This window comes from Dysidea avara, chromosome 14 (genome assembly GCF_963678975.1).
Source record: "Dysidea avara chromosome 14, odDysAvar1.4, whole genome shotgun sequence".
Taxonomy (NCBI): Eukaryota; Metazoa; Porifera; class Demospongiae; order Dictyoceratida; family Dysideidae; genus Dysidea; species Dysidea avara.
The window spans coordinates 385,083-455,603 of NC_089285.1; the positions used below are offsets into that span (position 1 = coordinate 385,083).

Below are 70,521 nucleotides of genomic sequence, written 5' to 3' on the forward strand. Positions count from 1 at the left end.
ATCAAATGCTGCAGCTGCCGCAATTCAACAGAGAGATTTACCCATGGATAGTCCAATATCCACTAGTTCAGATACTGGTAGTTTAGGCAGTACTAGAAGTCGTGCCAGACGTACAATGACTTCTGCATCTGAAGGTGATGTAGATACCAGAGCTACAGGAGGCAGAGGAATTGTTGGAACTGCTAGAAGTCTAGGTAGAGCAGCCATTGCAGGTGCTGAAGGTGCCGCTGGTAGTAGTGCAACTGTAGATACTAATCCTTTAACTCCATTGATTAATCAAGAGTTTGCAGGATTAAGGAGAGAAGCTGGTCTTAGGTTAGGAATGGATAGTCGTAATGTTGTTGCTTCTGTGTTAGCAGCATCTGCAGTTACACAACAATCTGCAAGTGATGTCAATAGAAATTTAGTTGGAGCTTTTCAATTGTCCCCACTACTGCAAGGATTCCAAGGACCACAAAATGTTTTCTTTGCACCTGGTGGAGGACCTCCTGGACCATTACAACGTTAAGTATAAATAGGAGTAACTATAGTTAGTTGTAAATGGCACTTGCTGCAATTGGAGCTGCATTAGCAAGTCCAGTTGGAAATTTTGTAACAAATCAATTATCTCAAATACTTCAACCACAAAATTTACAAAGACAGTCAGTGTTTAACGAGGGGTTATTACAACAGTTAAGTCCTCAACCAAGGGTTGCACAACAAAGGGTTTTTAATACCAACCCACAAGGACCACAAGGACAAGTTAATCCTTTTCAAAATCTAGCTCCTGCTCCTCCAAGAGGTCAGGAACTTGCTACAGGAAATTTAGTTGAGACTATCCTCAGTGGTTTGGTCAATCCAAGAGCTAATAATCAGCTCACTGGTTCTGAAATTAACGTCGGTAGACTTCCAGGACCACGTGGATGAGTGTATCAGTATTTCAAGATAGGGATAATAATAGAAGATTCAGGGACCCATTTGCTAGATTCGATAGGGGTAGTGCTATAGATGAATTACCTTTCTTTGCAACAGTTATTGGCAGTAGAAGAACAGGCAAGACTGCCTTTCTCACAGATATGCTGAGGGGCAAGATCCCACCCATGGCATTTGACTATGATAGATATATTTACTTTAGTGATTCACCTGTAGATGGTATACACACAACTCCATATAGAGATATGACCACACCTAGGGGTAGAGAAGGAACTCACAGTGTAATTGTATTTGATGATCCACCAATGGAGAACCCAGAGTTTAGATCAATGTTAAATGGGATTGCAAGAAATGGAAGACATGAAGGTATTTCTGCCATAGTAACCTTACATGCTGTACAGGATATGGGAAGCAGCAGAAACCCCTACCTAAACCAGAATACAGACATGGTGATTGTTCCTAGCAAATATGCATCCAAGCACATAAATAGTATAAAAAGGCATAGACTGTTTGGAGATTCATACAGAGAACTGAACCGCAATCCAAACGCTTTCAATTATAACATTGTAAACACAAGAGGTGATCTTAGTATTATTGAAAGAGGATCTCAAGGGGATGAGCGGTTCAGGACTAGAAGCTAGACTGCAACATTGTAATGCTTGTTTTAAAAAATTATTAATCATAAAGAATGTACTTAAATGGATAACCCTCGTATTGGATGGTATCAGCTTGACTCTGGGAGTCTCTGCTGGTACACTGAATGCTGCCCAGTCTATGGAAATGTCTACTGTGTGTCTGTGGGCAATGGTGTTCTTTTCTGCTGTTCACAAAGTTAGCTCTATGAGTTTGACATGGATGGAGAAGTTGTTACAGAGGAAGAAGACTCAGAGTATCTTGATTGGTGAGACACATGCCAAGTTGTTGAAGGTCATTTCGATTGAGCAAGACCAAAAGTACATAGACTGGGAAGAAGCCAAGTATACGGTTGAACTTGATAAACAAATATATGAATTATTTTTTAAACAGTGATACATCTTTCAAAAGTATTAGGTAACATGGTCCTTACTCTACCTATCTTACAGTCAAAACGTACTTTCTTGGGTGGATTCAAATTGAATTTCATTTGAGTTCCACTGGCCATATCCACATACATGGCAAATATATCTTCATATTCTTTGGCTGCATCTTCTATACTGAATTGGGGTACACCCTTCATCTTGTAATGCATGTCTGTCAATTGACACTGCTCACACATCAATTTGTCACAATAGACCTTGGGTGCCAGCATGATAAATTTCACTGATACAGGTTTGCCATGTCTGCATTTTAAGTCTGCAAAGTCACTGTGAAATTGTCCTAAATCATTACCAACTAAAACTTTGTGATAAGCTAAGCTAAATAATTGATTCAGTTTTGGTACATCTTTCCTAAACAAATGCAATGAGTCTGTGTCAGTATAGAGCATTGCAATGTTATTATCTTGAGCTAAATTTAAAACTCTGTTCATTACACGTTTGGACATTTCCAAAATTTGTACTCCAATATGATTCTTAACAAATGATATGTCATAAGTGGCAAATTCTATTACACTATGTTTATTGTTGCCAAAATGTAAAGCTCTCTTGAATAAGCCAAACTTTTTACATATTGTGCTCTTGACATTGTCACCAGACTCCACACATACCAGTTTATCAGTCCTGGTCTCACAGGTCTTTCCATAAATTGAATTTTGTAACAATTTGATACATATCTGAGTATTGTTATTTTCAGCTTTGTATTTCTTTCTCAATTCAAACAGTTCTCTGATAACTGTTGCACATTTGTTATTGCTTGGTGCATTGGTTTTCCAAGCTATACCATCTTTGATTTCATAGTCAATGTTGCAAAAGTTAATCCAGTCCTCAAGTCCAATTCTGCCAACCGTAAAGTATCCTTCTGGCTGATCTCCAGCATTGTACCAGCACATCTTGTCTTCTTCTCTTCTATTGATCATGGGTAGTTGTTGATACTTTCCAATAGAGTTAATCTTTATCCTCACAATAAACCATCTGTACTGCCATGGATCTTCATTTTCTTGTAATTCTGTTGCAATACCTTGAGGATATCCCATATTGTTTCCAATCTCTTCAATTGCATGTGGGTATAAGCTGGTAACATCGAAATCATCAATCAGGTCACTGTCAATTACTTTCTTCATGTATTTTTCATTTCCTACAACTCTGCCACCCTTGATGGCCTCCTGAATATAATTTCTCAATCCACCAGACACCTCGTATACTCCCTTGTAACATCCTCTCAAGCTGACATAATAGTTTGCAAAACTACTGATTGTGAGGAAATCATTAATGTTAAGTCTGACACCTGTTGTCTTCAAACAAAAGTCTCTCATCTGTCTTCCAAACTTTTCCATACCCTTTCTGAGTACTTCACAGTCATACATATTGTACCAGGCATAATAAGCAACATAATCAAAATCTTCACCATAAATAAATCTCTTCAATTCATCATCAGATTTGACATGATTGATAAATGCCTGTGCACCTTTGCCACCATTTTCCTCTTTGTCAAACTCTTTGGCAAATTCTTTTAAGTTGACCAATCTGGATCCGCAATGTGGAACATTGTCAATTGTATAATAGTTGTATGCAATCATTTCTTTCTTGCCAATGTCCAAGTCAAACATTTTCTCAAATTTCTTTAATGACTCAGATATGATTTTGAATGTATCAACCATGGTCATAGATACACCACAATGCAAAACACACACTTTGTATAGTTTTCCATCTTTGATGACAGCATTGTATACCTTCTCCAGATGTGCAGCTGCAGCACTGAAATCATAGAGTAAGTTATGGAATCCCATTACAACATCATAGTCCCTGGCAAATTTGCCAATTCTAGTCAATAGTTCCTTGACACAATTGATTCCATAATACTGAATGAACTGAGGTTCACCTTTGGGATCTCTGTATGAAGCAGCTGCAATTATTGGCTGATGGTATACGGCTGTTTGGGTGTCACATTCCAGATCACAATAAAACATCATCTTTGGTTTCTTGCTTGGCCTTCTTGCTCTGAATTCAAATTTAGATTGGTCTGCCTCACAATTCTTCAAACTACATATCAGATTTGTGCTTGGATGGTGGATGTTAGTATTGCACCTCTGAAAGTGTCCCTTATTGAATAGTCTACACATTAGTAGATAACTACTGATCTGTCTTGATGGCATAGGTTTGTGACTAATCCTATACATATTCTGTCCTTTCTTTTTTCCCTTTTTACCAATGGCATTCAGACTGCAGTATATCTTATCCCAATTTGGTAAGTCCTTTATTTCATCATAATGATCTACACCATATGCATAGTATTTGGTTTTCTCTCTGATGAATACATGGTTAAGTAGTGCAGCTAGTTTAACCTTGATGGGACCATTACCATATGTGTAATTCCAGGTCCTCTCTACTTTGGTAAGTTCCTTATTGAATGTACCTTGATGCAGATAGATGGTAGCACCCAGATATTTAGCAATATCATGTAAGTTGTGTTTGGCAACATTATAACCCTGGGGAAGTCTGGTAAGTAGACCCTCAATTTTGTCTTCTGAAAATAAACCTGTTTGTTTGAGTGAATGTATGAGACAGCTTTCATGATATTCTGGTCTATCATCCATGTGGTATACTTGGTATCTAGTTAGATCCAACTTTGTGTCATGACAGTATGGTAGGAATCCAATGATTGCATTCCTTGTTGCTGTACTGGTAATTTGCCATATAGTGACAGAGTCCACATTGACTGGAATAATGAATTCTGTTTCAGATACACAGAGGAATTCAATTGGTTGTAGACTTGTTGAATTCAATAGTAGTCTGATCAATTGTTCCAATTGGGATCTGGGTCCATTCAATGCTATAGTACATGATGTACCATCATTTCTGACAATATTTGCAGCCCAGTCTCCACCAAATCCAATCAGTTGTCTCAGCCAATTCATTTCTGCCTGTGTGTATATTAATTGTCCAAAAAATCTTCCAAAGTCAGCTGGGTTAGTGAATCCCAATGGAGTGACCCCTTGTTCTCTCAAAGCTTCATTTAGACTTTGTTGTTGATCAGTTGTATTTGGATTAGGTCTGCTTCTTAACCATCTTTGAAGTCTGATTATCAGATATTGGATTGCTCTGAGATTATTGAGTACTGCAAATTCATTATCCTCAGATAGAATTGCAATGAGACGTTGACCAGCTGCTTGTAATTCTTGTAGAAATTCTGATACTTCATCTGGTGACAAATTGTTTAGTCTTTCTAGCAGTGCAACATTTTGATTGGCACCAGAACCACCCAAAATCAAATCAGCCAGAGTTTCATCATCTGGACCAAATACCAAACCATCATGAAATGTTTGAATTGCATTGAGGAATCTATGTATCCACTCCCATATTGGATCACTGTCATTGTGATTAATATTTTGCAGCCACTGTAATCCAGCCCATGTGAAAAATCTAATTGCAGCTCTCCTTTGTGAAACATCATCAATGTCAAATACTTCAAGTGCAAATACTTCTGGATTGGCACCTGCTCTGAACCTTCTCATCAGAAGCTGGAGGTATGTTTGTATCAATTGATTTCTTTGTTGTTGTGAATTGGGAGCTAAAGGGGGTTGATTGGCAAATAGTGCTGCTGATAAGTTAGCTGGATCTGTGGGATCTGTAGCTGTAGGTACTGGAAATAGATTTTGAAGTAGATCAGCTACTTGATCATCAGTCACATCATCATTGTCATCACCGAGTATGTCCAGTACTCCCTGTAACCCTTGATTGATGTTGGGAACGGTTCCTGGTCTCAATGTATTGATTGCCTGCAATGCATTCCTAATATTTGCAATGAGGTTTTGATTACCTCCTGGGAATTGATTCTGTCCAGGACCTGATGGTTGAGGACCAAATATGTTTGCCATTGCTTGTGACATTGATATTGTAGGTACAGGTTGTGCTGGCACAGTTGGCTGAGATGGTCCAGCCAGATTAAATTGATTTGCTTGCCTGGGTGCAGCTGATGGTCTAGTAGGTTGAGTTATTCTACTAGGTCTCTGAGATGGACCTGGTTGTGTACCATCGTCATCCTCATCCTCATCCTCATCAAAGTCATCAGGTGTTGGAGGATCATCATCTGGAGGAGGTGAGTCTTCCTCTGTTGTGATTTCATCTAATGGACCCAGGTCAATGTCAGTATCAACAGTGTCTGTTGTTGTAGGTGATGTTGTAGGTGATTCATCAATTGCTAATGGATCAAGATCTGTTGGAAATGGATCAATCTCACTCTCATCAGAAGGGATAATATCATCCAAGTCCACAAAAGGTGGTAATTCTATTTGATTGGATTGTTGAAGTCTACTGATTGGTTGAGCTGCAGGAGTTGGTAATGGTGGTGGAGGTGGAGCAACTGGAATTGCAGGTAATGTAGGTAATGGATCTTCATCCTCATCAGGTGAAGTTGTTGGTGGTGACAATAATGGACCTGGTGGTAGAGTATCATCAGTGTCTGGTGTCACCACTTCTGGTGGAGTTGATGGTGGAGTTATAACTTCTGCTGGAGTTGGAGGTGTGGGTGGAGTTACTCTCCTTCTTGCAGGTCTAGCTGCTGGAGGTGGAGGTGGAGGTGGTGGAGGTGGTGGAGCAGGAGGTGGAGGAGGTCTTGGTCTGGGTGCAACTAATCTCCTGACTCTTCTCCTCACTATCCTGGCTTGTGGACCAGTACCTCTTGCTAAGTCAGGTCTTGGAATTGGTCTACCAACACCGACAAGGGGATTGAATGGTCCTTCTGGAGGTGACACATCATCTCTCCTTCCAGGTCTTGGAACTCTCCTGCTGGGTCCCAATCTTCTCCTCCTTGTTGATGGAGGTTGATCCTCATCAAGTGCTCTCCTAACTCCAGCAAATACAGGTGGAGGTGAATCAAGCCTCCTTCTTCTTTCTGCATCATCTGGACTTTCATCCCTTCTTCTCCTGCCCAATATTGTTGGACCAGGTGGACTGGGACGAGGTGATGGACCAGGACTTGGTGATGAATATCTTTCTTCAAATGTATCTGGTGATTCACTTGACAGGGGTGGAGTTGCTGGTAGTGGACTTATGAATGGTACATCAAATGGTGGTGATGGTGGAGGTGAAGTATCTGGACTGGTTGGTAATGGACTGGTGTCTGGACTAGTGACTGGACTAATATCTACTATACCAGTATCAAACTCTGAAAGATTAATTGGTCTGCCACCAATATTAACAACCCCTTGATCAAACTCATTCAGACTAACTCTTCTAGCAGTTGGTCTGGGAGCTGCTGGTGGCTGTACCCTAGCAGATGCTGGTTCAACAAAAATTGATATTGGCAGAATTATAATTGAATCTGGTCTGGGGTGATGGATTCTTCTCCATGGAATGAAATCATTCCTCACCAAATCACCAGATGGATGAGTACCCACAAATAATATTCTTTCCCTGTCACCACCTCTGGGTCTCCTAAATCTGCTAAATACAATATTTCTTATTGCAAATGGGATATTGACTGTGGGCAAGTGATGAAAGGTATCACTGCCAAAAGATATATTAATTCTCTGAATACTATTATTACTCTGCCCTTGTATTTGTTCACTTAGATCAAAGATGTCAATAAAGTTAGCCTCACCTAAGTTGTCAAAGTATCTGGCATTCACTTGTCCTGGATAAGCCCTTGCAATTCTCCTGAGAGTGACTCCATATTCATTTACTTCGAAAAATATGAATCCAGTATTGACCAAAGCTTCAAGACATCTTAAAACTTGTAGTACAGATTCCCTGTCCCTTATCAATACAAAATTCTGAACAATCCTGGTAGCAGCTCCAACATCAAACAATACAAATTGTCTGGGAGAAACAATTCCAGTTTCCCATGCAATGTCCCCTTCCCTTCTGAAATACAATACTCTCTTGTTGTATTGTCTCTGGTTGGGTTGAGGGTTGGAGACAGTGAGGTTATCATAGACATATGCTCTGATCAGTACTATGAGATCAACCTCTTCAGGATGAGCACTTTCAAGGTACTCTAGATCCTCTTCCCTTATAGTATAGTTATGATTATATCTATCAATCAACTGTTCAATTATTGATGCCATGATCTAAAGAGTTAAATATTGATAATAATTGTGTTTAAATAGGCATTGGTACACTCACATTATTCCTAGCTATTTTCAAGAGTATCAATTATAGCTTGCATATCAGATATCCTGTCCTTGAGTATCTTTACTGTATCTTCCAAGTTTACAATAGTTTCCTCAAGTTCATCAACATGAAGTCCAAGTTGTCTGTTGGCAAGTTGAGTGAAATGTTTCTGAGCTATAATCTTATGATAGTTGGTCCTTAGCCTTCTGTAGTAATGTATAAGTTGATCCTTGGAGTAAGTCTCGTCTGCTTTTAAGAACTCACTGGCAGAAGCCATTCACTTGAAGAAGTAAAGATATTTCAAAGTCTTTTGTTTGAAGTCTTCCAATGTGTTCCACTTCCTGGTCAGCCAGTAGGGTTTCAAGTTGGTCTATAGTTGACTTCTGGTTGATGACTATATTTTGCAGAGATCTGTATTCTTGTTTCAGTAGGTCAAGTTCTGTCTTGAGTGAGGTTGAGTAGACTTGTTCCACCAGTAGTAGTTGCTTTGCTGTGACAGAATCGCACAGAGGGTCCTCACAGGACATCTAATCGAATTTGTGACACTTTTGAAAAATTGCGCGAAAAGTTCCCGCCAAAAGATTTTGCGCCAATCTGACAGAGTTTTCCCTCCAAATCTGCTCTCAAGTCTCCTTGGTAACGAATGATTCATGTGACAAAAACACTCAATACCTGCACTGAGAGTTGTGTGTGTGATCTGTAAGTATTCTAGCTGTGTTGGTAGAAGAGAGAGATGGCTATCAAACGGTATATAGCTTGATGGGTTAATTAATGGGTGGGGTCCACTTGTATCGCACACAGTTCACACAAGCCATAAAAGTTTTCACACTTGCGATTTTGTAAAAAAAAACTTTGGTAATAAAGGGTTAAACTAGTAGCAAAGCATATGAACTAAGGCATGAACATTGAGCATAATCGAGCATAATAGGTAAATATTGAGCATTAATTTAAGCATAATAAGTGAATTTTTTAGCAGTGCAGCATAGCATAATAGGTAAAATTATGAGCATAATCGGCAGGTCCCTAATCCCTTTTATCCCTTTTTTGTGCATGAGGATAAAAAAGTCAGCCCCACAAGATTTGTTCATGATCAATGCCTACATAATATACGTATGTGAACTCATACCAACATGTATGTATGCAAATACAGCTAGCTGCCACCCAATATAATCAACATTAATATTATGGTACCTGAAAACCATGGACTGCTATCACCCATACAGAAATTTCTACTTGTCATGCGATGGTTACAAACTGGTAACATATCTGTGGTATACGTGTGAGATTGTGATTAACTTGTACAAAGATTGTGCATTGCTGGTCATTGCTGCAGTTGTATTGTGTACAAGTATGTAAAATATATGTGTCTAGATTGTGTGTGTTGTATTGTTTTGTGTTGTGTTGTGTGTGTGTGTAGCCATTAACTGCACTGCATGTATGAATCTACCATGCACAAGTCCATTTTAAATCTTGCATGCTCACATATTATTTCCTTTACACCGCTGTTGAGTTTAATTTGTTTGTTAGGTGAGCATTTTAGCTATATCTTCATGCAATTGTGTTTACACTGCATGTGCATGTACTATGTTGACAAACTTTAAAGGTATTCTGTATCATCTGTGTTTGCCTTCCACCGTTAGGCATCATGTTAACAATAGCGTATAAACTAAACGAGAAAACACAGATACAGCAATAAACATGGGTAATTAGAAACACCGAGCTCTATTATGGTTGCACTTTTCAATGTAAAACCACACAATATGATGTCATTGGAATGACCTTTGTAAAGATACTCGAATAGAGCTGTTACACAACTCTCAAAATGGTAGTGTGGTTTAAAGTCCATCCTTGTTCCCTTTATCCTAAGGCTGCTTTAAGGCCTTCTGTATATACCCCTTAACAGCTCTCTCAGACCTCTCTGCACACATGGGTATGTGGATATCCTTATGTTAGAAACTTTGTCACAGTTCTCAAGTATGCACAGTTTTTTTAAACTCAGGAAGCAGTCCATGCAGCTTTGTAATCATAGGGTGCTATGTGTATGTGGGATAATGACTTGGACATATGTACATAATTATGGTCACTCATTTTATACTAATGTATTCAGGGGCGGATCCAGGGGGGGGGGAGCTTTGGGGGCTGAAGCCCCCCCCCCTTCATATTTAGGCTTTACTTGATCAATATGCTGAGGATTACAATGAAATTTTGTCTTAACATAATTATATGATCACTAATAATACAAATACTCATAAAATCACCTTATAAACATCTTTCCAAGGTATTATCAGTGGATTTATGCTAAAGTTTATGCAACAAGGACCCGGATCAGCATTGGAGGTGTACAAGATCGAGAGAGAGAAGAACCATCAGTATTATTGATGACACAAACAATTACAATCAAATGTCCTCGGACACATGCTACCACAAAAATAGGGCATAAAAAGCCCCACAGGTGGGCATGGCAAGGAGTACAATTAACAAAAAACAAAACACACACACACACAATTAATAATGAAAAATGTCTTGCCAACATAATGTTCAAAAGTCCACACACCATCTTGGCAGCTCTTCGCCATAAATATTCTCCTAGAAGAGGATATTGAAATTGCCACTGCTAAATCAAAGATTCTCTTACATTGAGATTTTAACATAGTGAAATTATTTTGAATGAAGTTCACACAGTTCCGAAAAGAAGATAATGAACTTGGCAGATGGTGACCCAATACACTCATCTCAATTGTGTCATAAAAGTTAACAATGCCAAGGCGATCTAGCTCAGACAAAAGTAGTTGATATTCTTCCTTTTTAAGTTTACGGTCTCTTGCAAGTTCAAGGTGACGGACAGAGTCCAGGGGACAAGTAAGCTCCAATAAGGCTACTGAATTACTTTCTTTATTGTGAATCACAATATCAGGGCGATACGGCGTAATGAGAAGAGCGGGAGGTATTGTTGCCTGAGGGGAATCACTTGCTCGCCTTCCAGGTAGGTCAGCATAAACGATGCACTGATCAGTCAAAACTTTAGAAAGCTCAGTGAACAAACAGTCCAGAACTTGGTTATGCCTATATGTATAGCGACCCTGTGTCAATGCACTGGGGCAGCCGCCCAAAATATGCGCAGTGGTTGGTTGAGTACCGCCACACAGTATGCACTTTGCGCTGCATTGGATGTTCCATCGTTGCAGATTGACCGGTGTGGGGAGAGTGTCGGAGGCAGCCCGAAGAATAAAGGAAAGCTGGCTAATAGAGCAGTCAGCTAACTACTCTAATAGAACATTCACTGGAAACATGTAGTTGGCTCTGTTATGGAATTTTTCCTGCACCCATACATACAATGAAGTGCATTGGTCTGTTTAAAGGGCTTCGTAGAAACAGAATAATTTCTGACATATGCCTCTCTGAAGTTTCCCCTCTGTATCAATGTAAGATAAACAAGAATTGTTTCGCTTAGTAGTTCTTGATTTTGTTTTGGCTGAAATCACACAGTTATTTTGTAAGTATAAGTAAGGGTAGAAACAAATATTATGCTGAGACGTGGTGTCAAATGTCCCATAGGCCTTCTGCATACAAGTGATGTCATCTCTTGAAAATCTGCCTTGATATGGTTTTCCCGTCAGTGACATTTTCTTGCTGTGATTGATAATCCTACACATGCAAAAACACATTAAACATCTGGAATAGGCATTTTATCACACCATATTGTTTGGCTACAAAAAAATGTGTGAAAGTATTTTTGCAAATTAACCTGGCAAAGATTATTATAATGCACACACTGTAACACAGCCAGGTGTAGCCAAGAATTGATAATAGTGTAGTGTATAGCTCCAAATTTACATGTCATAGAAAAAATATCTCAATCCAGGCTTCATGACAATTCAGATATGCTTCAGTTATATAATGACTGTATGACTGGATATTAAAAAGGGTCTAGCTTCCGCACACATCCAATTTACCAACTTTGTCAATTCATAACTTCAGACTTGTTTGGTCACAAAGCAAACACCAGCTTTGCTGAATGGTTGCAGAAAATTTCAGCGCTATGTGATTCTTGAATACTAAGTTATAATCTTTCTAACTCACAGAATTGGTGTGTGTAGAAGACCCCCTTCTTGTAAACTGGTCACAAGTGTGTATATCTACCATTTTGCTCACGCAGAACCAAGTGACAAGGTGGGTTATTGTGAAATATCCTCGGAGGTATGTTCCGTTCCAAAAATGGAAGGAAATGGTGGACCTATTATCATCCACTTTTGGAAGGTTATTATGCAGAGGAAATATTACTCCAAAAGTGGATGGAAATGACACATTTTTCCTATATAGTGACTAAAATGAGTAATAATCATCCATATTTGGAGTCTTTTAGTCTTCCACTTTTGGATGATTCTGTTATCATGAAACAATCATCCATATTTGGATTGTTCTAGTCTTCCACTTTTGGATGATTCTGTTATCATGAAACAATCATCCATATTTGGAGTCTTTTAGTCTTCCTCTTTTGGGTGATTCTTTTATCATGAAACAATCATCCATATTTGGAGTCTTTTAGTCTTCCTCTTTTGGGTGATTCTTTTATCATGAAACAATCATCCAAATTCGGATACCTATAGTAAATTTGCTAGCACCGGCTTAGAAATGTTGCAGCTATTGTCATTCATGCTGGCAAAAGTAGCTGTAATGGCAAATATTCATAAAATATTATTTTGAAATGACAGTTGTGACACTGAAACTTGTGTGACCATCGATTTGGATTTCACAACTTTTTCATGCAACTTATTTTATAAAACGTCTGTAATTTCACTGTTTTTGCGTGGATATAAATTTCGCTGTTTTTGTGTGGATATAAATTCTCCTTAGTTTTTTACAGCTTGTCTGTTTATGTGTAGATCTAAATTCTTTTTGTACGTGTGGGACTACACAGTACCAGCGTGCAAACAGATTCTCTTAACAAAATGCAAAAGATTATCGTTAGTAGTAGTGCACATATACACATAAATTATACACTTATACAATTACTGAAATTTCCTACAAATCTTTAAATTCTTGCATGCCAAAAACAGTTTGATATGAAATTTGAAATTTGGAGCCTTCATATATGCAATGTGGCCTTTGATCTTTTGCAATCCAGCATTTGCTTGTTCATTGATTTGGGAATTAAGGGATGCTAGATACTCTTGCTGATAAATGTCCATGTTATATCCACTTGAACAGCCGGTGTGTCCTCTCCAATGAAATCTATCCACCAAAAATGTAGTGTTTTGAAACATCACTGGCTCACGGTTCAGCACGTATTGATGAAGCTTACAACTGTTGTCGTAAATTATGTACTCGGGCATGCTGTGAAATCTTGTTAATATTAACTCAAATGGATGACGTGGAGACTCATGCTGTTTTAATATTTGAAAACCATAACATACACCATGGCTACAAAAGAGTGTAAAGATTCCTGGTGTTAAGACAGGATGACTTGAGGAAAACTTTCTGCAGGAGTCTCGATCTTCCTTGTGTAATTTCAAGTCTGCTGCATAATTTCGTACCCTTCGCACCAGTGGTAGGCTGGGAAAACAAGAAAAGTAGTCTTCATCCGGTGGAGACAAAAAATTATTAGGTGCTGAAACATTGTATGGTGCTAAGCACAAATCTCTTAACAGCTTGAAAAGATTACATACACTTAAAGGGATGGGCTCTGCCAACGTTAGCTTATTCAGGAAAACTGCGATAACAGGTGCACTCTTTTGCAAAAGTGCAAACTCTTTTTTTTGACCTGCCTGTCTAACGTCAATTCCTGAAATCACCTTATCAATTACTTCAATGACATCAGCCTTGCCTGCTATCTGAATCATGCCACATATGGCCGTGTTGCGAGCCAACTCAGAAAAAAATTCTCTGTAAGCATGAGGTGCTACTGTTGTTCCAGTTTCTTTATAGAGTTGATCAATGACACTGGCAAGCGCACTAGCCCCTTCGGCTCTCATCAATTTCATCATCGAGTTAAACTGTGGTAGAGTAAGATGCTTGGGAGATTTCACACACTTTCTGTCCTTTGTATAACCCGAGTACTGTAATAGTAATTCTCGTGACTTTACCGTTTTCAGTAACACTCTTTCTGAATGTCTAACTGTCACACACTGAATACTGTCAGTGGATTTAGTTTCCTGCACAGAAAGCCTACTCAGAAAGTCTTTGCGAAAACCAATGAGGGTGCCATCACACACAATGGTTTTAGGTGTATGTTCACATTGGGGACAAAGAAAGCATTCTTGATAATTAATATCTAGCAATCTGGCAAAGCAGTTCCATGCCTGACGAAGATGTTTGATTCCCACTGGGCGTGACTTGCTTAAGGCTGAAAAAGTTTGTTGCATGGATCTGTGAAAAGCTATCAACGGATTTTTTCCTTCTAACATGATGTGTAAATATGTAAACAACAGCCCATAGTAAAACAGATGCTTACCATCTAAATTTAATAGCAAGTGATCACGACCGTCATATTCCTGTTTACAATTGCAATCCCCCATTGTTGGTCTGTAAAATCAGTGTCTTTGACTATCATGTATTGACACAGACTCTTTATGAATAATCACGTCTTTGGTAGATATCCAAGAATTAAGCACTGGGTCATCAGAACTAAACTTATGGCCATGCTCACATTTCAGTGTTTCATTATAATTAGGAACTAACTCTTTAGGAAATTTCCACTCACCACACTCATGTGCGTCATGAATACTTTGAAGTTCAGTTGGCAGTGGGTATGGGATTAGCTGTGATGATAAGCATGTAAATTGTTGCTCCTCAATGGATTCAGCATCTTGGTCAATGTATATGTCATTTACCTCGCACCAATTGAGGAACTGTGTTACGTGTTGACAGTGATCATGGCACAAATCACAATAGAGTCTTGTGCTTTGCCTGGAGCATATTAAGCCACATTCACTGCCATCATACACAGCTACTAACAGAGGATCAGTACATATAATATCAACAGATTCATCACTATCTTGCTGGTGACATATTTCACTAGCTGACTCAAACAATTGTTCTGTTGCCAAAGCATGTACACAGTAGCTCTTTTTTTCTTCAGAGGCCCTTACACGTAGGTTGCAATCAGAAAAATCACCATGGCAGTATGAATTGCATCTCTCCTTTTGAAACTTTGAGGAATCACACGAACACAGCAGTATCACAATAGATTGAGAAAGGTACAGCTTTTGAACTAAACAATAGCCTGACTTGAGATTTCCTGAACTATCGCAATCAGCAATGACATATCTTTGACTATTTGACAACTCATAATATCGGCCTGAACTTTTTAGGCTTCTGACAAAGGCAGATTGTAGTGGAAATTCACCAACCTATATAGAAAAATCAAATTAAATTTTAGTAGGAAGACCCCTCTCTTAGTTGTCCTGCATGTAGGACAGGTACTGATGATAGTAGTATTAACAAGACAGACTGTGTCAAACTCAGCAAACACACTGTGTAGAACTATCAATAACTATATAGTGTGCAAAGGCTTCAACTTATTTAACACCTATCAACAGTTCTTTATAACCAGTAATGTTTTTAACTTGCCAAAAGGTGAACTTTACTTAGTGTGGCTGTACTGGTAATTTAATTATTATTTGAAGCCCTCATTGATCTGGGGACTAATAAAACCCTTTTAAAAAACAGCACTCCAGACTTCGGGTTACTTATAAAAGCCTCCAGGACCTTTTCTACAACTTTTAAGACTAAATAAAATATTTTAAGCAGAAAGTTTCTCAATTTCGCTACGTAACCACCCAACCAAAGTCACTTATTTGACCACTTTTGAATCAGTAGAATCTACCTTTCGAGAACCTAGTAGGTTCTGGGTGTGTTAAGGTCAAGTCTTGGTTCTAAAAAAAAATTGAAACACCGTTGTGAATGCTCCTGCAAAGAGTAATCTGAATGCTAGTGATAACTATGAATGCCTCCACACAATTACCATAATATTATAGAAGGAAGTTTAAAGGATCAAGCGGTAGTAAGGTTGCATACACACCCAAAGATGCTAGTGTACATTTAATCCTTAATTCAGAACCCTTGTGCAATTATTGTTACCTTCTTATGATCTAGTTGTAGGGACAAGCCATCATCACCATTTTCTTGTGACTTTGCTAATCTGGTTGACTATAAGAAAGAGATCATGCTTAAACTCTTAAGACTACTGAGTGTGCCTCCATCCAGGCCTCCTGCTCCATGAAGAAGAGAGCTGGTGATGATGGCTTGTCCCTACAACTAGATCATAAGAAGGTAACAATAATTGCACAAGGGTTCTGAATTAAGGATTAAATGTACACTAGCATCTTTGGGTGTGTATGCAACCTTACTACCGCTTGATCCTTTAAACTTCCTTCTATAATATTATGGTAATTGTGTGGAGGCATTCAGTAGTTATCACTAGCATTCAGATTACTCTTTGCAGGAGCATGTGTAGTTCACCATAGTTTGGCATTAGACTTTCATCACATATTTTGGTAGGTTTAGGTCATTGATTGATTTTATTGTGATGCATGCTGAAGCATTTCCATGATGTAACCTCAAACCCTTAAAATCTGAAGTCAGATTTTTATCAGTCATTTAGTAACAGTAAAGCTTGGATCTGAAGATGACTTCAAAAGTAGTAAATAACAATGCCAGGGATATCAAGAGAAAGTTGGATGTGATTTCTAAGAAATGCCAGGAATTGAAAGGTTTGGGAGTGGCTGTTGCTGTCGCATATTCTACCACAAAGACCAATGGTCTCTATGTTTTTGGAGATGAAAGAATTTCCAAAGTGGTGCAGAAGTACAAGGATGAGATACTCTTAGATCCAGATTGGCAAAAGGAGGAGATGGAGAGCTCTAGTAAAGTTTTGTTACCCCCTTTGCCAGATTCATTATATAGCCTAAATGGAATTACAATGAAAGCTTTAATTCGGGGCATAATGAAAGATCTCAAACTTTCATGGAATTCTGATAAGCCAGAATGGTGGCCAGATACTGTGCCATTTGTCAGTGTGACACAGCCTGCTCCAGAGTTTGAAGGTTAGTTACCACAATGAAAAAAGTTTTTGATGTGTATCAACATAGGGAATTGGAGCATTGCTCTACGAGAAATAATCACAGCATGCTATACTCATCATGGACTGGATGTTCGTACATACATTCAGCCAGATGCAGAGGATACACGTGAACGTGTTCCTGTTCCTCGTGATCTCCAAATTGAAGATGATGGATCTAGAGGTCCTCAAATAGAAGACGATGAATTTAGAGATCCCCAAGATGAAGATGATGAATCTGGATGTCAACAAATTGGTAATAATAAAACCAGACAGAGAAAAAGACCGGATTTCACACCTTTGGCTGTTAGAAAACCTAAAAGGCAAAGACACCAACCACAAAGATTGGAGTAAAAGTAAAATACTTACTTTGTAGTCTAACCTCTTTATTTCAAATAGCTGCATATGCATCTTTAAATTAATTATAATTCTAGTATATAACATAAAAGCTGCGGTACATTATGCGCTAGCAATAGACAAAGGGCTTGCACCGTAGCAATACATGTCAAGATCACTCACAACGAGATTCCTTTAAGGACTAGCTCCATCTTACCAAGTACAAAGCAAATCTGTCAGTAGCTAGGCATGTCAGTCCTCAAATCAGTGGGCAGAAAGCTCCCTGAAGGTCTCTGGTTTGCAAAGACACAACAAATGTGACCTCAGAATGTGTAAAAACCAAAAATATGTGAGTCCAGTAGTCCAGTCCAGTGATTAGTAGCACCCGTGCTCAACATCCCTTTAAGGGCGTGTAAGGTTGTTCCTCAAACATTCTTTCCATTCAAGGGTGATCCCAGCGGCGTAATGTCCAGAGGCCTCAACACCAATGCTTAGCAAGAAAGGAAAGCATCTATAATATAACAATTGTCTCTATCATGTTTGTCACTGTCAGTACAGCTGTATCGTAAGTGTATTCTAATTAATTAGTGCGCATGCTAGTTTTATAATCGTCATGCCATTCACTGTAGCTCTAAAATGGTGTTTACAGTGCTAAGAAAATAGTATAATGCCTGGGTTATTGTTCAAAAGTTATTTACAGCTCAGTCTGTGAGTCCATGAGTCGAGTCCGTGAGTCCAGTCCGCGAAATACATTACGCCGATCCCAGCATTTAAATTCTCAAGTTTCAGAAAAAAAATCAAAAAAAAGACGTTTATGCAAACACACATGTAACATTACAGTTCAACTTCATGAGTTAAGCTTTCCAGACTATTAGTGGCAGTTCGAGGCTACAATGAAACAAGGCATATACATGCACCGACACATTCATTGCCTTCTGGCAATTCAAATGACCTACCAAATTGGCACATGCTTTCACCACAACTATATATCACCAGGAACCACAGCATTGACATGAATGTGAATCAAAACTAGTTAGGGCAAAAATTGTGAATTTAAACAAGCAGAATAGGGATCGAAAATATTATTTTGAAAAAAAAACTGCGTAAACAAGAGTAATAGGGATGGTGATTCATAGCACCATTTAATAAATCGACACAATCATTGGCCAGCTGTGTACATTGAATTTAAGATTCCTTTTTCGTTTAAAAGCTATCTACTCAAAAAACAGCCAAGCTGTAAAAAAAGGTGCGGCCTTGTTTAAAATAGCTATCCAGTGTGAAAAAAGTTGTGAAATCAAAGGGGGTGGCCAAGAAATGGCTATGATGGTATAGGTTGATGTTAATATCAACAATGGAGGTCACTTTGTGTTGCCTTATCCCAGCTTCACTAGGAACCAGCACAAAACTCACCTGAACTGTCGTTATTAAAATTTTTTGCCATCAACCTATACTGTACCATCACAGCCATTTCTTGGCTGCTCCCTTTGATTTCACAACTTTTTTCACACTGGCCATTTTAAACTAGGCCACACTTTTTTTACAGCTTGGCTGTTTTTTGAGTAGATATCACATCTATTTGCAATTTACCTTGTATTTTTTTGCTTTTACAGGATATAGCTGAACTGAATCAAACAGTGCTAGCGCACTGTTTAAGTAGGGATCGGGGTGGATTTGGCACGCGCCTCGAATTTTGAGCGCTCAAAAATCATCCTAGAAGAATCTCGCGCAGCAAACAAACCTTTTACTAAAGAGTTTTCATGTTTTTAACTTCATTTTTAGCGTTAGATATCAGAAAATAACTATAGGGAAGTGCCAAAATTCGATTTTTTAAAAATCGCTAAAATACGAATTTTCGTCTGCCTGCCTGCCTCGAGGGGTCCGACACTTGTGAAATCTCGTACGCCTCGTCTGAAATCACTCCAGAAATCATAAAATCACAGCTTGAATGAAATCAGAAATCACATTTCCCAAATGTCGTTTTCGTAAAACATCGCGTATTTTCAGTAATCTATGACACATTTGTTGAGACGATCTTAAGGAGCGCGCGCCGCTAGACTAATTTTTTATCGCGATTAATCGTGGCACAGTGTTGACTCGAGACAACCACCTAGCCAGTTGAAACACTTCTTTACACACTCTAGATACTGTTGCCAGTTCTCAAAGTCTCTGGCAGCAGAGGAATCAATTTTATGAAGTCACGGAAATCACAATTGAAATCATTAAATCATTTTTGAAATCACGAAATCAGTTAGGAAATCAATGATTTCTGAGAAATCACTGTGATTTCGAAATCTCGTACGACCTTCGAAAAGTGGCGGACCCCTCGGCCTGCCTGACCACAGTCGCAAGCCTAGAGGCTAAACGAAGAAACGCACCGTCACCATTATTCGCCACAATATTTAACTCACTGCTGAGATGTGCCTTTTCGGGTTCCGACGAGCGTCTGCCTTCTGCGCTTTGCCTTTTCTTTCATGTTCAATTACGGATCGTCTTCTTCTCCAGTCACGAAGGCGTTAATAATTCGTATCGACACTTTCCTTTGGGCAGCCATACTGGGACGCCGCAAAACTAATAAGCGATTCGTACTGTAAGAGCAAGTAGATGCCTGTAGTTATACTTGTAAAGCGATCAAACAGCCCACTGCATGGCTATAGCTAAACGAAATAAGGTTATTTAAGCGCAATAACCGCGCCACGCCCTTATCAACGAGCACAGCACACGCTTGTACTTAACAATCAGTACGTGGACCACGCCCATTATTACTGGTTTAGCTGTAAGAAAACAAGAGATATCAACCTAGCATGCCTTTCAATTTAGCAATTGAGCAGCTCGTTTGCTGCTCGCACTAAACAAGCAGCAAGATCGAGATACTCTAATAGAGCAGTCAGTGCCAAAGGTCAAAAAATTTTGCTATACCTATATACCAAAAAAAGTTAACAAACTAGTAAATAAAAAATTGCTAATTTAGAAATGGAAGTAGGGATCAAACGATAAAAAGCAATGAAACAAGTGATTTGAATGATGGCAACTATTACAACATAGCTTTGTGGAAAAATCCCTACTTTGGCATTGAACAAATAATATTATGGTGACTCTGTGAGATGCCAATGTAAGGATTTCCCCACAAAGCTATGTTGTAATAGTTGCCATCATTCAAATCACTTGTTTCATTGCTTTTTATCGTTTGATCCCTACTTTTCCATTTCTAAATTAGCAATTTTTTATTTACTATTATAATAACTTAAGCTAAATGTTAACATTCTTTTTACAAGCTGTTAGTTGTAGTTAATCATCATACAAATAGCGCTATAGTAATGTGGTACCACCCCTTGTATTAAGATAGCTTCCTTACTTTTTATGATTATGATCCCTATTGGCTGTAAAATTACTGATTTTTCCTTAAACTTGTTTGTTTGCTTTTTAGGAGATGCTATAATTATTTCGTGGTGCGTCTAACTACTAATTAGTGGAAAATCCAATAGTCAGTACGCTTCGTATTCACTCATGTTCAGCCCATTACATAACATTACAAACGGAGAACAGCATGAAAAGCATCTCTATACAATCAATCCAGCTATTACAGAAAATACGGAATGTTTGCTCGTGTATTAATTTAAAGTGGGTGTGTCCTTCAAGAAAATGCTCTATCACTATGCTTCATTTCCAGCTACCTCAAACACTTTGGATAACCTTCGAAGCAAAATAATAGTGTTCGAATCGCCCCTGCTAGCACTGCACATACTCAAAGTCTTGCACGGAAGCTGTAACATGCGTACCGCAAATTGTCACCTACGCGGTAGGGAAGCATGAGTATAAGACAAATTTTGAAGAAAAGTTTTGGTGACCTCTGTATGTCTACTTTTGGGTTGATAAGGGGAAGGGGGGACTAGAACAATCCAGATATGGATGATTGTTCTACGATGAAAGAATCATCCAAAACAGGAAGACTAAAATCATCCAGGTATGGATGATTGATTTACGAGAAAAGAATCATCCAAAAGTGGAAGGCTAAAACAATCCAGATGAGGATAATTGTTTTATGATGAAAGAATCATCCAAAAGTGGAAGGCTAAAACAATCCAGATATGGATGATTGTTTTATGATGAAAGAATCATCCAAAATTGGAAGACTAAAACCATCCAGTTATAGATGATTGTTTTAAGAGAAAAGAATCATCCAAAAGTGGAAGGCTAGAACAATCCAGATATGGATGATTGTTTTATGATAGAATAATCATCCAAAAGTGGAAGGCTAAAACAATCCAAATATGGATCATTATTACTCATTTTGGTCACTATATAGGGGAATGCGTCATTTCAATCCACTTTTGGAGTAATATTAAAAACCTTCCAAAAGTGGATGATAATAGGTCCACCATTTCCATCCATTTTTGGAACGGAACATATATGAAATGCAATGATGGCCAATGAAATGGAATGGTCCTTTTGATGAATCAGTTGGCTATCTCTAATCATATTCATGTAAGGTTTACTCAAGGGACTTCTGTTTTTGACAGGCTTCAGTCACTAAATTGATTTCCAGTATGTGTCATGTGCCCTTGGGCTCTTAGGACAGCAAGAATGCACTCCAGAATCTGTGCAACTGACATATATGCCATATACATTTGCTCTTAACAATAATCATATAAATTGACAGTGTTACCAGTGTGCAGGGCCACCTGACATGAAGGAGGTGACTAGTGCAATTTTCATGGCTCAGGACTATTAGGGCCATATATTTTGCATACTGTAACTATGTGCCCCATTATTTGCTGCTAGTGACTCAGCCTGTGTGCTCTTGCATGAATAACAAATGATCTGTCAAAATAAATATGCCTAGTTGACTCCCACATTATCCTACAAACTGTTGTACTATTGTGTAAAGCTAAGGAGCCAGGGTCTCAACTGAGCCATTGCATATGGTTACATTGCTTCTGGGTATATTCTGCATGTGACCTGCAACAAGGTCTAATGAATCTGATACCTTAATTGTATTCACTAGTTTGTTGGATCTAGGTGTATACCTGTATATAATAATACTTAGCCTCCCATAAGTGAGCAGCCCCAGGCTCTTCACTGACAGTATTTTTCTGTTATTTTGTTTTTGTCTACTTTACAAGTTTAGTACTGGAGGGTGCACACAGAAGGCAGAGCTTGTTTGAGGTGTTTATCCATAGCCTGGGAGCCTAAGCAAAAGGCAACATTCTGACATCCGTTGTGTCCACAATTCAGTCAACCATTTAATGTGGTTTAAGCTATTAGTGGTGTAAGGGGTAATTATAAGAGCATTCTATAGCTAACTATAATTACAGTGGCTATATTCTGTTCCACTCTTCCATTCCATTTTGCACATTCCATGTTTTACAACTTTCCAGTGACAAGGTAGTGATGAAGTGGCTTTGTTGCTTTGTACCTTTTAAGGTAGGGGTGCCAAGGTTAATTAGCATACTTCTGTCAAAACTAAAAGGGCTTTAAAATTATTAGCTGTAGCTAACACACAATGTAAATGAAATGTGGTCATATAATGTAATATAAATGAAATGCTATGAAACTGATGACATTATCTATCATGGTGTACTAAAGGCTGCACTAGATTAGTCTTGTCAATGCAGACTGATTTTTTCTTTTGGTCGGGAAAAAAGTCTTTTTTCCGACCAAATGACAAAAGAAAAATACAGTCTGTGTTGACGAGACTAGCACTAGATACAACATCATTGACTTGATCTAGAAACATGACATTTGTATCATACATCTAAAATATACCTTTTTGAATGATTCATTGCTGTAAACAGGATCTCTTGCTGACTGCCAGGTTGAAGGACTTCTTTAGCATAACCAGGAAGTTTATGGTGTTCACTGATATGTCTGATTACCTACACAGCTCAATATAATATCATACAATAATTACTTTATTTGAATCAACCTGTTTTTCAACAGCTTGTGATCTATGAAATAGTTTCAACAATTCTCCGTTTGCACTTTCAAAAGGAAAACAGCTATGTGCCCACAATGGTCCCATGTTCTTCACAACGTTTGGAATATGAAGTAAATTGTGTATGTTAATCGTCATGTGACGCTCTCCTGGCCAAGATGAAAATTAAACTAATGAATTGTGTCATACATACACTAGTGCGTGTTTGTATGTGTTTAGTGTTAAACCTAGTGTGTGTGTGTCTGCACATGTACATGTGTGGTTGCATGCATATGCATGTGTGTAGTAGTAGTATATATAGTAGTGTATAATGTCTTACCATATAGCGCAGCGAATAGAAAGCAGTAATGCTTTAACAGCTCAAAACTTTGTTGGATATCTCTTTCAGTAATACATCGCTGCAACAGAAGGTAGGATGCTTCTACTAACAGCAGATGGTGTTGGTAGTAGTCTTCAGGAAGTACGCCGTATAACACAGCAGTGGAGTAGTGTAGCAACCATGCCCTTAGCTCATGAGCTAGTATATTGTGTATGTGCAGAATAAAATTTGGAGTAGACAGTATAAGACTACATTATTGTGTTCATTCCACAAACATAGGACATACATACAAGCATTCATAGCCAACAATTCAGTTATTCTTGTATTTACATTCAAATAATAATATTATATTAGAGTCAATATGAATAAGCAGGTTAAGGCAACTATTCTAGCACTAGACAATTGCAATTTCCATGTTAAAGAGTGTATAGCCTTTACTGTTATTTACTTGGTTATTTTAGTGATATTTAGGGTAGCTAGTCATACGCATGCATAAAAACTCACTAGTACCTGTGTTTAGTGAGTATTAAAGCTCAGGATAGCACTAGCGTAGCGCCCATGTAGTTACTAGCGATAAGGTCGCAGATAACTCGGTAAATAAGGACTAAGGATCATGGATTTTACCCTGTAAGTAAATACGTTATATTTACCGGCCATGGGGTCTTACTTAGTATATTCTCCTCGAGGATTCTCATTATCCCGAGAATATGGCCACAAATCTACAACTATTCCTGTTACCAGTGGTGTCTGTGCTGGGTCCCCTATTATTTACGAAGTTTGTAAAGCAATCGTATCAAATCCTGTGCTAATATTTGATACGAAAGTTTCTCGAGTAATTAGAAACAGGAAGCAGAGTGACTTAGCAAAGATGGTCGCAACACTATACAGTGGCATTTGAAATTTGCTGTTTCCAAATGCAAGCACTTCCACTTCAGGCCAGCCCACCACTATATATATATATATGGTCCTTACTGTATTAACAGAGTACCTGTTGACATCAATGCAACATACCGGCACTGATACAGCGACCTCGGTTTGTTATTGACAACCAGCTCAAATTCCACGATCACACTACTAAGTTACTACCAAAGCTAATGCCATACCTATTTGAAAAGTTGTTGCTCAGATCCGACTGACCCAATTTTGCAGGAAAATCATTTAAAGAATGTTTAAAAAATCACGTGATTCTCTTTTTGGTTTTCTTAATGAAACTATATTTGTTATTCTCTGCATTGGCAGGGCAAAGGCAACAATAGTTAGGCGTTGTCAGTGTACTGATACGAAATGCAGGCTTTGTAGCTACTTAGCTAATGGCTCAGATAGCTAGTTACCAAACGTCACGAAATAGTTGGGTGGAGCTAACATGCACTCATCCGCTGCTGAGCTACAATTCAATACCGATATCCGAAAAGATTGTGTTCAGGATATCCAGTAAGTAAAATTTGATATCCCAAAAATGTGCCTCAGGGTGGGGATTTGATCTAGCGGAAGTAGCTAGTGATTTATCCCCATAGCAAGGTGGGGAATTTGAGCCACTGTATCCCTGTACTTGGGGGTGAGGCTTAACATTGATACTGCATAATTGGGGTAGCCAGTGGAGACCCAGCGGTGCCCCGGAGTTGGTATTGCAACCCAACAACAGGCACATATAATATACATACCCAACAGAACAAGCTGAAGCAGCTTAGGGCCCATTATTTGTCCATGGCCCTTTCTCCCATCGTTTCTTTTTCACTAGGCATAGTTTCAAGTTTGATTATCAAGTGATGCATGCATGCACCTGCAAACTACACATACATAATGCTCTACGCTCAATAATTTTTACACCAGCAACCAGTGATAATGTTTTCTATTATTTCTATACAGTACGTGTTTCTAGTTCTTTAATCCTGCGATGTGTCCTCCATCCCAGTCGACATAAACAGAGGAACATTATCACCACAATGTGAAAAAGTAAGCTGCAATAATGTGAGAAATATGTAAAAGATACATGTAATCAATTCACCCACATTATCATCAAGATTGGCTCTGTACACATAGTATTATTGCCTAAAATGAAAAAAAAAAAATGTATGTATTACAAATAAATTTTACGTTCTATAATCACTAAAAACCATTGTAATGTATCAGTTACCATAAAATTATATGAATGGAAAAGTTTAATATTAGGGCCTTATGGCGTAAACTAATAACTGTTGTCCCTATAACCTGAATTTTGTATAATTTGTATGTAGGTGACAAATAGTCTCGTGTAACCAGACCGCTTTATTTAAAGGTTAACTGCATTGGAAATTTTACCTACCCTTTTTAATGTCTGTGTATGTTTATTTACTCATACAGTGCACAAAACAACAATTTTTATAATGATATGTTGTTGTGTTGACGAGATATAAACCCGCAAAGATGTTGAAACGTCACTTCCTAGAATTCAGCCACAGGTCTTTGATGTCGATTGCAACGTCACAGTCAGATCCGGTGAACTGCTGACTACGCTAATTACCAATGGCGAATGAGTGAATGATCTTGCTCTGGTCTTGTTTTGTAGTGAAATATTGCAGTTGGTGTGTTTTAACTGTGTTCAGAAGCATGAGAACCTGTAACATGTTTGTTCCGTTTCTGACGCATGTGAAAGAACGTGTTTTGTTCCTGTTCAGTGATATAGTACGCTACGGTGCCTGGAAAATCATCACGAAGGATGCACAAGGGCATATGCCGGCGAAGAAGCGAGTTTTGTCAAAAAGAAGGAGGTGGCAGCAATGATTAAGGTAACATATTGAATGTCTGCAATGGTGTAGCTACAACATTGTTCGCCACAGCTGGGCCTGACCTAGCAGCGGCAACCTTAACTAATATTATAATGTCTAACAAAATTCTTTGTGTATACTTTGGTGTTATAAATAAATGTTTGGAATTAATCTACAGCTGTACTGTCTAGCTCCTATTGTGAGAAAGTATCCCATAATTGCTATTTTACACCTCAGTGAATGACATATGCATGTTCCAGTGCAAAAAAAGATATTAATGTGTATGCAGTATGTTGATGATAAATTATTATCTTTTGTATCGAGAGAACGATGGAATAGTGTCCTTGTCGGGATGCTCATATGCACTAGCCAATGGTGGGGGTGATTCAGAGTGCTCATGTTTTTCACCAGCAGTACAGTACTCCACTGTTTTGTGCATCAGCTTCTCTACATAGACTATATTGAAAGTTCACATGATACATGAAACAAAATTATTCTTTTTCACTTACTGTATGTCTTGGGAACTGGGATAGGTTTAGGAGTGCATTCACCGGCTTTAGCCTTTGTATATGCTATTGCTAAATGCTCCTTGCCTTCCCTTGTCCTTGCTTGTGGTCTTCCAAAGTTCTCATTGAAGTGTAATATAGCTAGTAACAACCTAATTACAATAATTATGTAATACTGATATCAGCTATGTAATACTAACAACCTAGAGTGCAATCCATGATAGGAGAAAGACAGCAACTTGGGAGCAAAATTGTTCACCACGCTGTGATAAGCCTCCAAGCTGCTTGTTTGATGCTGTGATGATAGTTTCTTGATGTCTGGCAACAACGTCTTACTGCAGAGTATGTCATATAATTTTTCATATGCTTTGCTGCCTGTGTGTTGTATAATAAACTATAGAATTTCAAAAGAGTATAAAGGTATTGATAATGTTACCTGGTGTAAACCACTTTTTTCGTCTATCTTCAGGTGACAGTGTTGTGTGGTAGCATTCATCATGTTCATCACAGATGTGATCCATCAATGACTTCCACCGCTTCAAGATGTCATCACCATCAATTCCGTTCGCTGCACACCAATAAAGATGATTGGTAATGCTTTTTGTCCACTCCCTGATGAGGTCACAGTCTGCTTGTTTTGATAACTTGCCAAGCTTTTTTTTTGATACCTACAAATCCAAGATATTTCAATGGTGGATTATTAAAAATAATATATACATACCTTTGGAAACATGCCAAATATCATAGCGATGGTCAATATGTGGATGTTGCTGCCTAACAAACTTACTGACTTGCTTGTGCCTATCCGTTACCAGAGTCCCAACTTCTAAAGACTTACTGGCTAGAAAATTGAGAGCCTTTAACAGTCCCTCCTTTTCCATGTTGTTGCTTGATGTGACCTGATTACACTGTAAAGTATTCAGTCAGTATCAGCATATCTTGTAGCAATGTGGTTACCTGGACAAGTTCAAGATGGATAATTTTGTTGGAGTCCATATAAACTATTCCATATGAACCAAACTTCGCACTGTGACCAGGACTATCACATCTTCCATCTCCACCTATGGAAAGAGGGCTACCTCGTGCTATACACTGCTGTAGCAGTACAGTTTGACTCTCCTTCCATATTGCTTTTATTGAAGGCAGAAGGTAAAATTTTTGATGGTCAAAAAAAGTTCTGTCTTTAATGCATGCCATTTTTAGGTGATCAAGAAGATGAAGCACTTTGGCAGGAGTGGCACCACTAAATAAGATGGATGCTGACAACAACAAATTTCCAGCAGGCGTGTCACGGATAAATGGCTGGCTTCTCCAAGTCCACTGGTAGCCACAGTGGGAACACTCCTGAGTAACAGCAATATAAGTTCCCTGGGGTTTGTCTGAAATCCTACCAATGCATGATAAATGGCATGATCTACATTGGGTGAATAGGCTTAACAGGTGAGAATGAAATACTAAGTATTTGATTTCATTCTGTGGAGACATTTCAGTGTCATCTCTAGAGTGTTAATAAGTACAACATGTAATAACATGTTGAAATCATGTCATTATACAGGCTTACTCTGTGGTATAATCCTCTTGGCTAAGGCAGAATGAAGTATCCAGGTCAACATCAGTAAAAGAATCATCTGGACACATTGTAGTGGACTGGAGACCTGGTTCGATTCCTGTGTGTTGTACTGGTGATAGCTCATGTGAAATAAATTGTAAAGGCGGAGCATCAATCAGATTACATTGTATTTCTACTGATTTCTGTTTTGGGTGGGCTAATGTTCCTGTTTAAATGGCACAATGGTAAGGTCACACTCGGGACACACACATACACGTACCTTTGTTCTTTGTTTTTATTTTTAGAGACGCTTGTGTTTCAACAGACTTCATCTTGGGATGTGCTTGAACATGTGCTCCCCCGCCTGTAGTTAAGGGGACAGGTATATCCATTTCTTCAGGTAAAAGGAGTGATGGTTCTGACGAAAGAACTTCATCTGTGACGGCACTAATGGAGAGGGAATCTTCATCCATAGCAGAAATTGTAGAGGGCACATCTTCATCCGTTGGAGCACTTGTAGAGAGGACATCTGCTATTATCTATTATTATAATAATGTAAATGTTATTTAAGTTTTATTACATCAAGTTGTTATAGCTTACAGACTTCTGTTGACGCTTTTCAAAAGCTGGTCTTGGTGCCTTGCTTGTACTTCCAGGTGGCTCAAACCTATCAATTGACCTTGGAAATATAGTGGGAATGGCATTTGGCTTCAGGCGCTTGGCTGCTGGTAATCCCATTTGATCTCTGTAACGACTACCTTCAGTATCAAAGCAGCTGGCTTCAAAGTGCTTAGAGCATAATACTGAAGTCGAAGTTGGGCCTTCCCAGTCACTCCTTTGCTTCTTCACTGCACTGGTCCACTTTCTTCGTAACCCTTCATCTTTTGGAAACGCATGAAAACTGCAGCCTTTCCCACTCTCGAATCCGCTAGCAGCATTACAACCAGCTACTATACAACGGGTGGGCATATTTCTTCGTTGAGCAATTAATTAAACAGCTGCAAACCACCTCTACAAGCGAAATACTGTCAGCTGTAGTTGTGTACTTATACTTGTAGCTACTCACGCACTCTCGTGTGTTCAGTTTGTACGGGTGTACACCGGATCTGATGATGACAATGTATGATGCGGCTTCCGAAATGAAACCACAAGTGTAGCCACAAGTGACTTAGCTAAACTAGGACTGTGATTATTAGCCAAACCATGTCAGAAACTTAAAAACTAATAGTATCACATGTTTTTATCAACAATATACTACAGTGTAATAGTAAGAAAAGTTTTCACTGCAGTTGACCTTTAAGGTTGGACAAGGAAAGGGGTCTGGTACAATGCCAGCTCTGTTTCTGTGCATGGAATCCACCCAGTCTACGGTGGGTGTTGATTGTTGTTAATGTAGACTTCTTGGAGGTGACCAATTATGAAAGCAGCATGCATCTATTGTAGAGGCACAGTGCCCCTCCTTACGCAGTCTTGAACACAGAGCCAGTAGTGAAGGAGCAACAACTCGCCATTGCATAGGTGTGCAAGTGGTCCTGCACAACTCCTAGGTTGGCTATTTTAGCCACTAGCTGCTTGAGACAAGCCTGCGATTGGTCACCTCTAAGAAGTCTTTGTTAATGGAAATCAGCAACCACCCTAGCATGGGTGAATTCCTGCACAGAAAAAGAGCTGGCGTTGTACTAGACCCTTTTTCGTGTCCAACCCTCAAAGAAAAAAAGGGGCCTGACTACACGAGACTAGGTGACAATATTTAAAGCAACTGCTCTTAATTTGGATAGCATATGCGTTGTAAGATATGACATGTAGTTTTCCTATGTAAAGAGGTATTTGGACAACCACGACGATTTCAACATGAGCAAAAGCCAAAAATTCCAATTATGTATGTTATCAGTTTTACATAATTTTGTACATATGATTGATCGCTCCAAGTTTCAAATGGATGGTGTGTATAGAGTTCACGAACCCTTGGTCATATAAGATATGACATTTTGAAATCTTAAGATTTACTGTGGCGTCCAAAAAGGGGCAACAATTGCCCCTTTCTTTTAATGAAAATTCCCTGTGATAACTCATGACTTATATATGCTATCATACTAATACTTGGACAGATGACTAAAGAAATTGACACCTACCAATAATGTAAAATTTAGGTAAAAGTTAATTTTTTCTCCCTGAATAATTTTGTTTTGTCTATTAAGGACAAAAATGCTAACATAATGATGTGGTAATGTAGAATAGATATTTGCTCGTGAGGGTTCATATCTCTAGTTGTAAGAATTAATTAATCTTTAACATTGTTTTGGATTTTTTATTGCTATGCCCACTGTGGCATTTGTCATATGTGGTCATGGATGCACCACATAAATTTTGCTGCAATATTGTATCCATACGTGCTTACTCATCATTATTAATAGTTGTTCTCTCTTAATACTTGTAAACAAAATGGCTCACTTGTTTCTGGATTAGTACAGTGTGAGTGGTATAATACTCTGTAGTGCGTTTTAGAGGTGCGTATTAAACATTGCAACAGAGAGGGAGTGGTGTCTGCAATGCTAAACATCAGCCACCATGACTTGCAGAGTATGTAAAACTCCACAAATCACTGGGTCCCCAGTCCTTGGATCCACTGTTTAATAACCCCTATAATACACACCTCTTAATGAATACCAACTATTAACCATAGCATACATGTAGATGGTTGGAACCAGCTGGCATACTGTACCTATTTACACTGAGGGTGGGACCCGGCTTCTGCCAACAATGTAGTGACAATATACTTCACTGATTAAAATTTTAAGAGAATTTGTGCTGTTTTCAAATATGGGATGACAGTATCCATTGTTTTCAAATATGTGTGTGATGTGGCATGGCTTGCTGTGGGATACTATCCCAGGAGGACCTGCCTGTGCTGACTCTTGCGTAGAATGGAACACTTCACTCTACGATAACATTCCCCTTATAACCAACTTATTGAATTAAATTTTTGATGATAATGTAATATAATTTAGCCCTTAGCAGCAGTTGCCAACGGCTTTCAGTACATTTGTTTACTGTGGAACAGTAATAAATAATTACTGGTGGAAAACGCTATTGGAGAATTTGCAGAGTTGACAACTTTTCACCAAGGTTTTGCTCTATACAGTAAAGTATATAGAGTACACTTCAATGATATCATAGATAACTATAAATCACAAATGCTTCTTAATATGTAATCTATTGGAATATATATCACTATTTGAAATGTTTGTTCTGTGTTTGTTGCGGTGATGTAAAAAATTAATACAATGTGTTGTTCAGTAATGCCAATATCCATTCTGCAAATAGACAGCCTTGTGTTTATTAAACATATCACAGTATCAAGAGCACATAATAACCATGCAGATAATAAGTCACTGTGTACCAGTAGCGTCAATTAGCACATTATGCACTAATCGCCATTTTTTTTTGCTCCTTTGCATGGCCAACAGTCATCCTGCGTAAAAAGTGCCCACTCAATTTCAAGTGAATGTGATAACATGATACTCAAGCAAATACCACACTCCCTCATTTCTAGTGAATAAGGTGAAAGGTCAGATCCCTGTGTATCTCTCACCAAAATAGTCTCAAGTTACTCCAGGGGGCTAAAGCCATATATATATTACAAGCCCCAACAATAGGTAGCAGCTATGCAGTCTACTGAGAGGGATCTGATAAAGTACTAAACTGTACTCAAATAATAACTAGCACGCATTGTGCTAACATATCCAGAGGAGAGTGTCTAACACAATACAAAGCCAGATTTTGTATATTCAGAAGAATTATCTCTATATGTACTGCACTGCCAAGTCTATCTTCTGATCAGAGTGATAATATGTGACAGGCAGAGCCTATATATATACTTTGGACAAAAAGTTACCCACATGTCCTTGCCTACATTGCAATTGTCAGCAACGAATCTCTTATCATCGGTATTACTTCTAATCATCTTAATTCCCTTTACATAAGAAATGCAATCCAAATATCTCCTAACAGTAGTGTTTCTCTCCTCTGACACATCACTACTGGCAAAATCCTTGTATATACCAACCAGTTCTGGATTGGCGTGATAAAATGGCAAAAGGTCATCATCATGGCCAGGAGTTTCTTTCTCACAGAAGTGGGTAACGTGAACAGAAACTTCTGTTATGTCTTCTTCACACGCCCTTCCAAAATATTTAGCAACACAACGTTTATTTAGCAACACAATTCTTAAGAGATAAAACAAATTGGAAAATGGTTTAACAAGTACATAACACTCACATGTTGTAAGGTATTCTGTGCACTGTCTATAGCAGAGCCATGTTTATTAAGTGACACAGTTCTGAAGAGATAAAAATAGTTTACTTTCACAACAAGTACATAACACTCACATGTTGTAAGGTATTCTGTGCACTGTCTACTGTATATCTCCGTCCATGTTTAATCAGCGACACAGTTCTGTAGAGATAAACAAACATCGGAAAAATAGTTTACTTTCACAACAAGTATGTAACACTCACATGTTGTAAGCACACACACACACACGCACGCACGCACAAGCTCTAGATAAGATCTCTAGATAAGATAAGACTCTAGATAAAATCTGGCTAAGTGATTAGGTCCTTTGTGTGAGCACAAAATAAACTTTGAGTCTTGCAAAATACTAAAATTGATAATTCTGTGAATACAACACTCGTGCCTCCAGTTTCATGGTGGATCTAGCAATGGGATACTACAATGAACATCCCACAAGGGTAGGGGGATCAATTGGTAAAAGTTCATTTTTCGGATTGCGGACTCAACAAATGCCTTACACCTTGAATCCTTTTAAATAGTAGATTCCAAGTTTTTAGGGTTTTCCACCCAAACACAAAAGGGAAAAAGCGGTCTGGGCAGAGAGTACATATGGACTGGCTTCTGTCAACAGCCCAGAAACGTACAACTGATTTAGTCTCGCGCAGCAAGACCATTTTTGAAATTCCCTACCCAATACAAAAGAAGTAAAAGCGTACCAAACGTACTCACACTAAGCGTACTCACATTTTAAAAATACGTACTAAAATTTTTTACTTTTGCTAAATTCTCCAAGATGACAAGTGCACTTACCTCCAAATTTGGATTGTATGTATTTAAAATGTTCTGAAGTGAGAAGGACTAAAAACTGAGGAGAGTATCCCGATTGCTGACTCAGCATTAATACTTGTGGATTCTGGTGTATCATAGTGCCATCGTTGAAAAGCTTCAATTTTTGATAAAATTGTGTAGAGGATGAAGTAAATGTATCAAAAAATTGTAGTTGTTGATTAATCCGTTACTGTGTAATTAAGTAGCATCGTATAATTGATCAAAGCTGAATTTCAAACATGCAGGTAGCTGGATCCCAATCAGCTACAAAACTAATCTCTCTCTTGGTGAAATAGAATTATGTGTGGTAGAGCTATGCAGCAATTTTCAAGTTGTCATGAATGAGAAATCTACCTTTATATATGTAGCTCATGGAAACATTTTTTTGGTTAATGTGGCGCTTATAAGGAATGTGTACGCTTATTTGATCTTGTTCACTTGATGTAGTTTCAAAGTACAAACCATTTGTCACTATCCACGAAGGTTAAAGGTTCATACGTGAATGGAGATGGTTAAGGTAGCTGTAGTGTGGCCCTGTTTTCCACTATCAAGTGAGCTTCAGAAGTGCGCGTTAAATGCGACAAGCAGTCTGAAGATGCAGGGTCAAGCGAGGAGCCAAGGCGGCGTTTTTTGGGTTTCTTGTAGATGTACGTATCGTGGTGTAGTAAATACTAATATTCTGGGCAAGCGAATGTCCTATCCTTTCAGAAACCCTGGGAACCAGCTCTTGACTTTAGCTGCCAGTGTGGGAGGCAAGAGGATAATCAATTGTACATTTGTTCTTGCAAATGTTGCGCCCTCCCATTTATTTATATGTTGGGCTGTTGACAGAAGCCAGTCCATATGTACTCTCTTGCCCAGACCGCTTTTCCCCTTACAATAGGTCACTGGAAAACACTGGGATAATAATAACTGGGCTAAGTTATTATTAGCCCAGTTAACACAATCATTTTTTTTTAAATTAGGTAGCTGGCTGACCTACATCACTTAGGTGGAGTGGGCCGGGGAATACTTGGGGTAGGTAGGGCATAAGTTTATGCCCAAGCAGTTGGGCCATTGTCTTGCACTCCCCCACATGGCGAGCTGAGTGGCGAGCATTATTCAGTTGCAATGTATATAGTAAAAGTTAACTTAATACATAAAAAAGCATATTCATACCCGTTTCATACCTCGAGGCATTAGTGTTCCAGTCCCTAAACACGAAGTGGCGTACAAACCGAGGTACAAACTAACAGCACAATCACATTGGAGTAAGCGCGTATAAAAGGTAGTTGTCATATATAGTTACAGGCGCCTGCTATACGCATTGTAGCAGTAAGAGCTGTCGTGCTTTTTTACGCATGCATACTTTTCTTAAAGCCAAAAGACCACCTTTAAATATCAATTTCATGTAAATAAGACTGTAATACTTTTAAGTACAGTTATTATAAACCTTGTGTTGTGTCATTTCTCCCATGCATTACTGTATCCCTGCGTTCTCAAATTGGAAGATGAATTTTCTGAAAAAGCTATTGAGGGTCGTTATCAACGATTTGGAGGAATCATGCGATATGTACTTCCTTTACGGAAATTAGGTCTTTTGCAGGCAGAAAACGATCAGGATTCTGAACTGAATTGTACAAGTTTGGCAGATATTTTTGCTCCTTACAGAAGCATTGAGAAGACCGATTGTAACAAAGAGAATATCAGTCATCAAGACACACGGTAGTGTGTCGTGCGGCCCAAGAAGCCGGCGCGCCACACCGTGAGTATATTGACAGGAAGAACGAAAACGTCATTTTCACACCTTTGTATCTCGGTGATCACTTATCTGATTGGAACCAAATTTGCTACACAGTTGCCCGCCAGCCAAGGGAGTCTACATTCCAAATTTGAAGGAAATCGCTCCAGCCATTTCCGAGATACGAGCTGCCAAAGTTTCGTTTTTTTTTCTTCGTTTTTTTTTCTTCTTCTTCGTATTTTCGCACACTTGCAAAAATTGCTATAACAAGCAAACGCGTATTCCGATCGCCTTGAAATTTGGCACACAGAAAGGGAGTCCAAAGGCGAATCCTAGCATCAAATTTGGTACAAATCCGATAAATGGTTCAGGAGTTATGACCGATTATTCGCGTAAAACAAGATCGATTTGTTGTCACGCCTACAGGGTAAACCGCTTCATGGAATGAGTTGAAAATTGCTATGTAGTTGGAGTAACCATCGTAGGAGTGCCTTTTGGTGGTTTGAAAGGAATCGAGATAAAGACCATGGAGATATGACACAAAACCCAACCTGTGTCACAATTACGCGATCGATTTAAAAGTATTAGTTTTCACGCCTACTAGGCAAACCGCTTAGAGCAATGAGCTGAAAATCGGTGTATAGCTGGAATGATCTTCATAGAAAGTCCTTGCAGTAGTACAGAAGAATCGGATAACAAACCACTGAGTTATGATTCGAAAGCCAACTCCGTGTAGCAAATGCGAGATCGAGATACTCTAATAGAACAGTCACCGTAATAGAGCATTCGGCTAATTTATTTACTCCATTATAGAATTTTATTGCATCACAAGTTATTCTGTAGGGAGTTCAGCTGCAAACAGTTAATCTTATAGACAGTTCAGCAAGAAGACAGTCACCATGTGGAGAGTTAAGCAAATATATCACTATAGAGATTCAGAACATTACAAGTCACACTGAAGAAAGTTCAGCTATAAAAAAGTCATGCACTGTGTAGAGAATTCAGCTACAATTAAGTCACTCTCTAGAGAATTCAGTTACACAGAATTCAGCTACACACAAGTCACTGTGGAGAGAGTTCAGCTACAAACAAATTACCCTTTAGAGTGATCAGCTACAAACAAAACACTTTGCAGGGTGTTCAGCTGCAACAAATCAACCTTTAGAGCGATCAGCAATGAACAAATCAACACAAATCTACCTGTAGAGAGATCAGCTACAAACAAATCACCCTGTAGAGAGATCAGCTAGAAACTACACACTATGTAAGGAGTTCAGCTACAAACAAATTACCCTGTAGAGAGATCAGCTACAAACTAGACACAAAGTAAGGAGTTCAGCTACAAGTAAATTACCCTGTAGAGAGTTCATCTACAAACAAATCAACCTGTAGAACAATCAGCTAGAAACAAATCACCCTGAAGAGAGGTCAGCTACAAAAATATACCCTGTAGAGAGATCAGCTAGAAATAAATCACCCTGAAGAGAGGTCAGCTACAAAAAAATCACCCTGTAGAAAGATCAGCTAGAAGAAGTCACCTTGTAGAGTGTTCAGTTACAAAGAAACCATCATGTAGAGAGTTCAGCTGCAAACAAATCACTCTGTAGAGAGTTCAGCTACAAAGAAACCGCCATGTAGAGAGTTCAGCCTCATACAAACCACCTTGTAGAGAATTCAACTACAACAAATCAACCTGCAGAGAGATCAACTACAAACAAATCACCTTATAGAGAGTTCAGCTACAAACAAATTACCCTATAGAGAGATCGGCTACAAACAAATCAACCTGCAGAGAGATCAGCTACACACAAATCAACTTGTAGAGAGATCAACTACAAACATATCACCCTGTACAGAGATCAGCTAGAAACTAGACACAATGTAAGGAGTTCAGCTACAAATAAATCACCTTTTAGACAGTTCAGCTACAAATAAATTACCTTGTAGAGAGATCGGCTACAAACAAATCAACCTGCAGAGAGATCAGCTACACACAATTCAACTTGTAGAGAGATCAGCTACAAACAAATCACCCTGTAGAGAGATCAGCTAGAAACTAGACACAATGTAAGGAGTTCAGCTACAAGCAAATCACCGTGTAGAGAGTTCAGCTAGAAACAAACCAACCTGTAGAGCGATCAGCTAGAAACAAATCACCCTGAAGAGAGGTCAGCTACAAAAAATCACCCTGTAGAGATATCAGCTAGAAACAAATCACCCTGAAGAGAGGTCAGCTACAAAAAAATCACCCTGTAGAGAGATCAGCTAGAAACAAATCACCCTGAAGAGAGGTCAGCTACAAACAAAACACTTTGCAGAGAATTCAGCTACAAACAAATCAGCTTGTAGAGAGATCAGTTACACACAAATCAACCTGTAGAGAGATAAGCTAGAAACAAATCACCCTGTAGAGAGTAGCTACAAGCAAAACACCCTGTAGAGAGTTCACCAACAAAGAAACCACCATGTAGAGAGTTCAGCTGCTAACAAATCACCTTATAGAGAGTTCAGCTACAAACAAATCACCCTGTAGAGAGATCAGCTAGAAACTAGACACAATGTAAGCAGTTCAGCTACAAGCAAATCACCCTTTAGTGAGTTCAGCTACAAACAAATCAACCTGCAGTGAGATCACCTACAAAAAAGCACCTTGTGCAGAGTTCAGCTACAAACAAATTACCCTGTAGAGAGATCGGCTACAAACAAATCAACCAGTAGAATGATCAGCTACACACAAATCAACTTGTAGAGAGATCAGCTACAAACAAATCACCCTGTAGAAAGATCAGCTAGAAACTAGACACAATGTAAGGAGTTCAGCTACAAGTAATTCACCCTGTAGAGAGTTTAGCTAAAACAAATCAACCTGCAGAGAGATCAGCTACAAATAAATCACTTTACAGACAGTTCAGCTACAAACAAATTACCTTGTAGAGAGATCGGCTGCAAATTAATCAACCTGCAGAGAGATCAGCTACACACAAATCAACTTGTAGAGAGATCAGCTACAAACAAATCACCCTGTAGAGAGATCAGCTAGAAACTAGATACAATGCAAGGAGTTCAGCTACAAACAAAATCACCCTTTAGTGAGTTCAGCTACAAACAAATTAACCTGCAGTGAGATCACCCACAAAAATGCACTTGTACAGAGTTCAGTTACAAACAAATCACCCTGTAGAGAGATCAGGTAGAAGAATTCACCTTGTAGAGAGTTCAGCAACAAAGAAACCACCATGTAGAGAGTTCAGCTGCAAACAAATCACCCAGTAGAAAGATCAGCTAGAAGAAGTTACCTTGTAGAGAGTTCAGTTACAAAGAAACCATCATATAGAGAGTTCAGCTACAAAGAAATTACCCCGTAGAGAGTTCAGCTAGAAGAAGTCTCCTTGTAAAGAGTTCAGTTACAAAGAAACCATCATGTACAGAGTTCAGCTACAAAGAAACCACCTGTACAGAATTCAACTACAAACAAATTACCCTGTATAGAGATCAGCTAGAAGAAGTTACCTTGTAGATAGTTCAGCTACAACAATTCACCCTGTAGAAAGATCAGCTAGAAGAAGTCACCTTGTAGAGTGTTCAGTTACAAAGAAACCATCATGTAGAGAGTTCAGCTGCAAACAAATCACTCTGTACAGAGTTCAGCTACAAAGAAACCGCCATGTAGAGAGTTCAGCCTCATACAAACCACCTTGTAGAGAATTCAGCTACAACAAATCACCCTGTAGAGAAGAAGTTACCTTGTAGAGAGTTCAGCTACAAAGAAACCATCATGTAGGGAGTTTAGCTACAAACAAATCACCTGTAGAGAGTTCAGCTAGAAACAAAATACCCTGTAGAGAGACCAGCTAGAAGAGATTATCTTGTAGAGAGTTCAGCTACAAAGAAACCATCCTGTATATAGTTCAGCTACATTTCAAGTCACCCAGTAGAGAGAACAGCTGCAAAAAATATCCTGTGGGGAATAATGGGCATGTAATAAATATATGTATATAATTTGTATAAGTACTAATAAAATCAAAAATAATTGAAGTACTAAAATTCTTCTTTAAGTTCTTTTCTTCTTCCTGTAGTAAAGAAAAAAACACATGGGTTAAAAAAGCCCCAAAGCCAGCCATAGGCCGGCTTTGCAGTATACAAATACAAAAAGAAGTGATATCTAATCAAAAACAGCCAAGCTGTAAAAAAAGGTGTGGCCCCCAAAAAGGCCATGGTGAAAAAAGATGTGAAATCCAAGGTGGCGGCTAAGAAATGGCTGTGATGGTAGGTTAATGGTTACATTTTAATAACGACAATTCAGGTGAATTTTGTGCCGCTTGGTCTTGGCACCAAATTCACCTGAATTGTTGTTATTAAAATGTAACCATTAACCTACCATCACAGCCATTTCTTGGCCGCCACCTTGGATTTCACATCTTTTTTCACCATGGCCTTTATGGGGGCCGCACCTTTTTTTACAGCTTGGCTGTTTTTGATTAGATTTGATTTTACAGTATGACTGTCAAATAATTATGGTGAAGACCAATACAGGAAGGAGGAGGAGTTTACTAATTTCATAATGCAGATAGCAAGTGAATATGTTGTATTTAACCACAAGCTGAGTGATCAGCAGTTGCTTGAATGCATACAAGGTCTTAAGCAAATGTTCGCAGGTGGTATATGCCAAATATTCCAGAATTGTTTCAGACAGTTGTTATTTCAGAACCAAATAATTTTTCAATTGGCAAATTTTGGAAGTGGTAAGTGGAATAATCACAAATGGGAAGGAAGAAGTTGCTAAAGATTGTGAAAAGGTGACAGACATGCAGCCTGGCATTCTGTATTACCCACAGGACCCATTGTTTCCTGGAGCTGATTTTGTGTTTGTAAAGCCTGAGGAAAAGAATTCAAATGAGAAGAAAAAACGGGTCTTTTATTTACAAGGAACCTTTGCTGAGATGCACAAAAAAAAAGGAATCAGTGTACAATGCTTTAGCAGAAAAGGTGAGAAAGTCAGAAAAAAGAATGCAGCGAATAGAAAAGAGAGTAAAGACTTCTAGCAGTCCTAGTAACTGCAGCCCTAGTAATTCCCCGAGCAGTTGCAGTAAGAAGTGCAGCATTCCTTTAGGAATCAGAGTAAGAAATATTTGCTGGGGTGCATAGCTATAGACTATGTAACTATACTGTATTGTTGTTACACATATATAGAGAGAAACCAGGAGAATATATAGATTACTGGTGGAAGAAGATCCAGAAAATTTTCCTGGATGGAAAATTGAACCTGGGTATAGCCACAAAAAAACTGTCATTGTTGTCATCACAGCTATTCCACATAGAACCACCTACAAGGACAGACACAACCAAGCAATCCTTGATAGATAGTAAGGGAGGTGAAAGCATTAAATCCAATTTATTTGACAGAACATGTTAAAGGTGAGATGCAAATGCACAGCTAAATATTATTAGCTACATGTGGCTTTATATCATATTAGAAGCAGCCTATAGGTTCTACAGAACAAGAAGTGAAGAGGATTCTGTGAAAAGGCGTGGACTGGGTACTGAAAAGAATGGGAAAAAGAGAAAATATGAAAGGCTCACAAGGGTATAGCTGCAATACTATAGAAAAGACATGTTGCAATATAAAATGTATGAACCTGCAGAAACTTCATGACTGCAAAGCTTTATTTAGTAAAGCTACTTTTCCAAGTGAAGATGCAAGGAAGAAATGGGAGTGTGTACTGTCTGTGGAATTCATGTCAAGTGAAGAGAGTGATTTTGATGATGATGGGAAAGAAATCCTAATCATCCATCAGATACCCTGGCTGTCAGACAACGTGAATAACTTTAAGCAGACTTTAGATGCTGAGGCTTTAAAATTAAAGAGTCCACAATCCATTAGACAGATGAAGAGCCATATACAAGGGAGTCAGTCTACAAGGCCACAACCACCTCCAGGTTGCTATCCCAATTGGATTCTTCAGTGACATTATTAGTTTTCAGACATTAGTATCTTATACTTTCAAGTTAGCTATCTTTTAAATCTTTATGTAAATTGTTATTTCATCATTGTTTGGATCCATGCCAAGGCATTGATAAAGTGTTTGCTTTTCTTACTTCAGAAAGTATGGCGTCTCCAGGCGTCATTCTCTGTCTCTTTTTGCCTCTCCGAGTAATAACGATTTTTTTATGCCTTAACAGGCGTATTTCTTTTGACCTTTTTGGAGTACTTCCACTGTCAGCTTTGCTCCGCTCTGCCAACTCACCTGATGATTCGGTTAAAAGTACTGGCATTAAGCTACTGCTCGGTGTTGACATATAGCTAGGACTGGTCTCGAACTCGTCATCTTGAAAATCTTCCTGATAATCTTCTTGAGAATCTTCCTGAGATTCTGACTCAGAATCAGAAGGAGGACCTCGTTGAGGCTTGCGATGCTGAGCCACGGTTTCCAGCGGTCTTTGAGTTCCTGCTAACTGCAACGTATCAAGAAAATCCTCTGAATCTGATGCATCCATGTCTTCCAAGATATATCTTAGGATCATCTGCTCTGAGCTTCAGCTGGAAGCAGGTTTATATAGCTTGGACTCTGGTATTGCGCATGCGCATAATAACCAAGTTAACGCTTAATATATAGCGTGCTCAAATGCTATGATTATAATATTATATCCTGCATGCTAATGTTTCAATTACTACTGTCGTGAGAATTATTATGTCTAGTTCTGGAGAGAAAAGTGGCTATCAGTTTAGAACGCTACCAGCAAGTCGATTAATTGCGTCGCGAATTTCTGAATCAGAAACAAGTTCGAAGCGACTCAAATTAGCCCGATCGTTTAAATGTCCTCACTGTCATCAAGTTTTAGCAGAACAAACTTTCAAGAGACACAAACAACTCTACTTAACCTGTGATGGTTCGTGGATCACATCAAAGTCCCAAGAAGGTAACTATATATATATATATATAGCTATGTAGCTATATTACGCTAGCTTATAGTAGGCTCATGTAGCTATACATATCGAGTGTACCTGAGTGCATGTTAATAATCATTTATAGTTGCATATATATATATATATCCATGACCATAAGGCCAGGAAAACTTGATTACTTTACCAGAGTATTACTTCTAAAGCTTATAAAACACTGGGCCTTTCAGTATGTCGGATATTCAAAGATAACTACTGCATAGTTACTAGAAAGTGTTTATACATCTCAATTGTGAGATCCAAACTGATGTATTGTTCATGTTTATGGAAGGCTTATTTGCTGTCTGATATTGAACTGGTTGAAAGCGCGGTACAGAAGAGGGCAACAATATATATATATATATGTAACACTTTGAGTTGGCAGATCAAAGGAATTTTGCAGTGTACATATTTGATATTACCCTGCAGCCAGGGCATTATACAAATAATGTCCTCACCACAGATAATACACTTTACTATGTTAGTAGTGACCAATTGTACTTAAAACCATATCATTGACTAAAAATTGTAATTGTGGGATTAATTTTTTTTAATGAAATCATACAATTATCCTAAATCAAATGTTATTGTTTTAAAGCAACTACTGTCAATCTTTAATCGTCAAAGACATCATCAATGTTGATATCTTTAAGTGTCTCTTCAAAGATTTTCTGCTCATCAATAGTCTTCTGTGGAGCTTGATTCATTGCTTGCCCAGACAAAGTAACTGAACAGCCAGTAAAAGTACAATTGCTCAATAAAAGTGTCACACTGTCATTCTTTGGCACCGGCAGTTGTGGAACACCTAGTTTGGTAGAAGGTTTGTTTGCACTACTTGCATCTTTCTTGACATTGGTACTAGGTAGTTTACCACCATGAGTCATGACATTTGAGATATCTAACAGCTGAGACTCAGAAGTACGTTCGTATTGACGAAGCGCTTCTAGTGATTGGTGACCAGTTCTTTGTTGAATGAGCTTCTCAGGAACATTAGCATGAAACAGAGTAGTGGTTCCGAATGCCCGAAGACTGTGATTGGTATATCCACCACTAATACCAGCACGCTCACACATTTTTTTAATCATCACAGCTAGGGTATTTTTTCCAACTGGTGTTTTCTTAAACCAGGGCATAGATGACCCACTGGAAAACTCACTATTTGGTTGCATATAAAATGCATCATTCTCCAGTGCTGTGTCACAACGCAATACTTCCAAATACTTGTCCAATATCTTTACATGGCATCGCTCTGAATCAGTTTCGTACTGTTTAACAGTTTTATTTCTTTGGTTAAGGGACGCAAGCCCTCCTTGGTTATTCTTGGACCCATATTCAGTGTACACATAGCACGAAACTTCTTTGCCATCTATAATATTAGTTTCTCTGGAAAGCTGAGACACCCTTAAATTCCTATGCTCTGCTCCACCTCTTAGGCAAAAGTTTTTGCCATTATAAAAAAACACTGCATTGAACAGACCTGTGGGATTATCCAAACTAAGAATTCCCCTTTCCCAAAGTATATCTTCTTCGTTCTTTGATAACAGTGGAGTAGCTTTTGTGTCCACTCCAATATCTTTGCTGTGCAGTCGTTTGTACACTGCATCACACACATTTCTTAGAGGACGAAATACAATATCTTGCGAAAAATTGATCTCCTCAGTAGGTCGCATCTTTCTTATATGTCGCTGCACTCCTGACAGCAGCAAATATATGCTACGCGGCAAATATATGCTACGCAGTAAATATATGCTACGCGGCAAATATATGCTACACGGCAAATATATGCTATGCAGCAAATATATGCTACGCGGCAAATATATGCTACGCAGCAAATATATGCTACGCGTTATTGGACCTAGCCTATTTTGATCCAGTTAGAATGTTGAGCATAGACCCTATGCACAACCTGTTTCTAGGCATGGGTAAACGTATGCTCTCTATATGGGTACAACAGCAACTTTTAGAAAATAAAGACAATGTTAGCATACAAGAATTCATAGATACAATCTGTGTGCCACCAGATATAGGACGGATTCCTTTGAAAATTGCTTCTGGATTTAGCGGCTTCACAGCAGATCAACTCAAAAATTGGATAAATATTTATTCTATACCAGCACTATTCCATGTTTTGCCATCTGAACATTTAGAATGTTGGCGGCATTATGTGCTTGCTTGCAGAATTTTATGCAAACAATGCTTGTCACTAGTTGATATTGAGATTGCACATAATATGCTATTGCGCTTCTGTACTAAGGTAGAATGCTTTTATGGCAATAATGTCATTGGTCCTAATTTTCAAATTTTCACCTACATGGTCATCTTAAACAGATTCTATTGGATTACGGTCCAGCTCAAGAACTATGGCTATTCTCATTTGAAAGGTATAATGGCCTTCTAGGAAAGCAGCCGACTAATAACAAAGCTATCGAACCACAACTAGGAACAATTTTTCACAATCACTCCCATACGCTGAAGAGTTTAGTGAAGAATTTTTAAAGTATGACATTCCTGATAGAATTATGGGTTCAGTGCGTGAAACATTGTTACCTAGCAACATGGACAAAGTATTATTGCCAACAAAATGTAAAAGAGCAACTCTTAATGGAAGTAGCAAAGAGACTTTGAAGATCCTCTTCTGTAAGTTGTACCCTGGAACAAGAGAAGATGAAGTGGTCGTAAATACAATCATTGAAAAGTACTCATCAGTGTGTTTGAATGGCAAAATCTTTTCAACAAGCACAAAAAATACTGTTCATTTGATATTGTTTGGTTAGAGATTTCTTGCAGTTAATTTGATATTGTTTGGTTTTAGAGTCAGTTATGGCTAGTCTACTTGTCTTTCCCTCAGCTCTCATTTTATTCATGTCCCTTTGTTCTCAAGGATTCCACAACTATACATGTCTATACAGCTCAATGTACAATGAAATAAGTTTAGGGGAATTTTTAAATCAAGTGCTGGCTATATGAGAAGGCATTCTAAGATGTTATGTCCACTTGCACATAAATATTATCGTATATACTGCACCCCTTCATTATGACAAGTAATGCTAGGTAGGTACTTCATGTGCCATTTTAGATTATTGTAAGTATGGTAGCTAGGGTATGTTGATCTCTCGCAATCAGCTTTTCTCATGATACACTGAGTGAGGCACTGATGAACAGTTGTCTACATGCATGCATGTTTCAACGTTAGTTTGGTGATTAGTTCAGATACTGGCTGCTGCTAATCATAATTAGAATATAATGGCCATTAATTATTAACTCATAGTGAATTCTTATACTATTATACCTATAGTGCACAGATATTTTATCTTGAGAGAATTTCAGCATTCGTGTACAACTATACAAATCTTTCTGATGCTATATGTATTCATAGGTCATAACAGGAAAGGGCTATACCCAACAGGTATGGGACTCTTGCAGTTAATTTGATATTGTTTGGTTAGAGATTGAAGGGGATGGATTTAGAGGTAGTTATGGCTAGTCTACTTGTCTTTCCCACAGCTCTCATTTTATTCATGTCCCTTTGTTCTCAAGGATTCCACAACTATACATGTCTATACAGCTCAATGTACAATGAAATAAGTTTAGGGGAATTTTTAAATCAAGTGCTGGGTATATGAGAAGGCATACTAAGATGTTATGTCCACTTGCATATAAATATTATCGTATATACTGCACCCCTTCATTATGACAAGTAATGCTAGGTAGGTACTTCATGTGCCATTTTAGATTATTGTAAGTATGGTAGCTAGGGTATGTTGATCTCTGGCCATCAGCTTTTCTCATGATACACTGAGTGAGGCACTGATGAACAGTTGTCTACATGCATGCATGTTTCAACGTTAGTTTGGTGATTAGTTCAGATACTGGCTGCTGCTAATCATAATTAGAATATAATGGCCATTAATTATTAACTCATAGTGAATTCTTATACTATTATACCTATAGTGCATAGATATTTTATCTTGAGAGAATTTCAGCATTCGTGTACAACTATACAAATCTTTTCCGATGCTATATGTATTCATAGGTCATAACAGGAAAGGGCTATACCCAACAGGTATGGGACTCTTGCAGTTAATTTGATATTGTTTGGTTAGAGATTGAAGGGGATGGATTTAGAGGTAGTTATGGCTAGTCTACTTGTCTTTCCCACAGCTCTCATTTTATTCATGTCCCTTTGTTCTCAAGGATTCCACAACTATACATGTCTATACAGCTCAATGTACAATGAAATAAGTTTAGGGGAATTTTTAAATCAAGTGCTGGGTTTATGAGAAGGCATACTAAGATGTTATGTCCACTTGCATATAAATATTATCGTATATACTGCACCCCTTCATTATGACAAGTAATGCTAGGTAGGTACTTCATGTGCCATTTTAGATTATTGTAAGTATGGTAGCTAGGGTATGTTGATCTCTGGCCATCAGCTTTTCTCATGATACACTGAGTGAGGCACTGATGAACAGTTGTCTACATGCATGCATGTTTCAACGTTAGTTTGGTGATTAGTTCAGATACTGGCTGCTGCTAATCATAATTAGAATATAATGGCCATTAATTATTAACTCATAGTGAATTCTTATACTATTATACCTATAGTGCATAGATATTTTATCTTGAGAGAATTTCAGCATTCGTGTACAACTATACAAATCTTTCCGATGCTATATGTATTCATAGGTCATAACAGGAAAGGGCTATACCCAACAGGTATGGGACTCTTGCAGTTAATTTGATATTGTTTGGTTAGAGATTGAAGGGGATGGATTTAGAGGTAGTTATGGCTAGTCTACTTGTCTTTCCCACAGCTCTCATTTATTCATGTCCCTTTGTTCTCAAGGATTCCACAACTATACATGTCTATACAGCTCAATGTACAATGAAATAAGTTTAGGGGAATTTTTAAATCAAGTGCTGGCTATATGAGAAGGCATACTAAGATGTTATGTCTACTTGCATATAAATATTCAAGTATCATATATATACTGCACCCCTTCATTATGACAATAATAATGAATGAATATTTTGTAAGACGGTGGGGCCAATCTTTTCAGAAAACAGTAGGTGTAAATAGGACAATTTTTAGTGGTAGTAAAGTTATTTTTCCTACAGTAACTCATCTTTATTATAGTAGAAGTAAGAAAGATCATTTTTATAGGGATGATGAGACAGGTACATATGAGAATAAATCTGTAACCTATAATGATATGATATGTATTTTTGTAAATAAACAAGTAAACAAGATTGTAAATAAGTTTTATGAAATATGTTTGTAACTCATCTTGGTGACACAATTCTTGTGGCGTAACTGACCATGAATATTGTCATGACCTTAACAAACCTATACCTATAGCTTTCATCATATAGCCACTAATTAAAAACCACTGAACCACATTGGTGGGTGGTGATATCCTACTGTGCAATAGAGCATCTGGTCCATCAAAATGAGCCCATGCATAAAAGTCCATAGCAGTAAGGCCAGATATAGAACTGCATCATGATAGTTACCCTGTAAAATTGTGCTGTTATTATAGCCTTGGCATCTATTACAGTGGAACCAGGACACTTGAAATGGACACCTGCATAGTCTGCATGGGCACTTACAATTGGAAATGGTCTGAAAGTATCCCTTAGCATATAAAAATAAGGTATATGGAAGATCAGGATATAATTATCTAGTCAGTCCAATAACTTTACATTTCTGACCAGATCTGTAAAAACCGTTAGGGTAAAAATGATCTGACATTCAAAACTATTAGAAGGAAATTAGTGTGTGCTTACTTTATGTACCAATTTTGCATGTCTTTGTTATTTTTGAAAAATTTTACAAGGAAGCAATAAGATAATTTTTACTTCATGAAAATACAGCACCTGTAATTATAACCACTAACAAGATTACATTTGCCATATTCCAATCTGAAGTTATCAATTGTCAAAGTTGGCAAATTGGATGTGTGTGGAAGACCCCTTTTCGCAAATCCGATCACATATGTATTATATATATAATTTGTACATTTACTGATAAAATATTTAAAGTACATCTACTTCATCTTTTCGTCTTCCTGTAGTAAAGAAAAAAAAACATAGGTTAAAAAAGTCCCAAAGCTGGCCATAGGCCAGCTTTGGGGTATACAAATACAAAAAGAAATGAAATCTAATCCAAAACAGTCAAGCTGTAAAAAAAGTGTGCGGCCCTCAGAAAGGCTATGGTGAAAAAAGATGTGAAATCCAAGGTGGCGGCCAAGAAATGGCTGTGATGGTAGGTTAATGGTAAAAATTTTAGTAACGACAATTCAGGTGAATTTTTGTGCCGCACAAAATTTACCTGAATTGTCATTATTAAAATTTTTACCATTAACCTACCATCACAGCCATTTCTTGGCCGCCACCTTGGATTTCACATCTTTTTTCACCATAGCCTTTCTGAGGGCCGCACACTTTTTTTACAGCTTGGCTGTTTTGGATTAGATATATATATATATAGTAAGGTCTTGAGCCTCCACAATTTGGTTTATGACACAGGCTTATTGCCAGCATTCTTGTGGTTCAAGCCATAGTTTCCAAGTAAAAAAGTACCAGAATGCAGGTAGTTGCTACAAGTTTATCCAAGGGTTAAACAGTGTTAACTTGAAGTTGACCATGGAAACTGCAGTGGACTATGATATTTATTTGAAAACAACAGTTATAATTACTTACCAAGCATGTAACAATAATTACATTAAAAGTACCACTAACAAGATTATAAGCATTTCTGGCAGGTAAATTAACAGTGAGGTTTACAGTTTGGTTTATATATGACAAAGGCAGCATTCTTGTGGTTCAAGCCATATATAGTTAAAGTAAAAGTACAGGTAAGTAGTTCCACTATATTGGATTAGATATCTTGGACACTGAAACCACTAAGAAGGTTGCTATGTTATCACATCAGCAGATTATGTAGTCATGCCCTATCTTACAATGTATCAAACAGGGATGAGGTGACCATTTAAGCAATCCATGTATACCACATGATCACCTCTCCTCAATATCTAACACACAGTATCATAATAGCTGTACTTGGAGATGCCAAAGCAAATTGTCAGCATCCTTGTGGTTCAAACCATATGTATGGAGGTAGTTGCACTATATTACATCAGTTACCATGGACACTGCTATAACGAGCTGCTAAGAATGCATTATATGGGCTGATGGTGTACATACTATGTATATATATACTAGTCATATGTTGGAATTGTTGGCCTTGGCATGTATCAAACGGGTGAGGCGACCATTTACACAATCTAATAGTATATACCTAACTGCTCCTTTATACATGTCAACACCTCACACGAACCTACAAAAGCTGCATTTGCATAAAACAATTTCATGTATAGAAAATCCCTTAGTTCACACAAAAAGGTCCAGATGGTGCCCCACACTTCCATCTGTGTTACTTGATAGGACTTGGCACAGTAGGTTACAGTATTTGCCAGCTCAGGCCAGTTAAATGAAGCATGCTATGCATGGAGACATGTTCTACTGAAATGAAATCAAAGTTTATAACATAGATCATGAGACAATACAAATATTATGTGGATTGGAAAGACATGATACCCAGTCTTGCAAATGGCATGCTTGTGGCTAATTATCACATTTCCTGTTTTGATTAATACATGGTGGAAAGAATATGGTACCACAGAATGTCTATACTGTCTAAATACAGAGGGTATTATCACTGGCATTTTCTCGTCAGATTTCTATCTGCCAACCCAATTTTAATTGTTGTGCAGGAAGTACAAGTCTCATTAATTATATTGGTGGATCGATGTTCCTGGCAGTCATCAGTTTGTAAATACACCATACACACAGATACATGTACAGTAATAATAACTTAATGTGATCAATATATTTTTATGCAATAACAAACGAGATTGTCAGCTTTATAACTCCAGCTACATGGAGACAGCTTTATTACGATAGGGTTAGTCTGCCTGCAAACATGGGATTGATATGTATGAAGTTTATATTCTTACAGGCTCAGTCTAGACTAGCATTAGCCTCTAATTCCTGTATTCTCTTTCTGCACTGCTGTAGTCTCTCTGAACTCCACAAACATCTCATTTAAATTCATTGATCACCTATGGAAAAAAAAAGAAGTCACAATCTGGCTTTGTCCTGCTGTCAGGTAATAGTAGCACAGCAGCTATCACAGGGTTGTTGTCTAGTTACTGTCATGTGAATGATGTGTATAGTATATACTAACCAATCTTGATCACCAAAGAAACTAAAGCAAGTGGAAAGTGCCTAAATAATGGGAGTAGATGTGGAACAGAAAATACGATAACATCTTTGCTTTTTAAAATTAGTTTCATGTTGTTCATACCTGTGTAGTAAATAGAAGCAGTAAATTATACTTACATACTCATAGTACTGTAAAAAGGTACTTTTATAGAGAAACTGCGGCCATCTTGTAGGATGTCACTTCTTCGCATGGCATAAGATACTTCCATCAGCTGCTGTACTCTGGCAACATCTTGGCCAGATAGTTACATGATGTTGCAATGTTTCCAGTGCAACATTGTGCTGTGTAAATGAACTTTTGTCCTCACTGGCAGGCATTTCTATGGGATCACATCTAACTGCTGGCCTTTTTTGTTTACTTCTTTCTTTGCTGCTGCTTTTTCATATTTTGGTTCTACCTAGCCTTCAATATGTAGTGCATATGAAGGGGATTTTCTATTTAGCAAGGTTTATGTATGCTTAATAATTTTTTCAGAAATTTATAGAAAGTAGGATTCCAAGAGAAGGGTTAAAAACTTGATGTAAATGGCAAACTAAAAGAAGAATCTGTTCCGTAGCTTGGTTTATGGACACTAAGTGCAGAGGTGCACCTTAATTTAAACACAATACATTGCCATGCAGTGAGCATAGTGTGCCAGGTATATTATCTATGCGGTGACTCAGTAAAGTGGTGCATGCATGGTTACTAAGTTTTATGTTGCAATTGTTGTATGTCTCCTTTGGTAGCGTGTGTGTACTGTGTGTGCATGTACTGAGTGTTAGGGCTGAGACGAATAGTTTGAAGCTTTGGAGCTTCATTCGGTTTCATTACATTCAGATACTAATGTATCTCACTGTTGGAATTCTGGTAGTATTGTTCTTCTTGTAACAGCTACCATCAATATAATTACGATGCAATTATAATAGTTTAACTGGAATTACAAGAATGTACACGCTAAAAACCATTGGTTATGCTTGCCAAAGTAACGACAACGAAGCTTCGAAGCGTCAGTAACAGTTCCTAAAGAAGCTTAGAAGCATGAATTTGGACTTTCGTGTGTGTGTGTACTGTGTGCGTTTGTGCATGTGCGTGCATGCATGCGTGCGTGCATATGTGTGAGAGAGGGAGAGAGACATTCTTTTCTGGTCAAACACACTGGATTACTGCCTGGATACAACTTAAGTAGTTTAGTAACTAAGGTAAGAAGACGGTTTTTCATGTGGCAATTAAGTGGTATTCTACAGGCACAAGAGATTTTCGTATAAAAAGTTTAGACACATGTTTGTCAAAACGACAGGTCAAATAAGTTTAGTTTGAGGCGGATGTTCATTAATTACCAACACTACAAGTACTGGTATGTGGTTCATGGTAAACTCGCTCTAGTTTAGTGAAGTACGTGATTTCCGCCTCTAAAACCAACCCTTTGCGCTTGTCAAACTGCTACCAAATATACACCACTACACTCACGCCACCACACCATTTATTCCATAGCAGTACGTATACTACTCAATACATGTGTTTACAAAATCTAGCCTGACATTGCGTACAATACACAAGGGCGCGAAGTTTGGATGGATTAGGAGGCGCTTAGAAGTTTCCAATCCAGTATGGGTATCTATTGTCTATGGCTAGAGTGACCAGACCCTTCCTCGTGGCCGTGCCAGACTAGGTCTTTTATCCCTAATTACCAGGATATATGAATTATGTAGTATGGGTACTTGAAACACAATGGTTCATTGGGATTGTGAAAAATCCTGAGCAACATCGTTGGACACTTGTGTAAACTGATGTACTATGTATGACTATTAAGCTACTCTAGTGCTGGTTAACCATCACTACATTCCTACTGTACACTGTAAGGGCTACTATTACTGTGAAACTTCGAAGGTTATAGCTTCACATATGTACAGTAAAATATTATTCCACTGGCTTGCCCAGGCAAGTGTGCCCGACGGCTTACTGCTACCGTGCACATACGATTAGTACATCAACAAGAAACATACCAAAAAATCTAACTTATCACCTTGACCAATATTACAAGCTCCATCTCTATAATACTCTATTAGGTATGATCTACCCTAACTTCGAGCCACGTATCAAGTTTAACGCGCACTTCTGAAGCGCACTTGGTGATGGAAAACAGACCAAACTACAGCTACCTTAACCATTGCCGTGTATGTATGAATCTTAAACCTTTTTGGATAAATGACAAATGGTTTGCATTTCAAACTACATCAATTGAACAAGCTCAAACAAGCGTACACGTTCCTTATAAGCGCCTCACTAATTTCTTCCAAGTACAACATATTCAAGGTTAGATTTCTCATTCGTGCCAACTTAAAAATTGCTGCATGGCTATACCACATATATTTCTATTTCATAAGGAGAATTCTGATTCATAGATGATTGGGATCCAGCTACCTGCATGTTTGAAATTCTGCTTTCGTCAACTATATGATGCTACTTAACTACATAATGGATTAATCAACAGCTATAATTTTTTGTAGGATACATTTCCTTTATTCTCTGAACAGTTTCACCAAAATTTGAAGCTTTTCAACAATGGCACTATGATATACCAGAATCAGCAAGTATTATGGGGGCGTCAGCAATTAGGACACACTCACTTTTTGGTCCTTCTCACTTCAAACAATTATAGAAGTGTTGTTGTCCGCATATGATATCAGTTTGGAGAAAACGGTATTAGTCGTCAAGGAGAATTTAGCAAAGTTGTAATTTTTTAGTAAGTGATAGCTGCCTTTCTAATTGATATTTCACGCCCAGCGTGTTGCGAATGTTCACCCACTCTGTCAGACACTTGATTGTCTTCCTCAGGAGCTTGTAAATGTTTAGTGACTTCTAATGGATAAAGTTCTGCTCCATCTTTCACAAATACTGGTCCCAAATAATCTAACCCAGTAAATTGGAAAGGTAAAGATTCAGATACTCTTTGTTTGGGCCAGGGTGGCATCCTTGGTAAAGTAAATGATGGTCCTTCATGACGTCGACAAACTAAGCAATGGGACAGACAAGCTCTGACCTCCGCTCTCCCTTGAGGTAGCCAGTACTCCTGTCGCAAAGTAGAGAGTGTATGGGAGATGCCAGCATGTATCAGCCGCTCATGTATCTCTTTAATCACCAATCTAGTGAAATGCTCTCGCCATAAACTGCTGTAGCATACGACTTAGCAGAAGCATCACAAAAGGTCAAAATCTGGTAAACAACACCTTGACCATTATCATTATCGAGGAATTCTCAGTTCTGACAACTGTTGTAATACCTCAACAATCCTTTCCCACTCTTGACATAAACATGGTGTCAAACAATCATCCCAACCCAATTCATTAGTCCAAAGTGTTTGTAGAAATACTTTACCAAAAAAGGTAACTGGTGTCACAAAACCTAACGGATCATAAACCTTGGCTACAATGCTAACAACACATCTCTTAGTAACATTAACCATACACTTCACAGTATCTTCCTTAAACCCACATATTTGTAAATAGTCTTCTACACTGTTCCATAACAGCCCAAACACCTTCATTACAATTCCTGTTGACCTTTCCTTTATACGTAAATAATCTAAAAACTGTTTACAATTGGAAGACCATTCTCTTAAATTCATTGATGCCCTTTTAAAAATGGTTTTGGCCTCCTCATAAATCTGACAAGCCTCTTGAACTGAGTCAACCCCCACTGACAAATTGTCAACATAGATATTATCACACATCAATGAGGCAATATCAGAACCATCTTGTTTTAAATGATACTGTAATGTTGCCTCCAATAAGAAGGGACTGCATATAATGCCAAATGGCACTCGACAAAAACGATACACACATAAATTTCCATTTATCTTATCAGGTCTGGTGGGATCCTTGAACCACAAAAATCTAGTTACGTCCCTCTCACTTTCTTGTATTCCCACCTGTAGGAAGGCCCAATGTCTGATAGAATTGCTATGTAATAAGTATGGAACCTCAACAGCACACCACACATGTTTGGTAAATTAACTGAGCCTCTATATAGACATTCATTAAGACTCTTCTCGTGTTGACTAGCTTTCACAGAGGCATCATAGACTATTCTGATCTTAGTTGTAGATTTAGATGGTGTAATTACCGGATGGTGTGGAAGATAATGTTTCTTATTTTCAGTTTCACTTCTCCCATTAATATTTCAATTATCCCACCATGAAGCTGTGACTCAATGACTTCACAATACTGCCCAAATAAACCGTGGTTATTTTGAAGCCTTCTAGACAATGACTTCATTCTGCCATAGGCAATATCAAAATTTTCAGGTAAGATAGAATTAGGCTTCCAAGGCCACGTGACAAAATAACGCCCTTCCTTGTAACAAACAGTACTATTAAATTGTTCTAGAGCCTTGTCATCATCCTTCACATCAAATGATTCAGTAATCCCTATCTGGTCCAGAGTCCAAAGGTCACTCAAACCACGGTCATCTGTAACAGTAGCAATTGCACATGAAGACACTATCTGTTTATCATGTTCAGTATGATCGTGATACCTTCCTGTAATTATATAACCCAGCCTAGAAGACAACAACAACAATCCTGAAGGTAACACCACTCTATCCTTTCCTACTATATCCCAGAAATAGTCGGACCCAATAAAAAGGTCTATTGTAAATGTATTTCCCCTCTCTAGGATACTGTCAGCCAACCTTTCAGGAGCAATGGTATGAAGGAAGTCCAGATCACTCTGCAACAATGGCCCACGCTGAATTGCTCCAGTTATCTGAGGAAGTACATTAGCATTCAAAACAATAGGTGGATTATCCTTAGCAAGAATAGTAAAGCAGACCACACGTGTATTCAAATTTTGAGGCCTTGTCCCACCAAAGGTTGACACTAATAACGATTCATTTCGTAATGATGGCAATTTCAATTTTCTAGCAAGCTGTTCTGTCATAAACGTTCGTTGGCTGGCACTATCCAACAGTAAGTATGCTGAAACCTTACAGCCATCACTACCACAAATAGTTACCCTAGCTGTCTGCAACAATACCCTTTCACCAGTTGTTAGTGCAGGCTCACATTATTACTTGTTGACACCAGAGAGTCACCTTCTGTTTCACTAGTAGCTAGGCTAGTTGACAAATTAGTAAACGACTGATTAGTCTCTAAACCAGAGCTCTCTGTTATCTGATTATCACAGTCGTAAGAGATCTTAAACTGTTCAGGACATATACTGCAGTGGTGATGGCCAATCCTTTTACAATGATAACAAGATCTTGACTGTGCACTAGGGCACTGCTTGTTAAGTGTGACCTACCCTCAAGCATATAAAACATTTTCCCTTACTCACCAACTGACTCTTTCTATTATTAACTGTAACATACCTGTCACAGCTGTCACTAAAATGACTTCCCCTACAAAACACACATGGTCTTGATGGCTCACCCTTTTGATAGTTGTTTCTCACACCCTTTGAATGACCCTGTTTACTGTTTACAATAGGGCTTCAGCTGACAAGTTGCCCTCTACAGGTGATACTGGTACAGGTTTAAAACTACCAAAATTTCTACGGCCTTTAAAATTGGGTGGTTTAGACATAGCTTCATAGCGTTGAGCATTGGAATGAATAGACACATATTTCTTTAAAGATTTTCGTAAGGAAGCAACAGTCCTCATTTATTTCCTTAGATTCTTCAAGTTTCACTATGACATCCATGGGAAACTTTGACAATATCTGCTGTACAGCACTCCGCTGGTGACCAACGTCTTCCCCTTGAGACTCGAGCTGTCGAATTATTTTCTCTATGGCTTCATGAGTGTTCTTAACTTCATTAAATCGATTTGAAGCAGTCACCAGGTGCTGCAGCTGAGAATATAGAGCTTCCACAATATGTTCCCTTTTACCAAACCTTCCTTTAACAATTCTATAACAACAGGATAATTATCATTTGTTACTGATATCCCATAAATAACTGAAGCCGCTGCCCCTCTGACTGAACCCTTTAAATAACTAAACTTAGTGACATTAGAAATGGCTGTTTGTTGATGAACAGATGTACTAAATACATCCCAGAATTCTTGCCAGCGTAAAACGTTACCATCAAAGGTCGGTAGAGTGAGGTTTGGCAGCTTCATCGGTAGATTAGGTGGCTGTTGTTCCTCAACCAAAGGTTCCTTTGGTAAAGGTCGCCGTTCTGCCCTTTCTTGCAGTCTCAACACTATCTTCAGGCGAGCACTCGTCTCTCTTGAATCAAGCAGCAATTCAACAAACCCGTCGTCACCTTCCGCTGCCCAGAGGTATTCTTTCTCCTCTGTTTCGACCACTGCTTTGGAATCACCCTTGAGTTCCTTTAGTAGCGCTTTCCACTCGTCATTACATCTCTCCAACAAAGCCGTATTCGTGTCCATTCGATGAACCAAGTCTTCTATCTCCGTTTCCTCCTTCTCCAGGTCCCTGTCGTTGATAGGCGTCATGAAAATGACTCTCATGTTCTTTATGTAGCCTTGTAAGCGAGCCCTAGTCGGCCCCAAGAGCTTGCGAATTGGTCCTGACATCGTTACCCTGCTCACTGCGCCAGTTTCTGTCTCGTAGATTCGCCTTATTTGCTTGCTTTACGGGTGACTGAGTATTTTCATAAAAAGTTGAATTTATATACAACAATCTCTATATAGTGCACCACATATTACATCATTAGCTCATTATATGACAGATGTATAATTTATACTATGTTCATTTAGGCTGTAGATACAAAGTAATATAATATGTAATATTATTACAGTTACTTTATTTTATGGGTAATATGTAACTGTAACTAAATAGTTCAGTTGCAAGTAATATGTAACTAGTTACTTTTACTTTTGCCCAACACTGTTCATTATGCACACTCACTCTATCTTCAGTCTAGTTGATATGAACATCTCACGTGAACATATTTATAGTATGCTTAACAACGCAGATCGAGGCGCAGATGTACCTGGATATGTAAATGAAAGTACCAAAGTCTGGTAAGATGGAATAAAAGGTTAGCCATAATAATGTAGTTCTGTTGTTGTTAATGGGCTGAGTACCTTTAAAGTGGCATATATATTGGTCCCCTTTCACCTGGCTGCCGTTAACATCGGGCTGCATCCTACACAGCTACTGAATTAAATCGTAGGCAAATGGACAACTACATATTGGTACAACAGGCGTGTAATAAGCTTATAGGACTTGTACCATGAAGTGTGCCTTGTATTGTGCCTCCACTGCGGTGTGTTCTGAGCCACTGGTTACTGAGATGCATGAAAGCCATGCACTGTTGATCAGTGATAATTGGTGGTCAACCCTTGATCCTGTCTTAGAAACCACCATTGTGATTACATTGTATTTGTTGTCTCCAGAATTAGTATCTGAATCACGAGCCCATATGCACTTGGCATAACGTGGGTGACCTGCGAATCATGTAATGATGCGTTGGCTTATTGCCATTATATTCATTTATGCCATATCACTTTAAGTAAGCATTCCAGCCTGATTTTTAAATTTTGGAAAAATGGACTTTTTATATGCTTAATAGATAGAGCATTGATTGCCAATCTCAGAAATATACAGTTTGTTGGGTTGGAATTCACTACTTTGGCATGCACAGTGCTTTAAAACAGAAAAATGTTGTTGTTTAATCCTTGGAAGAAATGGCACATTGTGGGTTGATCGTAAGATAGGGCCAACTTGGTATTGAAGTAAAAGTAATTAACTGTAGATGAAGTACATTACTGAGCCCCAGTAACATAACATCCCCTAGCTAGAAATGGAATGTATTCTTCTTGATTGGTAATCCATTCATCAACCATTAAATTCGGATTAAATTTACATCCAGATTGCTAGGATTTACTCCAGTTGAATGCAAATGTTCTATTAGGCATGTGTCTGAATTAGCCTGAAATATATGATTAAAATGAAGGATTATAGTTGCAAACAGACAGTCACCATTCTTAGGAATCTCGCAAGTTGTTAACCCAAATGATTGTAATACATTGTTTAATCTGGAATCTCCATGTTCATTTGGTATTACTCCTTCTTGTTGTGATTGCATAGTGATGCACTCGTCATGGAAAAGTAATATTCGTGTAACAGGGGCATGGGAATCAGACATGTTGTTCAATACTTCTTCAGAGTGTAATAAGCTAAGTGCATTGTGCAACACCAAATATACCATGGCTTCATTCAAGCATTCACTGTTATGGGTGCTTAAATGCTGATCGACTGTTTGCAAAGTATCCCAGGTGTTTCCAAGCGAATGTTTCCCTGACTGAGTTACATTGTTGATTGAATACAGCCATCCACTAGAAATACCAATTCCAAATTTTGAACCTTTATATGGGGATAATGTATCGCTTTTTGTGTTAAACCTAGACATCAGATACTGTGCTAAACTGGATGTATCTTTTCCATCATGTCTGCTGTTCCACATGTGAAGAAACACAGCTATCAAGCTGCCAGTATAGCACTTTGTCATGTACATTTTGCATTATAAGTAGTGAATCATATTGTGGAACCCATTTCCCATTGCGATAGATTCCAACATGTGATACCAGTTTGAACGTGTGATCGCAGCTTATCATTTCACCTTGAATCTCAGACATTTGTAAATTCATAAAATCCTTAACTTCATTATAGGTTATAACAAATGAATTTATAATAATGTCATTGCTCATTGGTATCACAGGAATGTCCTGATAATTTGTCTGAATGTTGGTGTTGTGAATGTCTATTTAAATCATTTCTAATCCAAGAAGTTTGGAGTTACTATAACAAGGTTTGATATATCTGCAAATGAAATACCCAAAATAACCCAGTATACAATAATTGAATATTGCATACTGCAGTTCACGAGTCACACCAGTTTTGTGTAGAAGGAAAAATGGTATCTTACTTCTGCTTTTAAACTTGAGAAGAAAACATGGGTCACTTGATGCTATTAAATGGCCATTGGGGCATCTATAAATTTTACATACCAGCAACACCAAACCGTCAATGCCATAAATACGTCTTGGGTTGTATCTCTGTTGTGATCCATCCTGCCATGTAAGAAACTTCATGCGCTGGTAACAATCCAGTTCACTGCAAGGCACTGAATCTTTGCAAAACTATGGCTAATAATAGACTATAATATTATTTATTTACAACTAATAGTTTGATATAAATCATAATGTAGCAGCCACTTTATACCAAGGCCAGGTAAACTTGATTACAAATTGTTCCTACTCCACTGTGAGTGTATATGTGTGAGTGGAATATCTTTAAAGAAGAAAATGCACCAAATCATGTGCTAATTCTATCAAAATCAGGTTAACAAGTTTAAGATTAATTTACAATAACATTTTGCCAGCCTGTCTAGCTGACTTCGTGAGCCATTGTTTTCACAGTAAAATGATTGCCACTCCTTAAACCATGCAACAATATCAAGCTGTATATAGTTCACGAGACTCAGAATCCCTAAAATTGTGTGCCAGAATCCCAATATTTAAAATTCTTAATTGTGCAGCACTTCAAGCAATATTAAAATTTATGCTTATCTCTTTCTACAAAGATATTTCTAAGGATGTGCTACTTGCAATCCCATTTCCACTTGTGCACAAGTACAGTAGACCACAGGAGCCTTGACAGAAGAGCAAGTGCACTTCATACAGTTTGATCTATGAAACAACCAGCAGTCCTTTACTTCAAATTGTCAGAAAAGCTATTCCAAAAGCTACAGCAGTTGTGCTAGAATTAGTCAATGAGTTTCTTGCATTTGAGTACATGAACTGAAAATAACTGTAATAGTAGTTATTCCGGATTTCAGAATTTCTAAATATTTAAGGGATCTAATTGGATTACTCAGATGGTGTATGAGAGTCCCAGCTCATAAGCTACCCATTGAACAATATATAAACATGAGACTTGAGGCAGTGGAATGAAAGTTGATGGGCAAGGATGACAATTTTGCATAATGCCAAAATATTCATTAACAGAAATTAACAAAAAATATATTAATAAATAAGGAGCATGCAATTTCTAGCTAAAAAAAGAAAGGACAGAAAGGGCATGCATGGTCGGTGGAATGAGAAGTGTTGCAGCATAGATTGGCATTGTTAATTTCATTTTATGCTCCAAATAACCCAAGCCACCAAACTCACAGCAATCAATTGTAATTTAATTAGGCAACTATTTTGGCAAGTTTCTATTTCTTATTAACACCCTCATGTATTTTTGCTGCTGCACATATTTCCCCATTATACACATGTGCTTTTGGAGTTTTCAGATTAGTGCAGTGCACCCTCCAACATTAGCTATGAAGGTTACAATTTTTTGCAAGTAACTAAGTAGTTAAGCTGACTAGCTATAGGCATGTCAAGTAGACGCCTTGAGTGCCTATATATATAAAGTATTTTTAACATATGAAGAAGTTTGCGGACATTTGCTATACTTTTGTCGATGGCAAAAATGCCAGCTGGAACAGGAATGTCCAATACATTTTGATTGAAAAACCATTAAAATTTTAAATTAATTATTGTGTACCACTTACCTTGAGTCTGTTTAGTAACTTTCCAAATTTGATATGTGTAGAGCAACTCTCTGCTAGTACACTGATACCAAAAGAAGTCCAATTCACCAAAATCTAGGCACGTCAAAATGACTTAAACCGACTGGGTGTAGCAAATTTCCCTATACATTTTGTATTGGGCGTTTCGGGGGCATGCAATAAAAGAAATAATAACCGTGACACATGATAGATACCTCAGATACTGAACCTGATTTGATTAAGGTTGAAAATCACTTACCTTTTCTATAGCGAATTGAATGGAGAATATTTGGAAGGAAATGCTCTGAGCTATTTCGACTTCACTATTACAATGAAACAAAAACACTGTGAATTAGTACTGCAAGTTAGTTTGCGAAAATTACAGTGTTCCATGATTAAGCCAAATTATGTCCGTGCCATGTAGTAAACTTCTTCATATGATTAAAGTGGGGATCTTTGCAACAAAATGTAGTGAAACAAGAGAGAATCATAGTATTACAACAGAGCTCAGTGGAAAAGTCCCTACTTTGGCATTGAGCAAAATAATTTATAGCTAATGTGCCAAAGTAGGGAATTTCCCACTGAGCTAAGCTGTAATACCTTCATCCATCTCTTGTTTCACTACTTTTCGTTGCATAGTTCCCTACTTCATTTTTAAAACAACATTTAAAAACACTAGTTTGTTTAGTTTTTGTTGTAACACAGCTAGCTAAAATGTAACTTGTGACTGTCTATTAGAATATCACACACGACTAATGTATTATAGTGACTGTTGTATTAGAATATATTTCGAGTCAGCTAAGGTGTGCAGCTACCTAATCCAATAAGGGGTGAGGTCATCTTGTTTGATGTTAAGTAAACAGCTCGACTGCTAAGAGGTGTGGTCTCCATCAAATTTTATAGAATACCTGACACCATACATGTTCTTGAATCTGAATAATAATCGCACTTTTGTTCAGTCTGGCCAAACTTTACTCATGATAGGGAATGAAATTACAATAAAACACAAAATAAATAGCTAGTCCTAGCTATGTCTCTACTAGTGATTCCGGAAGAATTTTAAAATTAATGGGAATAATTTGGTACAGTTCCTTGCTAGAAATATTCTCTATAGATGCAATAGTAATATAAAACACCAAGGGCTTAACCCCCCTCCCCTTAACATCAGTTATTACGTTAAATATACCAAAAGTTTGGAGAGTGCATGCCCTTCTAAATCCGACCCTGCACACCAATTCTAATACAGTAGAAATCACCACTGCATGGCTACAGTCTACGACATGCATGTGTAGCTATGTACATAATCATACACACCACACTACAATTAAAGTTTACTTGCTCAGATGATCCACATCAACCATGCATGCATAAACTAGATTTCGTCACGTCATCGTCTAGTTAATTAGGTACATTTTTGCGTGCAGTTTCTGATTATTTCCTGTTGGCACCATCAGAGCAGTATAAAAAGTGCAACTGTTAGGGTTTGGTTCATTCATGCGTTAAGCTGCAGAAAATAGAGTTTGAGAGAAAGTGGCTCCAGCGAGCAGTCAGTCCTCAGTGAAGTCGAAAGTAGCTATTGACTTTAGCCTGCATCTTCTTACCAGAGAGCAAACAATGACAACTACGCATACAAGCATGCCTGCAGTAAGTGATAAAATCACCTTATACAGAGAAGGAAGATTGCACGAGATGCTATTCACACAAATCACGGCGAAAAACCTGAAAAGAACCTTCCAGGTACAATTCAGCCAGTAGCTATGTGCGTGTACAGCATGCTATACATGGTGCATGTTATATTTATGTAGAACATGGCATATAGGATATAGCTATAGTTGACTTTACTAACTAGCTAAAGCTTTTTGTACTGACAGGTAGACCCCAATCAGGTATGGCTGCAAGACCGTCAGGACCACTCTGCATATCTGCAAGACAACGACGGAAACTTCAATTTGAAAGATTGTGGAGTACAATATTTCAGGACTTGGATGTTGAAGGACCCTCGGTGATGACTACAGGTAGTTCCCCGGCAGGGCCCTCTACTAGTGGAACAGTGCCGATGACATCCGGATCACCGCAAGTCGCTACTCAGTGTGTGATACCAAATTTAAGTCCGGTAGTGAACAACTCTAGAAAGAAAGAATCCTCGTTTTCGTTAAAAATAACGAAAGCTGAACTCACCAGCTCCTCTGCAGGTGGCAAGGCAAATTTTGAACCAATTTCCACAATGTACTTGGAGATGTACGAGTCTTCTGCCAACGTTACTCTCAAAAGGGCTGCAATGCAACGAAAGTGGGGACAGGAGTTCACACTAGTCACAAGTGATGGAGTCGAACTGGAAGAGAGCTCGGGAACAGAAGGTGAGCTTGGTTGTACATGTAGCTATAACTATAGCTATACGGTATAGCTAACTGACACTGTACGTACGTAGTTAAATAAGCATGTATGCAGAGGTGACTGTATAGCTAACTGTCTTATATAGCTACCTAAGTGACTTTGATTTTATATTTCATATACAGGTCTGAGTTTTTGGAGAGCACCAAAAAGGAAGTTTTTTGCTATTCGGAAGCCAAGACCAGTAGTGCAAACTCGAGGATTGAAAAGACAACGAGACTTTGATTTTGTTCCATCTGATGAGTGTGAAGATTCAAGTCGTGACATAGAATGGAAAGGAAAGATTTGTAAACAATTAAAGTCGATAAACAATGGAGTACAAAACATGTTAGCGGTGAACAAATGTTCACCAATTCCGATAGGTGTGGCAAAATCTCTAGCAGAAGTCCTGAAATGCAAGATCTGTCATTGCATTCCTGTGAAGCCTCCACTGATTTATGCTAAATGTTGTAAGTATATCGTAGGTTGTGAGGTATGTGTGAACAAGTGGTATGAGGGAGAGGAAGCTCTGACAAAAGCTTGTCCATTGTGTGCTCAGGGCAGGGGATACAACTATCCGATTTGGCAACCTCTCTGCAACTGTTACGTCACTTTTTTCTACAAGTGATACTTGACCCACTGCCGGAGTACCCCACATTTACTGACTGAACTGATCATTTAGCTTTAGTGGATTTATGGTCATGTAGGCTTAGCTGTAGTCTTTTTTTTTTTTTCTTTTTTTTTTGTTTTGTTAATGGTATACCATTTGTGCACAAAAAACTTTCACTGGTTGTCTACATACTTTTATTGGTTGTCTACATACTTTTTATTGGTTGTCTACATTTTTGTCAAAATGTGAAATCATATTTTTGTCAAAATGTGAAATCATAGTTTATCATATATGACGTGAGAAAGCTATTTGGGTCTTTGGTAGTATTAAAGCTTTATTGTGGCCAGTACAGGCCACGCAATATCAAGTGTTGTGCACATTCAGAGGGTGGATTTCCTTTCATGCACGTATCTCTAGCAATTTAAGTGAAGCCCAGAGTGAGTGTGCATGCATGCAGCCCTAATCACACAAGTTTATATAGCTAAATCTCAAAGTACAGTACAAATCAGCCACAACTTAAACGATCCACGCATGTGCCACGTGTGTCATTTGCGTGTGCCTGTTTGTCGTGCAAAGCCTTGCGCGACTTTGCGTGCATTTCAATACACTTAATAGAAAATATGGGCGTAACTAACTATCTAGTCATTACATTACACATTTTATACTAGCACAGGTTGTCAACTTAATTACTCACTAGTAGCTAACCATACTTAGTATATGAGAACATATCATTTATAGCAGGCACTCACTAATATCCACTGCACGAGCTTTTCTGCATCACCACTTGGTGGAGAACAGGGTGAGCACTTAAAAGAACTGGCACGCATGCACCTTTGTGTTGTACTTCATGACAACACGTGACAAGTTGAAAGGAGTGAGCAGAGAGTTTGTTGCCGGAGTTGATACATAAGATGTCTTGAAGGAGATGAAGAAAAGATGAGCATGGTGTGTACTAGTAGGCCTATGAGTTAGAATTGCATAATATCGTTATGTTTCAGAAAAAATGGACGAGACCGAGGCAGAGACTTACTTTGTTGTAACTTACGAAGATGATGGCAGAATAGAAACAGTTCCTCGCAAGAGGATTGTAGCAGTAGGAGACGTCACAATTGGAGGAGCCTAGATGGTTCGTTGGATTGGCAGTAAGAAATACTCGGCCAAGATATTGTTTACTGGTAAGACTGAATAGTGCTACATACCAGGGGTGTACTGATATACCAATACATATCGTACCGGTGGCCTTCATGGCAACTTTTGCCAATATTGGTTGGTCTTGATATAGCCACCGAAACCGATACAATACACTTACATAGAACTGAATCGTCTTTGCCATGGTGGAGCCACATTATACCCTCTGTTATACAATAAACAAGGCTGGGGAAGCAGCAGTTTTGTATATACTGTACTTGAAAAAGAAGCACTACACTACAAGAAGCCATATACATGCATGTGTAGCAAAACTTTATTGCTACAATACTTACCAACCATATATCAATATCTGCATTGTTTATAAATATAATTAACATATTTTGCATAACTTTTCCATATCTTCCATGCACATGTTTTGTTTTCCATAAGGAACCCTTCTTCATATAAAACATAGTTCACTCCACAGTACTTTGATCCTACCATGCTAAGTACACTATCCCCATTTGCCCTTACCTTTCAGCAATTATTGGCTGGAAGGCTCCCATATCACTCACCATAGAAGCACAGACTTGTGTTTGTGTAGTACATTTTATTTAACCTGGTTGTGTGTTGATATAACACTTGATGAGCAGCTTGTTGGGAATCATTTCAATCATGTATGTGTAATGGTAGAAGAACATGCGCAACCATCCGATTGTATATGACAGCTACTGTGTGATGGCATGGTACTGGCTATTCTGTGCTGTACCTAAGCAGAGTAACAACTCAATGGCTGTACCCCAGTATTGATTGTGAATCTATTTGTCACAATTGGAGAAAAGGTCCCTTTCTGTGAATTTCCTGCTGTAAATGTGTCATCTGGGTTATAACTGTTACATCGATTTGTGCAGTACGTGTATTTACATAGCCTTAGCAGGTTTACGGTACGGATGCCACGACATACAAATTTTTATGTCACATGTCATAGAGGTTTATGTCACGACATAAGCAATTCTTAAAGTTTCACAACTGAAGCTGTTACTTATGAAACTGTATAGCCATTTTGATTCAAACATGCAAACCTAAACATTAGCAATATTAACTATGACATCAACAACCAACATTGTTCATACTTATATGTCAATTTTTCTCATATTTGTTGCATCAAATTTGATCAAAATGAATGGAAAAGTGTGCATGTGCTAAAGTAGTGTGTAACTAATTGGTGAACGTTTGACTGGACAAAAAAGTGGAAAAGTTGAACGTCATAGGCTAACATGAGCTTTTGGTATTAATTATTTTGTTGTTTTCAGTTACTTGTACTACATTTGTCACCACTGTGAGATAGCTAGCTACTCTCCCTAATACCGAAGGCTATGTAGTTCCTTGGGCACTCGGTGGATCTAATCACCACTTGATGTAGGATTTTTCTGCATTCAGCTTAGATTTTAGTTTCAAGTTTCTGACTGTGCTTTACAGGCTTATTGCTTACTATTATGAGACAATATATAAATCAACTAATAGGAGAAATATAAATAGTGTGAACTACTGATCATAAAACTGCTAACTACATAACTGGGCCTGATTTATTTCACGGACTGGACTCGCACACTTTGCTACCAGGCAATATCTATTTCTTGTAACACTGAAGATACCAATAACGAGCCACAAATGTTAGTACTGCTCTTCCATACAATTCATCAAGGTTGTGAGTACACTAATTTATTAGAATATCTATCAAATCTGTGTACTTGTGTATACTATAGTGATTGGGGCTATTGTTGTAGTGTAGATTTCTTCTTTTGTTGCTCCCACTAGGGTTTAGGCGCTTCGTGATTGGCCAGTAGTATTCTTAGTTGGACAGCCACATAGCTAATCTTGCACCGCCCACCTGGCTTAGCTAATATTGAATAGTAAGTTTATATCAGTACGCAGGTGTACATTCAGTATAAATTATGTTTAAACCACATAGTGATAACCATACCACCATACAAAACTAATGCTCGACTAGTGTTATGCATTGTTATTTATTTATTTTTATTTACAACAATACCTAAGGAGCAAACAACATATATATATACAATTAAACACAAAGATGTCTCTAACAGTTTTAAAGCAGTAGATCATCCCTCTTCAGAATTTCTCAGCCTGGAGTAGACTCCCATATGTTAGTTATCGTACCAAAAAAGCTTCTTCTAAAAAAATTCAAAGGTTTGTGTTGAATTGATAAGGATAGTTGGACAAAACTGCGTCAGTAGTTACCAATACAGAACAACACTTTGCGGCTCCAGGAAGGAAGCTTCCAGTATGTACTTCCTTCCTCTAATTATCAATATGACCAGGCTATTAGAGACCAGGCTGTTGCACTGAATCATGTACAGTTGCAATATATTTTTGCTCCTTTCAGGAGCATCGAGAAAACTGATCATAACAAGCGCAATATCAGTCACTTTCTTTTGCATTATGATGTAGAGCCGGATGCAAAATTTACTAACTTCACAATGAAAATAGCAAGTGACTATGTACAAAGCAATATTGTACACGACATGACTGAAGACCAGTTGTGCTATGGTATACAAACTCTTAAGAATACATTCGACTATAACAGAACAATAATGCCAGAATTGTATGAGAGAGTTGTATACAACATGATTCCAAATGAACAATATTTCCCATGGAAAATCTATGATGATGGTGAGTGGAAAGATCACAAATGGAACTTACCCAATAAACAAAGAATTGCAAAGGATAGTGTAGAGGTAACCAGCGTGGTACCTGACTCTCTGTATTATCCCATTGATTCAAAGTTTCCTGCCGTTGAATTTGTGTTTGTCAAGAATGAGGCAGGAGTAGGGACAAAACAGGCCTTTGGCATACAAGTGACCTATTAGAGTACTCACAGAAAAGAACGGCAAGCGTATACAAAGCTTTTACAATCTCTTCGCAGTGATGCAATTCCTTAGCATGTTACATTGTGCTGGAGCAAATTTGTAAATGTTAATGGTTTTATGCAGTTATATGACCTCAAAATTATGGTAACACCCACTGTATCACAACGCAGGGTTAAGTTCTGCAAGTCGTGATCATTCAAGTTCCGTATACGTATCATCTTATGTATGAAGCCTTACAATACAATTTGAATAACAGGGCTGGCACGTGTACATAGCTATATCAGTGCATATTGTAACTCGTAATATACATTATGCAGACACAAATCAGGTTTTGTCCACATCAAATATGGATTTACTCAACATATAAAATGCTCTAAGGAGTGAATTCGTCCTTGATATGAGCAACCCCATTCCACCTAGATCAAAATGAATGATAGTGATAATGTATAAACGGTATGCCCTTGTCCTGCACTCTGTGTGTGTGTTTTTGTGGGCATATAGTGTGTGCGGGCGCGTGTGTGTGTACTGTTATCTAGTGTGTGTGTAGTGTGTGTGTGTGTAGTCTAGTGTGTGTGTGTAGTGTGTGAGTGTAGTGTGTGAGTGTGTGAACCTGGTGATAGAGGATTCTAGAACCTGGTGATAGAGGATTAACTATCACTGATGTTTACTATTAAACGTTCTTCATAGGCTCAGTCGGACAGAAAATGAACACACAACGACAAGAAAATAATTTCAGTTAGAATACACGTGGAGAGAGCACCTGAACCCACAAATTCTTCATGAGATACCTAACAGCATGCACAACAGTGCCAAACAGATTTTTTTTGTATGTGCCATGTTAAGCCTAGTAACAAAAGTTGTATGTACTACAGGATGATAGAAAATACTTTGTGTATATTCTATGTGGCTGTATCTAAGATATGAAGTTTACATTGGTTATTTTTAGCCATAATCGTTTAGACAGTACAGTGCTATATATTGGGCACATCAAGACCATCAGAGTCAATAAATGAATCAGTTGAATCTTTTATTACAGCTATTGTTCTGCTTTTTAATTGCAAACCTGTTTATAGCAAAAACTTTGTATATACGTGGTTAAATATTTTCATAGCTAATGAGAAAGGTAATTGGCTCAAATTGTATTAGCATACGAAACAAAGAAGATATTGGAACAATGTAAGGAAGGGTGTGAATGTGGTTTTGTGGTGCGATGGGTTGAGTACCAGAGCTGGTAGTAAGAAATAACCATCAAATAATTAATGATGACATCTCCCGTAGTGCTAGGAACGATATTCAGGAACGAGTACAAGTAATTGGTGTTCTTAAGAAACACATATATCAGTATGCAGTATCACGTATGGGCAGATATGGCTGATAACGGGATACATAAAAGTGCCACAAATACACCAATGTTTAAACGTTGTGTTGGTGACATTAGTGTAGTCAGATGGATTGGCTTACTTGTTTTTGAATGTTCTTAAATTGTGCCCAATCAGTAGCTGTCCTGATTCACTTTGCTTTATTATAAAATCTTTGTTTTTTTTCCTTATTAGCCTTTAAGTAGTGTTGTTTTAGTATGGAGTTTTAGTTTTAGCTTTAGTTATAGTTGTAGCTAGTTTCATCAATAGTTTTAGTTTTAGTTACAGTAATCTTTCTTAATTCTTTTTAGTTATTGATTTAGTTATGGTTATTTACTCTTTGTTGTTTTAGTTTTAGTTATAGTTACAGTTAAAAACATAAAAACCTTTTAGTTTTAGTTACAGTTTTAGTTATGTATATCAAAATCTTTTAGTTCTAGTTCTAGTTATAGTTAGAAACATGAAAACCTTTTAGTTTTAGTTATAGTTACAGTTAAAAACATGAGAACCTTTTAGTTTTAGTTACAGTTTTAGTTATGTACATGAAATGTTTTAGTTCTAGTTATAGTTAAAGACTTGAAAACCTTTTAGTTTTAGACACAGTTTTACTTATGTATCTGAAAACCTTTTAGTTATAGTTGTGCATAAGAAAACCTTGTTTACCTTTAATAGTAAGCACCAAGTGACTATATTTTATGTGAATGAAACTCTTGTTATAATTTCAGTACCATTTTTCCAGCTTAGTACTACAAAATCTTTGTATTACAAGACCTGTCAATTTTTTTATAATATAGATTAATACAACACTTAACACAGTGCATTTGACGCAATCTCTGTCACAGGTATTCCTTATTCTTTCTTAGTAGAACTTCCATTTCCAAGTTGCTATCAGTAAGTCTGTTGCGTTTGCCAGATGTCGATTCCCCACTTGTAGAAAATACTCTTTCAATAGGGGCTGTTGAAGCAGGTATGCATAATACGTCACAAGCAACAGCTGCAAAAGAGGGAAATAAGTGGTACAATTCCAAAAGTAAAACAGATCAT

General features: G+C 38.0%; 5 protein-coding genes and 1 long non-coding RNA gene across 6 annotated transcripts; 1 reads left to right on the forward strand and 5 right to left on the reverse strand.

Moving 5' to 3' along the window:
- Positions 1 to 11,452: 11,452 nt before the first annotated feature.
- LOC136244810 (uncharacterized) lies at positions 11,453 to 24,044 on the reverse strand. The gene is made up of 5 exons (XM_066036360.1): positions 24,035 to 24,044; positions 23,745 to 23,942; positions 23,417 to 23,574; positions 23,257 to 23,366; positions 11,453 to 11,744 (listed from the first exon to the last, which is right to left on the reverse strand). The coding sequence occupies exons 1-5, from the start codon at positions 24,042 to 24,044 to the stop codon at positions 11,453 to 11,455; spliced, it is 768 nt and encodes a 255-aa protein (XP_065892432.1).
- Positions 24,045 to 25,496: 1,452 nt separating this feature from the next.
- On the reverse strand, positions 25,497 to 33,000 carry LOC136244734 (uncharacterized). Its single transcript, XR_010695554.1, has 4 exons — positions 32,932 to 33,000; positions 32,822 to 32,882; positions 25,754 to 25,793; positions 25,497 to 25,702 (listed from the first exon to the last, which is right to left on the reverse strand). It is a non-coding gene; the product is annotated as an uncharacterized lncRNA (long non-coding RNA).
- On the reverse strand, positions 25,992 to 28,559 carry LOC136244908 (uncharacterized). Its single transcript, XM_066036441.1, has 6 exons — positions 27,952 to 28,559; positions 27,716 to 27,902; positions 27,431 to 27,662; positions 27,198 to 27,369; positions 26,998 to 27,146; positions 25,992 to 26,944 (listed from the first exon to the last, which is right to left on the reverse strand). Exons 2-6 carry the CDS (start codon positions 27,737 to 27,739, stop codon positions 26,796 to 26,798), a joined length of 726 nt encoding a protein of 241 aa, XP_065892513.1. The 5' UTR covers positions 27,740 to 27,902; positions 27,952 to 28,559; the 3' UTR covers positions 25,992 to 26,795.
- Positions 33,001 to 42,819: 9,819 nt separating the features above from the next.
- LOC136244693 (uncharacterized) lies at positions 42,820 to 44,033 on the reverse strand. Its single transcript, XM_066036231.1, has one exon. It carries the CDS (start codon positions 43,992 to 43,994, stop codon positions 42,939 to 42,941), a length of 1,056 nt encoding a protein of 351 aa, XP_065892303.1. The 5' UTR covers positions 43,995 to 44,033; the 3' UTR covers positions 42,820 to 42,938.
- Positions 44,034 to 53,834: 9,801 nt separating this feature from the next.
- LOC136244811 (uncharacterized) lies at positions 53,835 to 57,131 on the reverse strand. The gene is made up of 5 exons (XM_066036361.1): positions 56,486 to 57,131; positions 55,927 to 55,990; positions 55,656 to 55,830; positions 54,716 to 55,614; positions 53,835 to 54,552 (listed from the first exon to the last, which is right to left on the reverse strand). The coding sequence occupies exons 1-5, from the start codon at positions 57,129 to 57,131 to the stop codon at positions 53,835 to 53,837; spliced, it is 2,502 nt and encodes an 833-aa protein (XP_065892433.1).
- Positions 57,132 to 63,008: 5,877 nt separating this feature from the next.
- On the forward strand, positions 63,009 to 64,180 carry LOC136244812 (uncharacterized). The gene is made up of 2 exons (XM_066036362.1): positions 63,009 to 63,477; positions 63,637 to 64,180. The coding sequence occupies exons 1-2, from the start codon at positions 63,009 to 63,011 to the stop codon at positions 64,116 to 64,118; spliced, it is 951 nt and encodes a 316-aa protein (XP_065892434.1). The 3' UTR covers positions 64,119 to 64,180.
- Positions 64,181 to 70,521: the final 6,341 nt, after the last annotated feature.

Coding starts and splice junctions, on each gene's coding strand:
- LOC136244810 (XM_066036360.1), bottom strand. Junction 23,367..23,416: donor CACAAGCTGTTGAAAAACAG/GTTGATTCAAAT, acceptor TGAGCTGTGTAG/GTAATCAGACATATCAGTGA. Junction 11,745..23,256: donor GCAATGAATCATTCAAAAAG/GTATATTTTAGA, acceptor TTGCATGTGTAG/GATTATCAATCACAGCAAGA.
- LOC136244908 (XM_066036441.1), bottom strand. CDS start 27,739: ATGATATTTGGCATGTTTCCAAAG. Junction 27,663..27,715: donor TATTTGGCATGTTTCCAAAG/GTATGTATATAT, acceptor TTGGATTTGTAG/GTATCAAAAAAAAAGCTTGG. Junction 27,147..27,197: donor TATCATGGATTGCACTCTAG/GTTGTTAGTATT, acceptor TATTGTAATTAG/GTTGTTACTAGCTATATTAC.
- LOC136244811 (XM_066036361.1), bottom strand. CDS start 57,131: ATGTCAGGACCAATTCGCAAGCTCTTGGGGCCGACTAGGGCTCGCTTA. Junction 55,615..55,655: donor TGGTGTCAACAAGTAATAAT/GTGAGCCTGCAC, acceptor GTATTGTTGCAG/ACAGCTAGGGTAACTATTTG. Junction 54,553..54,715: donor ATTATCTTCCACACCATCCG/GTAATTACACCA, acceptor CTTATTACATAG/CAATTCTATCAGACATTGGG.
- LOC136244693 (XM_066036231.1), bottom strand. CDS start 43,994: ATGCGACCTACTGAGGAGATCAATTTTTCGCAAGATATTGTATTTCGT.
- LOC136244812 (XM_066036362.1), top strand. CDS start 63,009: ATGGCTGCAAGACCGTCAGGACCACTCTGCATATCTGCAAGACAACGA. Junction 63,478..63,636: donor AGAGAGCTCGGGAACAGAAG/GTGAGCTTGGTT, acceptor TTTCATATACAG/GTCTGAGTTTTTGGAGAGCA.